The sequence below is a fragment of the Arvicola amphibius genome, chromosome 12 (genome assembly GCF_903992535.2).
Source record: "Arvicola amphibius chromosome 12, mArvAmp1.2, whole genome shotgun sequence".
Classification (NCBI taxonomy): domain Eukaryota; kingdom Metazoa; phylum Chordata; class Mammalia; order Rodentia; family Cricetidae; genus Arvicola; species Arvicola amphibius.
Window position 1 is genome coordinate 140,948,415 of NC_052058.2, and position 72,089 is coordinate 141,020,503.

Genomic DNA, 72,089 nt, shown 5'->3' on the forward strand with positions numbered 1-72,089 from the left:
CTCTCCTTGGCAAAGTTCTAAGTTTGGAAACTGTTGTGAAGGATTGATAACTGAACATTGAAACTAAAAGATATTTTTCCCCAAATGCCTTTTTCAAGGATTTTTTTTTTTTTTTTTTTGGTTTTTCGAGACAGGGTTTCTCTGTAGCTTTGGAGCCTGTCCTGGAACTAGCTCTTGTAGACCAGGCTAGTCTCGAACTCACAGAGATCCGCCTGCCTCTGCCTCCCGAGTGCTGGGATTAAAGGCGTGCGCCACCGCCGCCCGGCCTTTTCAAGGATCTTTAAGGTTGTTTGACCTCCCTTTTTTGAGTTTAGATTATCAACACAGAACTTTTTATTGTATTGTATTTACTTATTTGTATAATATTTTTATTAGTTCCTGGAGAAGCTCATACATGGATGCAGTGTATTTTGCTCATATGCTACCTCCATTCCTCCCCTAACTCCTTCCGAATCCTTACCCACCTCCACATTCTTTCTAACTTCATGTCTTCTTTTAAATGTTTTATTTAATTTAAAATTTAATTTGCTGTTGTATATCTCACCACGTCCAGTCTGAGATGCTCATATACTCATGCAAGGCCATCCACACAACATGGCTGACCTACCAGGAGCCACACCCTTCGAGAAGGCCGGAACTTTAATAAGGTTTTAGGGAGTTCTAAGATTTCTTATCTCTCCTCAAATACAGTAGAGAAGGCCACAAATTCATCCCTGTTTAGCGTCCTGAAATACCCTTGGGTTTCTGATACCTGTGTTTATAATGGTCCCTGCTTACTTTCCTTTACAACACAACTTGATCTTCAGTATGCATCTGTATGATATTTTTCACTTCAACTGGGACAAAAACTTGGTTCTCATACATTGTTTTTTGTTTTTAACCTTTGGTATCTAGCATAGAAACATGCAATACATGCTCAATAAATGTGTGTTGACACACTAATGAATCACAGCCCATGTAGTGTCACCGGCTCTGTCATAGATGAATAGCACCCTGACTCTTACTGGGCTTCCACTGGCTGCAAGAAGACAGTCTCTTCCAAATTAAGAAATGGGTGAATTCACAGAATGATACAATACAGAATTGCAGACACGCATCCTATGGTTTCAGAGATCAGGCACTCTCGTTACGTTTGTTTGTTTGTTTGTTTAGGTTTGGAGATCAAACCCAGGATCTTTTGCAAAGGAGGCAAGCCCTCTCTCACTAAGTTACATTTCCACCCTTTGGGTTTTAGGCATAGGATTTCACTATGTAGATCTGGGCGGTCTAGAAGTCCAGATCCTTCTGCCTTTGTCTCCTGAGTGCTGGCATTTATAAGCATGAGCCATTGTGCCAGTAATGAGTTTAGATAATAGGCAGCAGAATGTGTGAGCAACATCACCTTAGCAAATATGCTGCACAACCTGAGTTTGTCCATAGGACCTACAGGTTAGAAGGAGAGAACTACTCCTGTAAGTTGTCTGAACTCCAGATACACGTCATGGCATGCAGACACTCACACACAAATAAATGTGTGCATACATGCATACCTACATACACGTACACAGCAATAGACATGCTAAGATATGTGTGTATGTCATTTTACATCGCATTCAGTGTAATGTATACACACACACACAACCTTAATTAAACTCAGTGAAATGTACGGGTACACACACACACACACACACACACACACACACACACACACAATCTTACAAACCTTACAACAACTTCAGAGTAATAAATACTTTTAAATTTGGATCATAAGATGTTTTTGCATTTCTGTGTGTGTCATTGATATTTCTTTTGATAATTGCCTATCCTAATCATTTGTCCTTTTATTGATTAGGTTATAATTTTTGTGCTCTGCTGTTTGAATTCCTTGTATATTAATATTAATCCCTGGTCAGCAGAATAACTAGCCAAGGCCATTGTGTAGGCTGTCTGTTTGCTTGAGTAATTGTTTCTCATGCAGAAGCGTTTTAATTCCGTGCAATTCTCACCATCATTGTTTGGGTTGTCAGAATCCTATTCAGAAAGATGTTGCTTATCTCTGTGTCTTGAAGTGTTTCCGATACGTTTTTCTTCTAGTAGCGTCAACGTTTCAAGTTTTTATTAAGATCTTTGACCTGTTTTGTGTTAAAAGTCTTTTCCTCTTCCTTTTCAAATTCCATCTTCAATAACTTAGTCTTTTATTGAGGTCTTTCACCTCTTTGGTTGGGTTCACCCTCTGTATTTCATTGTCTTTTGAAGGCTACTGTGGATGTTTTTCTGATTTCTCTCGCAGCATGTTCATTATTGGCACACAGAAAATATTGATTTTTAGGTATGCAGATTTTTTCTCTGGTTAATTTTCTGAAAACACTTACCAGGTCCAAGTGTCTCCCGCTTTCCTTTAAATGTGGGTTCATATCTCCTGAAAAGAAAGCTTTGACTCATTCCTTTCCAAGTTGTATCCCTTTCCTTCTAGTGCTTTATTGCTGTGACACACCCCTCTCCTCTCCTTCCACCCCCACTCCTACCTCCATCCCCACTCCTGCACAGAGATGGCCCCACCCATCATCACAGGCAAGTGGAAGCAGGACCAGATGGTATGGGTATAGGAGAACTGGCTCCACCCTTCGGCTGAGTCCCAGTGGATCAGACTGACCAGCTCAGCTACCACCCAGACCCACAGCCTGGGCCTGGGTTGGCCCACCATAACACCTACTCCTTCTAGGACCTGCTAGAGTGCTTGGAGGGACTGGTCCTACTGAGCTATCTACAGGATCTCCCTGACTAGAACAGCAGGATATCTGGTAGGAGTTGCCTTGAGGGTCCAGTATTGATGGTGGGCCAGAGGTTATAGGCCTTGAACCAGACCAATGACTCTTTGTAGTGAACTTTGGTGGGTGGGGTGGATTGGACAAAAGGGTATACTGCGTGACATACCACAGCTCCCAGTGCCTCTAGGACAAATGAGCAAGCGTTGGAGAGCAGAGAAAGATAGAGGAACAAGTTTGGTATTTTAACTTCGTTTTGCTTTTAATTAATTTTGGTGGGGTCTTTCTTTTGTGGGGAACACTTCAAGGGTGAGAGATAGATATGGAGGGATTGAGAGGTGAATGGGATTAAAACACATGATATGAAATTCCTAAAAATCAATAAAGAATTATTATTATTATTAATTATTATTATTATCATCATCATCACTATCATCATCATTATTATTATTTGGTTTTTGAGATGGGTTTCTCTGTGTAACAGCCCTGACTTCCTGGAATTCACTATGTAGACCTGGCTGACCTTGAACTCACAGACATCTGCCTGCTTCTGCCTCCTGAGTACTGGAATTAAAGGCATATCCTACCTGATGCATGCCTGCCAATTATCTAAAAAAAACGAAAAAAAAAGAGAAAAAGATGTCAAGCTCTGTATCAGTACAAGTGTAGAGAGTAGACATACTTGTTTTGCTTGTTGTCTTAGAGGAAATTCTTCGAGTTCTCTCCATTTAGTACAATTCTGGCTCTTGGTTTTTTGTGGATAGCTTGCATATGAAGCCAATGGTCAATGCTGAGAATCCTCCTCTGTTCCTCTTCATCTTATATTTTGAGGCAGGGTCTTTCACTGAAACTGGATCTTCGAGTTCAGCAAGACTAGCTGATCAGCAAGCTCCAGGAATCCCCTTGTCTTCAACTCCCTGTATTTTTTTGTATATACTTTTATTTGATTTTTTTTGTTCCTGCATATCTATCTATCTATCTATCTATCTATCTATCTATCTATCTATCTATCTATCTATCTATCTATCTATCTACCTATCTATGTGTCTGTCTGTCTGTCTGTCTGTCTATCCTTGTTGATTTTCTTTTTTGGTTGACTTTTTTTGTATATACATTTTAGTTTCTCTTGGTGTTCATTTCAGTTTTATTTCATTATGATGTGCTGAGATGGAAGAAGTTATTTCAATTATATTTTATTTTACTAAGAAAGGAGATAGTTAAACAAAAAGCGGTAATGGATCCTCGTGGCTTTCCTTCATCTGGGCATTCTTTCATTTGCTGCTGTTGCTGATGGATGCTTTAGCTGGAGATAGAGTTGTGGGTTGGCAGGCCCCCCAGTGCTATGTGGGATACTTCCCAGTGCTTTCTGAAGACCTTGATTTTTAGTAAGAAATCACCACCTCTTTAACAGTTTCCTTACAAATTAGATAATGGGCTATTTTTTTCTACTTTCCAGTTCTTTTCTTCCTTGTCATTAGTTTTTTTAATCAGATTTGATTTTAATGCCACTTGTTATTTTAACTTATAGTGTAGAATTTGCTTTTATTCTTAGTTATGTGCATTTATGCCTTATCAAATTTGTATTTTCTGCAATTATATATTCAATTAATTTTTGTTGTGTAATCTTTCTTCCTCTTTTTGGTCTCTAATACTAGAAGGTTCTTACCTTTTGATACTGCCTCACAAGTCCCCAAGACTGTTTTTTTTTCTAATATTTTTCTCAGTTGTAAAGATTTGAGAAATGCTATTGATCTACCTTCAAGTTTATTGACACATTTCTCTGATGCATGATATTGTACTATGGCGTCAATAGACTGACTTAATTTTTGGTATTTATTTAAGCTTTATTTTAATTGTATGTGTATGGGTGCCTTACCACCTTCCTCAGGCCTGTGCACCTCTTACATGCAGCGCATGCAGAGGGAAACAAGGATGTTGCCCACGCTGGAAATGGAGTTTCAGGTTGTCTTGGGATGCCAAGCATTTACTGGCAATCAAACTTAGGTCCTCTGGATGAGCAGCCAGTGTTTGAAAGCAAGGATCCATTTCTCCAACCCCAATAGAGTGACTTTTCAATTTCAGATGTTCTATTGTAATCACTTTAAGTAGTATCTGAGTCTTTAGTAGAAATATCCACCTTCCCTTTTATTGCTAGAGTGTCAACCTTTGTCCCGTCTAACCTGGTCTATGGTCTTTCAGATAATTTCTGTATCATAGATATTCCAGGGCAGATTTATAAGTACTGTTTCCTGTGAGGTTGAGTGCTAGGATATTCTGGGCCCTGTCAAATCTTCTAGAGAATGCCAGTGCTTTCCCTTTTCACCTGCAAAAAGCAAAGACATATTCAGACTGCAGATTCTGTGTCACCTCGTGTAGGTCAAAGACCATGTCAACTCAGCTTTCAACATCTTTGCGTTCCTTTTGTAGGTCTGTCCACACAGCAGGTCGGAGTGAGTTTGGCCTTTTCGCTGGCCACACATAGGTCACATATAGGTCACACACAGGATTTGGATTTCCCCTTTTCATTTGTTCCCTCTGAATGTTTGTATGTCTGGTTTGGTTTTGGTTTCATTTCTTTTGCTGCGGTAAAATACCCAAAGTAAGTCACTTTAGAGGGGGTATATTTTACTTCACAACTTCATGTTACAGTATTTTATTGTGGGGCCACCAAGGCAGCAGGAACTAAGACATCTAGTTACGTCACACCCAACTGTGCTTAGTGTTCAGGTGACTCAGCCCATAAAATGATGCTGCCCACATTCAAGGTGGGTCTTCCTATCTCAACGTCATTAATAAAAACCCTTCACAGGGATGCCCACAGGACAAGCTGATCTAATTTCTGTCTTAGTTGCCATTACATTTCTGGGAAGAGTCATAATGACCAAGATGACTCTTATAAAAGAAATCATTGAATTGGGGGCCTAGTGACAGATTTCTCACCACCACACTCTGCTCCCTGGCCTCTATAGGCTTGCAGCCATATAATAATGCAAAATGCATTTAGTATAAATTCAAAAGTCCCCATAGTCATTTATAGTCTCAAACCTGCTTCAAAAACCAAAGCCCCTTATGATGTGTAAGGAAATCTCTTACCTTTAACTTCATCTAAAAGCAAAAACAAAAAGGAAATTACATACTTCAACAAACAATGGTACAGAATATACATTACCTTTCCAAAGGGGAAGAAGGGGGCATATTGAATAAATACTGCACTAAAGCAAGACTTAAACCCATCAAGGCAAACCCCGAAGTCTACATCTCTAAGTCTGTGGTGAGGAGCTGCGGGCAGGCCTGCTTTTCATCCCGCCCGGATCCCACATGGCTAGCTTTACACCCGAAATAACAACACACAAATTGTATTCATTTAAACACTGCCTAGCCCATTAGTTTCAGCCTCTTATTAGCTAATTCTCACATCTTGCTTTAACCCATATTTAGTAATCTGTGTAGCACCACGAGGTGGTGTCTTACCAGGAGGGATTCAGCATGTCTGTCCTGCTGGCTGGCTTCATGGTGACTGTCTCAGAGAGGAGAGACATGGCATCTGCCTTCTTTCTCCCAGGATTCTGTTCTGTCTACTCCACCTATCTAAATCCTGCCCTATCAAAAAGCCAAGGCAGTTTATTAACCAATGAGAGTCCTCCATCATAAGTCTGATAAAAAGCTTCACCCTTACTGACCATTGTTCCTGATACTGAAAGATAGCATGCAAGCTACTACAGGAAAAAGGCAAGTACCACTGTTTCCATGCTACAAACCTGGAAGCATGTAATGTGACCTGCCTGTAAGATGTGCTGGTGGAAGAGTGGCACAAGTGATATGGGGGTAACCAGCCACTCTCTAATTGGATTTAAGGGCCACTTCATGAAATGGAATTCATATGTGCTACTACATAGATGACCAAGAACCTGACACACTCATGAACCTAGGAGAAACCCAATTCTGCTAAAGGAACATAACAGTAAAATGACACATAATGAATGACTGGCTATTCTACCTGCAGGTCAGTGATTCACTGAACCCTTGTCAGAGACACTTCTTGAAGTAGATGGGAGCTGACACAGTTATCTGAAACTGGACAACGTGCAGAGAGTGAGAGACTTCGGAGTACTAGTCCTAAATGACATGTCTTCATCAAAGTCTTCCCCGCAGGGTTCAAGGAACTATGTGGAAGAGAAAGTAGAAGAATTTTAAGAATTTAAGGAAGATAAATACAAGGAAATAGTGTCTTCCTGATAGAACAAGACTTACTATGCACACAGGAACGCACAAGGTCATGGCCGCATGCTCAAGGCCCTACAAAGGTTCAAGAAACAGGATCCCATCCCTGAGAGGAGGAAGTCATCATAAGTTTCCATCCCCGTTAAGAAGCAATCTATAATTGATGCCTATTGACAAAGGAAAATTCAGTGTTCTCCAATAGTCTCACTGGGTAAATTAATCAGCACTCAGAGCAGGCCCCACACCCAAGAGTAGTTGCCCAAAACAATATAAATTCAATGATATTTTTGTAGATTTTGTCTTGTTTTGCTGTGCTTGATAATTTTTTGTTTTATTGGTCTTTTGCTTGTTTATTTTGACTTTTGTTTTGTGGTATTTTTCATTGTACATTTTTCTTTTTTGTTGTTGTTTTTGTTTCTGTCCTTCTGAGACAGAAAGAGAGAGGGGGGAGAGAGAGAAAGAGAAAGAGAGAGCAAGAGAGGAAAGTCATATGAGTAAAGAGTTGGGGGAGGATCGTGGATGAATTGGAAGGGGGAAATATGGTCAAAATATTGTATGATTTTTTTTTCTCAAAAACAAGTTGAAAAAAACAAAATCCCCAAACAAACAAGCATGCCTTCTAGTTGAATTTTACCCCAGATACCAAGTTCCCTGTTTGTCAGGGTAAAACAAGATTTCTCTCTGAGGTTTTTCGACACATGAGCTGTGAGACACCCATGTTAGAAACATATTTGTATCAAAGTTAGAGGATAAAAGAAATTATCCTTCACAGAAATTCCTCATATTAATATCTAATCTTCAGATTTTTCTCTTGCTGCTCCAAGCCATTTAATATTATTGTCAGTGTTCAGGTAATTGTTTCTTTGTTGCCTGACAATTTCATACATGCATATAATGTGTTTTAATCAAATTTACCTCTTAATTTCTTCCTGTTCACTTTCTCCTCTATCCTCTCCATCACTCTCCCCACTCAACATCATGTTTTCTTTTATTTTAAACCCATTAGGTCAATTACTGTGGCTAGTACACGTATGAGCATAGGGCCATCAACTAAAACATGGGTAGCTTGTCAGAGGCCACAACCCCCCCCCCAAAATGACTCTTTTGCTCAACAGCTATCAACTTTCAATGGTTCCTAACTATGAGTGGCATTTATTGTGACTTTTTCCTCCATCTATGAAGTATTCTTATCTAGTTTGATCTTCTGTAAGCCTTATGCATTCAGTCACAGATGCAATGAGTTCATGTGTGTAATAGCTCTGTCATGTACAGAAAACACTATTTTGGTTACCTCTGGCTATTGACATCTCTCCAACCCTCTTCCACAATGATCTCTGAGCACTGTGGAGTGGGGAAGTGCGGCGCACCATGCCTGTTGTGCTCTATGTGCCACTATACAGTTTGTGAACCGGACAAGGGGCTGGAGATTAAAACACACAAAGACACACAGAGACATGGGTCATCCTTGAAACAGGAATGGCCCAAGAATGCCCCCTTTTATTGTGTTCAGGGGCAGCTTATATAGAGAGAGCCATGTCCCAGCCAAACGCACCAGAAACCACTCTTCTACCATCAGGAACTCCTGAGGGTCTCATGTTCAGAGCAGCTGTAGGCACTCAGAGCAGGGGAAAACAAGCTGTTTACAAGAAATTCAGGATCTGGGGCCTCACTGCTCCCAACAAGGAAGGATTAGATATAGATGTCCCATTTAGGACTGAGTACTTCACAGTCTCTTGCTCTCTGTACATTCACCAGTTGGGGTTTCTGTATTAATTGTACAAAGAGAAGATACTCTGGTGGTGTTGAAAGATACAACAATCTTTGAGTATAAAGGTAAGTACTTATGGGGTTTCTAAATATGTGTCCATCTAGCAGAATACTTCAGGGCCCATGCTCTAGCCAACCATGAGTTCTTGGTCCACATACCAGGTATGAGTTTTGTCCTGTGGAGTGGTCCTTAAATCCAATCATGAAGTGGTTGGTTACTCCCATGATGTTTATGCTGTTATTGCACTAGTGTGCATATCTTGCTTGGCTAGTCATTATAGCACAGAGGACTCACAGTTAGGCAAGGCTGTTAAGTACTTCATTACCCTGGTAATATGCCCAACACTGCAAACACTAGCCAGTAGGAAGCTTCTAGATCAGCACCAGCTTGATTTCTCCTTGTCCATTGACTCGATTCTTTTCTTTTCTTCTCTTTTTAAAGCAATAGAGTCTTACCACTCTGTTTTGGTAGGCAATCAAGTAGAATGGCAATTTCCTGTAATGTTTTGGGGACTCCATGGGAACCTACTCTTGAAAAGTGTTACCCTGTAGCTGACCCTGGGTTTTTTATTTAATAGCCTATATTGTCTGGGAGAGGCATTGTCCGCCACTCCCTTTTACCGGGTAATTCCACTTAAACTGTTCGTGTAAGTTTTTGTAGTGGTTGTTTTTTATATTACATTTTCAGATAGTCGTTTTAGTTATCCCTCCACACACTCTCCCACTTGGCCCTTCAATCCCCCACACCACATAGGGGCCCTTCCTGCTCTATCCACTTTCCTCCTGTATGCCACCTGCTTTCTATCAGCTGTAAAGTCTTGGAGAAATATGAAGCAATGTTTGGACTCTATACTGTTTGTACCTGAAGTCCCAAGTTATCTTTACTGATCCTTTAGGTCTTACACAGTGACACTCCCAAAAATTTTGTGAAGGTACATATTGACAACGAAATTCAAAGCTGTATCCGAGAAGCTCAAAGTGATAAAACGTACATCTTCCTTTCACAACCAAGAAGTGGTGGGGGCAGAGACGAAAACTCCAAAATGCAATGCCCTCTTTTCTTCTCTACTTTATTCAAGGTTAAAGGGAAAAGAAGAAGGAAGGGGGATATGGAAAAAGGAAGATGGGGCCTGAAGAAGTGGCTCAGTGGTTAAGAGCACTGGTTACTCTGTCAGAAGACCACATTTGATATCCAGCACCCAAAATCTGGCTCACAAAGGGATCTGTAACTCTAGTCCAATAAGAGCCAACCCCCTCTTTATGGCTTCCTCTGGCACTGCACACACATGGTACCCAGACCACTCATGCAGACAAAATACTCATCTACATAAAGTAAGAGCAAATAAATATTTTTAGAAGAATAAGGAAGGCGAGTGGAATTTCATAAACTGAATAAACTGATGATGTTCACGAAGCTCCCTGGCGCTTCCTTAGCCACCGTGGTTGGATGTATTCACTACTGATGTGGAGATGCTGCACCCTGGGACCCCTGCACTTTACATAGCCAGTCCTGTGCTGGAGCACCCTGCATATTCATGAGGGTAGATCCTCCCCACCCTTTCGCGAAGGTGACTCATGGAAGCAAGGAGGAAAAATTAATGCTGAACTTTCTTCCTTGACGGGGAGTATGAATCCAGAGAGAGTAAGGGAAATGGCAACTTAAGAATGAAGAAACCAAACAACTGACATAGCCCCACAAGACCCCACAATCCCGAAGAGACATTTATTCTGAGCTCCCCATTTTTACGGGTAGTTGAGGGTTAACCTAAGGGCAAAAGATTAGTTTGCAAAAAAAAAAAAATACCTTATTCTGAGCAGTGGTAAGGCCCTGCCTTCTTATTTCATGGCTCACACATACATAATGCAGCTGTATTGTAATTACAGAAACAGGCAGCGTTGAGGAAAGTGTTTCCACGCATAAAGTGATTGAAGAGGACTTTGACACCAGTAAAACGGAGCAAGAAAACACAACATTGAGACCCTTCATAGTCAGTAACATGTAAAGGTCATAAAAATAGAATGAGATCAACCCTGAATGCAGTCAATGGGGAAAAGTTCATCTTTACCAAACCTTATTTGTTCTACATGATTGCCCTTCAATACTCGTTTTCCCCCAGGAGGGTCTGTTCCAATCAAAATTGCCAAGTTGTAAATGATTTTACTCTTGGCTTCACGAACCACCTCCTTGAAAGCATTGGGGGAGCCCACAAATAATTCTAATTAGATTAAAGAATGAAGTTATCATGGGAATGATGGAGATTTGAACAGCTTTAAACAGTCATTTTATGAACGACTCAATATTAAGAACCTGTGTTCCAGTGGATGGATTCTTACATGTAGGTTAGATATAGCAGTTTGGTTTGGTTCCATTTAGACTCTTCGGTCCCTAGCTCTCTTGTCCTGTTTTAAAGCAATACTCACCATTCAAAGCTTAGCATATGCATTTTCAAACATATGTGTATTTAGAAACATGCATATCTTTGTATGCTTCATAAAATTCTATCATGTAATTTTAAATATATGCCATATATTGAAAATTGTATGTTTTGAAAATACTTATTGGAAAATTATACTGTATCTATGGGTCCAACACCTCACTTCTCCTCACTTTGAAAAAGTTCTTTTATCTTTTATTTTTCCTGAATGACATATGATTCTATTGTGTGATGGCCTAATTGCCTGTATAATCTTATGTATGGAATATTATGTTAAGGTGGGTTACTTTTGTTTATGTTGCATTTGTTTAACTTTGTGAAGCTGTGATATTTTGCCTGTCTTAAATACCTGATGGTCTAATAAAGATCTTAATGGCTGGGGCTGGAGAGATGGCTCAGTGGTTAAAAGCATTGCCTGCTCTTCCAAAGGTCCTGAGTTCAATTCCCAGCAACCACACGGTGGCTCACAACCATCTGTAATGAGGTCTGGTGCCCTCTTCTGGCCTGCAGACATACACACAGACAGAATATTGTATACATAATAAATAAATACATATTTTTTTAAAAAAGGTCTTAATGGCTAGTAGCGAGGCAGGAGACAGGACAGGGTTTTCACTATAATATGCCATGGGAAATTTCTTTTTTGGTCCTTTCTATTCGATGCTCTGTGTGCTTCTTATATCTGTTTGGGTTTGTTTTCCTTAGTTTGGAGAAGAATTTTTTTCTATGGTTATGTTGAAGATCTGGTCTACGCTGTTGATCTGGGAGTCTTCTGCTGTGCCTATGATAATTTTCAAAGTTCCTGCATAATCATTCCCCATGTTTTAAAAATTTTATCATACTCTGTGTGGTCTACTTTCTCTAGCTTGTGTTCCTGTTCCAATAAACCATCTTCTATTTGATCCATTCTGCTGGTAAGGCTTCCCCCTTCTAATTAATTTATTGAATTTTTAAGTTCATCTTTATTTCTAAATTGCCTCAGTATTTCTTTCTATACAGAATTCACTTTTCAAGCCAGAATTGCCTTCCTTATTTTATTCAGTTGTAGTTTTGTGTTTTCTTGCATGTTGCAGTTGTGGATTTATTCCTACCTTCTTTAAGTCCATGGTGGCACTTGATAGTTTCCCCTTTAAACCTCTCTGATTCTTTGATCATGTCTACAGCAGTTCATTTAAACTCTGTTTTGTCTAGACAATTCCCAGTGGAGAACATTTTCCTAGGGCTATAATCTGTTTGGATGACACGTGTCTTAACTTTCTTTGCCTTTCATATGTTTTGTATTTTCATGGTAAGAACTAGGCATTTGGGTTTACTTAATTATGTGTCTGATATGAGATTCCACCACCCTGCCTCTATTGAGTTTGGTCCTCTTTTTTCATGTTGCTCAAACTTGATTGATTTAAGGTCAGATGGAAAAAGTTTATAAGTCAATACTTCAGATACTGTATATTATTATTATTATTATTATTATTATTATTATTATTATTATTATTATTTTTAGAGACAGGATTTCTCTGTAGCTTTGGAGCCTGTTCTGGAAGTAGCTCTTGTAGGCTAGGCTGGTATCACAGAGATCTGCCTGCCTCTGCCTCCCAAGTGCTGGGATTAAAGGTGTGCGCCACCACCGCCCGGCATGGGTATTAATTTTTAAACATTGAGAAAGGGGTCATTCTATTTCAGTGACAACCTGTAAGTGTTTTAGGGGTTTGTGGAGAGTGCTTGCATGAGGTCAAAAATCACTGGTGCATCTCCAAGCTGGCCATGATCATGGAAAGGCAGTGTGGGGGCAAGAGAGTGGGCAGAACCACCTGGAAAACACATGACTGCAGCTTGCTGCTGGGCCTGAATGAGGTAGAGCAGTATGTAATGAGGAATCCAGACACACACAAATGTGGTTCCTGGCTGGCCCTGGGTGTGGAAAGTCAGTGTAGAACAAGGGCCCCAGATAGACTCACAAAGGAAGGGTACAAATGGGACTCGCGGCTGGCCTAGGTTTGGAAAAGGGGAAGACTTCCTGAAACAACTAGGAAACAGACGTGACCCTCAGATGACCCCGAGCATAGTGAGTAGCAGGGTCAGAAAGCATGTGAATGAGTTGACTCATGGCCAGGAATTCAGGACAAGGAGCACAAGCTCCAAGGGGGACACTAAGTCAGGCCTAGACATGGAGAGAAAAAGCAGGACAAGGGTCTGAGGTGACTCACCCAGAGACTGAGGGTACAACTCAGAGTCTCTTAGAGAGCACAAAGGCAAATGTGACTCCTAGTGGGACCTGAGCGTAGAGGGGTGGCACAGGGCAAGGGACTAGTGTGTCTCATTCAGGGCGCATGTTTTTGGGTACCACCACTACAAGCTAGGCATGGCCGTTCCTGGGTTACAAGGCCATGGCCTAGGTTGGTTCATCCAGACAGCAAATGCAGACACAACTCACCGCATTGGGACACGGTGCACACTCACCTAGAAAGACTGTGTAAGTGGCTTCATTACGATTTGAACTTGATTTTTTTATAGACATATGGAGGTATGAATGAAACAGCATATTTTCATATTTTGCGTGAGCTCATTGATAGTGACAGTCATGTTGAGTCAGCTAGAGATAAACTTCTGGACTTCTGGGAATGTCTGTGAGGGAGTTTCTAGATTGGGTTAACTGGAACGGGAAAACCAATTCTAAATGTAGGAAATGCAATTCCATGACCGTGTTGTTGTGGAGTGATTTAAAGAAGACAGCAAGCGGAGTGCCAGCATCCATTTCTCTCTACTTCCTGACTGTGGAGACAATGAAATCAGCATCCTCCACTTCTGCGGCCATGCCTTTGCTGCCATCACGAGATAGATTCTCAAACCGCTTTGGTCAGGAATTTTGTCTCGACCATGAGATAAGTCACCGAAGACAAAGTGGTGTCAGGGGTGGGGTGGTTACTGTACTAGAAATGAAAAATTCTTGCTCTGACATGGTGCTGCTATCGTAAATCTGAGCAAATGGTTCTCAGGTACATGGAACCGGTTTGTGAAAAGAGTTTATGAATTTGAACCAAAAGAGGTTTATTAGAATCACAGACTACAGTCCAACTAATCCAACGGTGGTGGAATGTGAACTGAAAGTCCGAGAATCCAGAAATGCTCAGTTTACAAGGCTGGATGCCTCGGTTGGTCTTCACTAGACACTGAAATTCCAGGAAAGAAGTAGACTCTAATGTCAGCGAAAGAAAAGACTTACTAGCAAGGCAAGAGCAATCAGGTGCAGAACAAAAGCTTCCTCCTTCCATAGCCTTATATAGGCGTCCAGCAGAAAGTGCCAATTTCAAGGTGTGTCTCCCCACCTTAAACATGCGAATCACAGATGTCATCTTCCTTTCTCAAAGGTCCGGGCAAGAAATGGACTCACCCACTTAAGATCAAGCGACAATAATCTCTCACAGGTGTGCCCTCTAACTCTGCATAGTAGTTCATTACAGATGTAGTCCAGCTGACAACCAAGAATGGCCATCACACTGGCTTAAAGAGTAATGGGTAACTTGGTTTGGCTGGAGAAATCTCAAGGGAGGTATATTAGCTATTGTCTATTGCTGTCTTAGAGAAGGAATCATTTATTTTTGCCTTATAGTTCTGGTGGCCTAGAGTCCGTGCTGGCTGAGTAGAGGCAGAGTAGCCAAATTTTCACTAGAAAGAAACCCAGCATGCTTAGTTGGTTAAAATAGCATCGAGGAATACCTCAAACTTACCTATTAAATTACGGGGGTGGGAGGGCGTTTAGGTATTGAGTTTTCACATCCAAGAACTTGTGTATTAGTCTTTATTTTGTCTGCTTCACATTTCCTGGACATTCTAGGCTGAGTTTATTTTGTTATAAACTTTTGCTTACTATTTTTGAATAGTTAGGGGTTGGTAATCCTTGTCAATTTTGAATTTATTGCTCAAATGCAAAGAACCATTAACTTTTTTATGTAGGCTTGTTGTTTGGGCTTGAACTCTGTTTGAGAATAGAGCTGAGGACTACCTTCCCAGGTTCCCTTCACGGCTAAAATAGGTTGCAGAACCCCAGGGAAAAGAAACATAAGAGTTCTAAAATGACGTATCTGTTTACATTGTCTAAAGTTTAACTTCCTTATGATCCTTCAAATCACGTGAGTTTTCAAAGTAACCGTATCAAATTACAAGAAAAGCCTCCCAGCTTCCCATGACACATAACCAGAACACAGAAGGATAACAGGCTTTTTAATGTCAAATGTAGTGTTGCTGTTGACTGGGGGTTTCTGTGTGACATTTGGAGGTGTACGGAGAGAAAGCCTCTGCTGTAATGAGAACCACATGTCCACTTCCTAAATCTAAACCTTAATTCAAGGGCCTGCTATACAGAGTGGGGACTGAGATGGCTCACCAGGTTCCTGATATTAGTGCCTCTCTGTTGTGCGGATATCACTTTAAATAGAATTTTGCATGGAAGATGGCTGGTCTGGTGCCCAGTAAGATCTCTGATATTAGAGGATTTCATCATTGGTTTGCAGCGATGGCATGGGACGGCCTGGGATAAGCTGCTTGGCTTCTTACATCATTTTTCCCAGTTCAGGATTGGGGATCACTTTAGGGTTCCTTGTGGTCTGTGAGGTTTGTTGTTTCTTTAGATGATATGCATGTCATATCTGGAAGTCTTTCTTCTTTTTAGGACAAGAAAAATGTTCTCATTGAAATGTAGAGAAATACATTTGTTAGCTTACATTTTGAGTCTCTCTCTCTCTCTCTCTCTCTCTCTCTCTCTCTCTCTCTCTCTCTCTCTCGTGTTCTTCCCTAACAAATTTAACTAGAACACTGATAATTATGCAATTCATTCACTCAAAATCAAATACCTAATTCTCCCATGAAGTTGAAATATTCCAGGACACTGTTTTCAAAGAATTGACACTGACTTACTGCTTTTTTGTTTCTTGCCCTGGTAATGACTTTGTGGGTTTCTTGGCATAATGATGAGGAAACTTCCATTTTCTTGGGTCCAATATCACCCTTCTCTTTCTAGGACGATAACATGACCATTTTCAGTTATTCATTGAATTCTGGCTAGAAGAGAAGCGCATCAAGCATCTCCCTAACAAGGAGAGTTCATTGATTATCGCTATTTTGAATCCGAGCCAGATGTTCTTTAAGGTTGAACACAATGAACTACAGTCTAAGAACTGAGAGTCCTGGAAGTGCCTACTGCACAGATACTGCTCCCAAAGCATCAGCTCTCCATCTGGTCAGGTCTGCAGCCAGGTGTGTGCTGCTTCAACCCTGTAGAAGAGAACTCACCTGCTGGCTTGCCAGTTCTTCCTTGTATCTGTGTAAAAATCTCTGTGTGCATGGGTATGTATGTACATGTGTGCACACATGTATAGAATGTGCTTAATTCTTCAAATGTGTTTAACTCTTTTCTTTAAGATTACTTATTAGAGACATTATCACATTTTCTGTCAGTGTCCAAAAGTTTCCAATCTATTGTTTAGAGATTTACAAAAGAAGGGTTGTCAGGAAAAATCCCTTGTCCTCTGGAAATGTACATGAGCCGACCAAAGGGAGAGCTATCGACAACACAGCTGTACTACTGACCCCAATCTACTTAACAACAGGTAAGTCATCTCAGGTCCCCTGCAAGTGCCGAAAGGCAAGTTAGAAAGACCACCTCCCTGCTTTTCAAAGACAGCTATCCCTGGTGAAGAAAGACCAGAGGGAAAAGCTGTAATATATTGAGAGGTGTGAGTTCAATTTGGATTATAGTTGTATTTTTACAAATTTTATGATTTGCACGGGACTGCCTATGTGAAAAAATGTACAATCAGAAGATCAGCTCTGTCTCTGTATCCTTAGCTTGGTGAACCAGATTTTTAGAGGCGCACTGGGAGGGGGAAGGGAAGGGAAGACAGAACATTAGTTGTTGTAGGCCAGGTCCCCCTTGTGATGGAAGAACCTATATCAGTGGGTTTCCAACTGCATTATTTTGTAGAACCAGCAGGGTCACACTCCAAGTACAATAGTTGGCCTTCTAGGTAATTTCAACACACACTGTCCCACTCCAAGTACAAATATTTGGCCTTTCTAGGTAGTCTCCTAGACTGCAAGTGAGGACCATGGCTGCAGACACTCCCTATCTGAAAGATGATTAGGAAGTCCAGCTCCCCAGTTTGTTTTAGAAACAATGGGAAGGTCAGATTTAAAGATGTGGTTTCAACAAAGAAATCCCAATATGTAAAAAGAGACTGTTGTGTGTACATGAACTCTTGGCATTGTATAGCAAGTTGTGGTTATATGCGTATCTCCACTATGGATAACGGGCTGAGAGGGGTAAGGTTCACTCTTTCCAGAAGGTGAAAACCAGACAGCAGATGTCTAAGGAACTGCTGAGTGACTGAGCACCAATCTTTATGAAATTCACGCCTAATAAACTCATCTAGTCATTCTTCAACAATTTATGTCATAAATTATGGGGACGCTCATTCCTCCCCCTTCTCATGTTATCTTCCCACCTAGTCCCCACTCCAGTTTCAATTATTCTAGTTTTGTTTTTGCTTTTGCATCGGGACCCAGCTGTCTTAAGTCAGGGCCACTTGAGTGGGCATAGGTGTGGAACTCTCTATCCACTGAATATCAGCAATTAGTGTCGTGCCTGTTTATTAAAAGGGGGAAAAAAAACTCCAGGTCTTCAATTCTTCACCCACCCTCCTGCTCTACACTTGGTCAGGTCATCAGTCCCAGGATCTCAGACACCAGGGCATCCTCTACACATCATTTTACCGGCAAATAGCCATCATTCTTTCTATACGTTGGAAGTCAACTCTGTGACTTCCATCTTTGTCTCTGTGTCTCAAAATCACAAACAAGCGGAGTGAAAGTGATAGCGGACCATGCACAAACAATGAAAGAAGGAAGCGGTCCTGAGAGTCAGCCCTCAGACGTAGAGGCTTTTTCCTGTACGCATGTACCAGATACCTGTCATCTTCCCATCAGCCTCTCTCTTTTAAACACTGTAGCTCCACTGTCTAAGATGCTCTTAGTTCAGCGACACAGAAATATTCTTTTTTTTTTTTTTTTTTTTGGTTTTATCGAAACATGGTTTCCCTGTAGTTTCTAGAACCTGTCCTTGAACTAGCTCTTGTAGACCAGGCTGGCCTCGAACTCAGATCTTAAGAACCAAAAGTTCCTAGCAGACCACCGAGAGAATCTGCTATTCTCTCTGTTGTGAGCCTCCTGAATGTTTTCTGCTGTGGGCCTCCTCAATGTTTGCTCAGTTTCAAACCAGGCTGGTGAACAGAACTAAATTCATGTTATATTCCATCAATGGTAAAGTGCGAATGATTATGTTTTTCAGATTCTTTTAAAATTATTTTTATTCTACTGAAAATAGATTCCTTTCTCACACAATATATCCTGATGATAGTTTTCCCTCCCTGAACTTCTCCCAGTTCCTCCCTGTTTCCCCTCTCTTTCTGATCCACTGCTTTTCTGGCTCTCATGAAAATGAACAGGCTTTGGGTCGCCTTTGCCCTAGCATACTTTGCAGTCAGGACAGATTGTAGGTCAAAGGTTTTGTGGGGAGTTGGTGTCCACGTATCTCTTTTGGTAGCCTGCAGAGTACCTTTCCACACCAAAGAGGCCTGGGACATAGCGGGGAAGGCTCCAGCTTCAATTCTCCATGTTCAATGAGCTGAGTACACGTTTCCCTTGATGGTAGGGACCTTCTACTCTGAGTTTGTGGAGAGCAAGCCTTTGTCTTAGACATAGCCTGGTTGTTCAGGGATTTCTATGGGACCCTCTTGGCCAACAACTCAACTGACTGCAACCTAGTCCTGCCACCTGGCAACAGGAGATGGCCAGTTGGGAGTCTGCAGCCCATTTCTGGGGATTCTTATTAGGATCACCTTAATATATTCCAAGTAGTTTCCTTGCACTGGATTTTACCATCACCCCGAAAGCCCCCAAATCCCAGTCATCTCTACTCACATTATTTCCCTCTACCTCATCTTCCCCATGTGATCCACACACCCCATTTCTGTCCCTACCCACCCCCAGTCCACCAGTAAAATTCATTATTTCTTCTTTCCAGGGAAGTCCATGTGTCACCCCCTCATCACCTCGTCTTTACCTAATCTATCTGGATCTAAGGATTGTAGCTTGATTATCATGTACTTAAAGTCTAATATCACTTAAAATAGAATATATGCTATATTTATCTTTCTGTGTAAATGTACCATATTTTCTTTATCCATTCTTCAGTTGAGGAATATCTAGAGTGTTCCCAATTTCTGCCTATTATGGATAAAGCCACAATGAGGAAAGCTGAGCAAGTGTCCTTTGATGGAATGGATTGTTATTGGGTATATGCCCAAGAGTGTTATAGCTGGACCTTGAGGTAGATCTATTTCCCACTTTCTGAGAAAAAAACATATTGATATTGGTTTCCATAGTGGTTGTACAAGTTTACACTTCCACCAGCGAAGGTTTCAAATTCCCTGTATAGCTAAGGCTATCATCCTTAAACTCCCAATCCTACTACCCCTGCCTCCTAAGTGCTGAGGTCCCTAGATTTAATGATATTATTATATAGGCTTGTGGACTGACTGGTTAAATGTCTTTGAGATGTCTCTGATTATAAATCATTAAACAAACAAATCTGTAGGAGCAGAGTTCTCAAATGTTCATGGACATTCTTTATGCATGGATATAACTGTTCATAGCTTACATATGTGAAAAAGGAGTTGACAGCTTCTATCCACCCTGCCTGATATTATTGATTTATATGGAAACAATATCATCATGAAGTAGAATCCAGGAAGTATTTGAAATAGCGAAGGCCCAGAAATCTAGAATTTAAGAACAAATACACCAGTTTTTCAAACTGTTCATTATCAGGAGTCCTAGCATCAATGACATAATGGAGGGGAATAATTAACTGTCCTTGTTTGATGCCCAATCTTAGAAGAAAAGGTGAAGAACCACCTTGAAGGATACCACCCTGAAGGGCAATTCTATTGTAGATACATTGCAAAAAGTTCCCCAATATTTCTTTCCTGTTATCCACAGTGCTTAGTAGGGAGCATTGCAGCTATTCCCTCCAGAGAAGATGGTATTTGGGTACCTGTTTCCTTGCACTGAACCTGTGCTGGCCTGGGGGAATTCTTGAGCCAGTTATAAAGACAACAGCCCCTTGCCAAGCTTGGGCCTCCAGGGACACCTAGATAACTTCCTTGTGGTGTTTAACTTGGCAGGGCTGAGGAATGCCTAACTGTCTTGGAAGACATTTTTCATGAGTGCCTCTGCAAGGGGGTTTTGGAAGAGGTGGATATTTATGTTGGTAGAGTGAGTTGAGTAGAGTAGATTGCCTTCAGCTGGTGGGACTGGAGCTCATCTGATCTATCGAGGGTCCCAATAGAGAAAGTAAAATGTGGAACAAGTGTCAATGCACTCTTATTTATTTGTTTAAATGTTTATATTTTGAGCTGTTGTCTTTGATTAATGGGGTTATAGTGCCACCCCTTCCCCCAGCATTCTCAGGCCTTGGAACTGAAAGTGAATTACATGACTAGTTCTCCTGAGTTTTCAACTCGCAGACAGGACATTGCAGAACTTTTCAGCTTCCATAACTCATGAAGGGATTTCTATAATGAGAGCTCTTTCTCTTTCCACATTCTCACGTACTATCTGAGTCATTTTTGTGATGCTCTATCTGAATAGAATACCTGAGTCTAGGCAAGATTTTAATTGTTTTTATTGAGCTATACATATTTCTCTGCTCTGCTTCCTTCCTCTCCTCTCTCCTTCTCTCTCCTGTGACCCCCATGCTCCCAATTTACACAGGAGATCTTGTCTTTTACTCCTTTCTATGTAGATCCACATATGTCTCTCTTAGGGTCCTCTTTGTTGTCTAGATTCTCCGGGATTGTGGATTGTAGACTGGTTTTCCTTTGTTTTATGTCTAAAATTTACTTATGAGTGGGTACATATATTTGTCTTTCTGGGTCTGGGTTACCTCACTTAATTTTTTTTCTAGATCTATTTGCCTGCAAATTTCAAGATGTCATTATTTTGTTATGCTGAATAATGCTTCATTGTGTAAATGTACCACACTTTCTTAATTCATTCTTTGGTTGAGGGACATTTAGGTTGTTTCCAGGTTCTGACTATTATGAATAATGCAGTTATGAACATAGTTGAGCACACATCCTTGGGGTATATACCCAAAAGTGGTATTGCTGGGTCTTGAGGTAGATTGTTTCCTAATTTTCTGAGAAACTGCCATACTGGTTACCAAAGAGCCTACACACTTCCACCAGCAATGGAGGAATGTTTCCCTTACCCCACAACCTCTCCAGCATAAGCTGTCATCAGTGTTTTTGATCTTGGCCATTCTTATAGGTATAAGATGGAATCTCAGAGTTGTTTTGATTTGTATTTCTCTGATGGCTAAGGATAATGAACATTTCCTTAAGTGTCTTTCAGCCATTTTAGATTCCTCTGTTGAGAGTTCTATATTGAATAGATATGGAAAGAGTGCACAACCTTGTCTTGTTCCCGATTTCAGTGGGATTATATTGAGTTTCTCTCCATTTAGTTTGATGTTGGCTATTGGCTTGCTTTATATTGCCTTTATTATATTTAGGTATGTTCCTTGTATCCCTGCTCTCTCCAAGACTTTTATCATGAAGGGGTATTGAATTTTGTCAAAGGTTTTTTTTCAGCATCTAATGAGATGATCATGTGGTTTTTTTCTTTCACTTTATTTATATGGTGGATTACTTTGATAGCTTTTCATATGTTGAACCATCCCTGGATCTCTGGGATGAAGCCTACTTAGTCATGGTGGATGATTTTTCTGATGTGTTCTTGGATTTGTTTTGCCAGCATTTCATTGAGCATTTCATCGAGTATTCATTAAGTGAGATTGCTCTGCAATGATCTTTTTTTAGTACTGTCTTTGTGTGGTTTGAGTATCAAGGCAACTATAGTCTCATAAAAAAGAGTTTGGCAATGTTCCTTTTGTTTCTGTTGTGTGAAACAATTTGAGGAGTATTGGTATTAGTTCTTTGAAAATCTTGTAGAATTCTGTGCTGAAACCCTTTGGGCTTTCTTTGGTTGGGAGACTTTTAATGACTGTTTCTATTTCCCTAGTGGTTATAGGTCTATTTAATTTGCTTACCTGGTCTTGATTTAATTTTGGTAAGTGATATTTATTCAGAAAATTATCCAACTATCTTTAAGTTTTCCATTTTTTTTGGAGTAGTGATTTTTAAAGTATGACCTGATGATTCTCTGGATTACCTTTGTGCCTATTGTTATGTTCCCCTTTTCATTTCTGATTTTGCTAATTTGGATATTCTCTCTTTGCTTTTTGGTTAGGTTGGAGAATGATTTGTGTATTTTGTTGATTTTCTTGAAGAACCAACTCTTTGTCTCATTGATTCTTTTATTGCTTTCTTTGTTTCGATTCTGCTGATTTCAGCTCTCAATTTGAGTATTGCCTGTCATCTAGTCCTTATGGGTGAGTTTGCTTCTTTTTGTTCTAGAGCTTTCAGGTGTGCGGTTAACTTGCTAGTGTGGGATTTTTCCTGTTTCTTTATGTAGGCATTTAATGCTATGAGCTTTTCTCTTAAGCCTGCTTTCATTGTGTCCCATAAGTTTGGGCATGTTGTTTGGTCATTTTTGTTGAATTTCAGGAAATCTTGAACATCTTTATTTCTTCCTTGACCCGTTGGTAATTTGGGTGAGCATTGTTTAATTTCAATGTGTTTGTGGGATTTCTGAAATTGGTATTGCTGTTGAATTCTAACTTTAACTCATAGTGATCCAATAACCTACATGGGCTTATTCCCTTTTTTTTGATCTGTTGAGGTTTGCTTTGTTACTAAGTATGTGATTATTTTTCTGTGTGTGTGTGAAGGCTCCATGAGGTGCTGAGAAGAAGGTATATTCTTTTATCTTTGGATGTAATATTCTATAGATGTCTGTCAAGTCCATTTGAGTTATAACATTTATTAGTTCTTTTATTTGTTGTAGGAGGATCTTCTTTCTATGTGTTGCTTTCATTGGTTGAATAAAAAAACTGGTTTGGCCTTTGATAGGGCAGCCCTTAGATGGGTGGAGAATACAGAACTGAATTCTGGGAGAAGGAAAGCAGGGTCAGAGAGAGCCGCCATGGAGCCAGCCACCAGGTCAGACATGCTGAATCTTTCCCGGTAAGCCATGGCATCGTGGTGAAATACAGATTAATAAAAACAGATTAATCAAGTTGTGAGAGTTAGTCAATAAGAGGCGAGAAACAATAGGCCAGGCAGTGTTTAAATTAATACAATTTCCATGTCATTATTTCTGTGGCTAAGCTAACCAGGCCGGACAGAACAAATGGTCCACATTCCTCTGGGGCACTGGGAACACAGCCTGCTCTCCTCATGCAGCACTTATTTCTTTGTTAAGTTTCTGTCCAGTGGTGACAGTGGTGTGTTGAAGTCTTTCACTATTAGTGTGTGTGGTTTAATGTGTGATTTAAGCTTTAATAAAGTTTCTTTTACATATGAGAGTGCCCTTCTATTTGGGGTATAGATATTCAAAATTGAGATTTCTTCTTAATGAGTTTTTCTATGACAAATATAAAATGTCCTTCTTTGTCTCTTTTGATTGATTTTAGTTTGAAGTTCTAACTTGTTGGATATTAGAATAAATAGCTACACCAGTTTTTTTCTGAGGTCCATTTGATCAGAAAAATTTTCCCAACCCTTTACTCTGAGGTGATGTCCATCTTTGAGGTTGAGGTGTGTTTCTTCTATGCAGCAGAATGATGGATTCTGTTCTCGTATCCAATCTGTTAGCCTGTGTCTTTTTATATTGAGTTGAGTCCATTTTTATTAAGATATATTAATGATCAATGATTGCTAGTTTCTGTTATTTTAGTTTTTTGTTGGTGATGCTATTATGTGTCCTTTTCCTTTTTTGGGATTTTCTGCTGTGAAATCTTTTATTGTCTTTGTTTTTGTGGGTGCAGCTAACTTCCTTAAATTGGAGTTTTTCTTCCAGTACTTTGTATATGGCTGTATTTGTGACTAGATATTGTTTAAATCTGGCTCTGTCATGGATCATTTTGTTTTCTCCATCTCTGGTGATTGTAAATTTTTCTGGGTATAGTAGTCTGAGATGGCATCTTTGGTGTCTTAATGTCTGCATAATGCTTGACCAAGACCTTCTGGATTTAATTGTTTCCATTGAGAAGTCAGGTGTAATTCTGATAGGTCTGCCTTTATATGTTACTTGGCCTTTTTCCTTTACAGTTCTTAATATCTATTTTTATTCTGTATGTTTATGTTTAGTTTTTTTTATTATTATGTGGCAAGGGGACATTTTTTGATCCAGCTTATTTGGTGTTCAATAAGCTTCTTGTATTTTTATAGGCATTTCTTTTTTTTAGGTTGGGAAAGTTTTCTTTTATGATTTTGTCAAATATATTTTCTGTGCCTTTGAGTTGGGCCTCTTCTCATTCTTTTATCCCTATTATTCTTAGGTTTGGTATTTCCATGGTGTCCCATATTTTCTGGATATTTTGTGTTAAGCTTCTGTTAGATTTAACATTTTTTTGACTGATGAATCTATTTCCTCTATCATATCTTCAGTGCTCAAGATTCTGTCTTCTATCTCTTGTATTCTGCTTTTTATGCTTGCATTTGTGGTTCCTGATTGTTTACTCATATTTTTCATTTCCAGAATTCACCTGGTTTGTATTTTCTTTATTGTTTCTATTTCTGTTTTCAGGTCTTGAATTGTTTCTTTTACTTGCTCTTTAGTTTTTTTATTGGTTTTCTTTAAGAAATTTGTTGATTTCTTCCAATTTTTTGTTCATCTTTTCCTCCACTTTTTAGAGGGAATTTTTCATTTCTTCTTTAAGGGCCTCAAATATTCTCCTAAAGTTATTTTTTTAGGTTGTTTTCTTCTATTTCATCTGTGCTGGGTGTTCAAGTCTTACTGTTCTAGATCCACTAGTTTTTGGTGGTGCCGTTTTGCTCTTTGTGTTGTTGTGTGTTGTTTTTGTTTTGTTGTCTACCCATCTTTTCTTCTAATTGGTGTAGTCGGGGATGTGTCTCTGGTGATCACTCCTCCAAGTGAGTCCAAGACTCAAATGATCTCTCTTCTCCTTGTGGTGGAGTTGGGGCCACATGGTGGATGGAGTTGGTTCTGGTTGCTTGCCTCTCCCGGATTGCTGGGGCTCCCCGGATCGCTGGGGCCTGCCTGCTTCTGGAGTTTGCTAGTGCAAACATGCTCCCAGAGGTCACTTAGGTCTCAAGTTTAGGCAATTTGTAATGAACAGAAATTGTCTTGTGCTTCTGAAAGCTGGGAAGAGGCAGACCTTTAGACAAGGGTGTCCTTACTGTATCATCCTATGTGGAAAGGGGAAGAGAGGTATGAAGAGAGGTGGGAGAGAAGGAGAGAGAGAGAGAGAGAGAGAGAGAATCAACTTGCCCCCTTTTATAACAAATCCCCTCTTATTATTATTCCTGTTATTATAGCATTGGTTTGTTTATTCACATGGCCTGATTACCTCTCCTTCAACTCTACTCTCTAATACTGCTATACAGGGACCGAATTTCAAACCTATGGTTTGGATGAAGGTTTTTCCTTTTTTTACAAATTTAAAGTTATTTTTTAATTTCATTTTGCATTCTGTCTACAATTCTCTCCCCACCCTTCCTCCTACCCCTCTGCTTTCCCCCAGTCCACCCCCCACATCCTATTGGTTGTGGCTCTGCAGAACCCTGACAAATACATGCATAAGTGTAGTCAGATTTTTCTCTGGTTGCTACTGCTCCCAAATCATGACTAATATGAAATTAGTCATATTAGTAATTATGAAAGCTTGACCTTAGCTTAGGCTTGGTTTTAACTAGCTCTTATAACTTAAATTAACCACTTTCTATTAATCTACATTCTGTCATATAACATCCTGTTTATTCTCTGTCTAGTTGGCCACTCTGCCTTCTTTTCTCTGCCAGGAAGTCCCACCTATTCTCTCCTGCCTAGCTATTGGCCATTCAACTTTTATTACACCTATTACAGCAACACATCTTCCCATAGTGTACAAATAATCCACAACACATGAGCCCACAGAAACAAGTTTTAGCTATCAATGTCAAACAAGAGAAATAGAGGTCACATGAGCAGTGATGAGTACCATCTGAGGATGATAAGCCAGTTTGCTCATTATCTATTAGGTGTTTTTGATTACCCCCAAAACTTAGTGGCTTGAAATGATAACCTTACAGTTCTTACTCCACAGTTCCTGAAGGTCCGGAATGCAATTGCGTCTTAGCTCTGGCTAATCTTTGGCTTTGGTGCCTCATTAAATTTCAGCCAAAGTATTAATTGGTTGAACTAGTCAGTGCTGCAGGCATCTGAGGTTGTAGTATCTCAAAACGGTTCCCTCCATGGAACAAGTTGGTCATAGGCCATAGCTCTCGCTTATTCCCAGGAGGACCTCTCTTTCATCGGCTGTCTGTGTCCTAAAGCCAGGATGTCCCACTGCTGAGCAAGCAACCTGGAGCATGTGGAAAGTTCCTCAGAGTCCCAGAAGCCTGCATTCTACTTCTTAGAAACCAGTTTCATACTTGGCCCATGTTTAAGAAGACAGAGGGCAATTATACTCCACTTTGTGAATTTTCAAAGACTGTAGAAGACTTTACAGATCTATTTTAATATTTTGATCAAGAACCAGTGTAAACTCTCAGTTGGCTGTAGAGTCATAAACTCGCTATCAAGTTCAGCCTGGCCAGCACGCATCCCCAGAGTTTCCCAGTTCTGTGGACCCACAGCTAATTTAAGGTTCAAGTCATTAAATTTCAGCATGGCTTGCTATATAGTGATAGTTAGACAGACCTGGGACTGTAGCAGTGGAGGGATTCTCTGTAGTGGACAGTCAGGATACTATCCTACACAAAGCAAGGTCAACCAAAATGCCTGTCTTCCAGCAGTTCTATCAGGGAGATGATAAACAGTTGTAATAGGGTGATAACTGTAAAAGCAAAAGGCCCTCCAAGGTCAGGCCTGTGGATAGATTGTAAATACTTAAGACATGGAGACATTGCATGTTAGTCCACTTTGCTACTGTACTGAAATACCTGAATTGGGCTATGCTCACACTGAGATGTGGTTTATTTCTATCGCAGATCAAGAGGCTCGATGTTCAAAAGAGACTGGCACACGCAATAGCAGGCCCCTCCAGCTGTTTTACCTTGGAGTAAATGCCAGCGTCGGGAAGAGTAACTGCATCTCAGAGCAAGAATGTAAAGAGGAATTTGGAAGCTGAATTTGCATTCACACTCATATTTATTTGTGCGATAGAAGGGGTTTGTACTGGCGCTGCTGTCACCCTTCTGAGGGCAGTCTCCTGATGGCCCATGGGTGGCTCCTCCAGGGGTTCCCACCTCCTGAGGGGAGTGAAACCACCCCTAGGGGCATTTTCAGCAAGGTGTGTACCTGAGGGGGGTCACTCCCAAATACCTTCCCGCAAAACGTTGAGGGGTCGGTTCTCAACATGGTGGGATAAGGAACCGTTTGCAGTACTTTAGTTCTTCTGATGGACACATCAAATAATTACCAATACTTTGTATAATATTAAATATTTATCATATTCATAATGAAGTGTATAACTTTGTTAAATTTAGGCTTTTAAGTGTCTGTGGGTAAACTTTTAAATATAATAGTAAGTAGGAATCTAATTTTATATTCATGATACACTTTCAATAACTAATTTGAAATGACTACTTTTTTTTTTTGAGAAAGGATCTCATGCCCCAGGATGGCCTCAGACACCTAATATTATCCTGTCACCACCACTCCAGTTCTAGGAGCGGAGGTATGAACCAGCATGTCTGGTTTTATCAACTGCCTACCTTTGTGTCCAATAATTATGCTTAGTTTTAGAATTTGTGATGTGGGAGAGTCTTCTGTTTGAGTTGATTTCATTGGCTAATAAAGAAACTGCCTGGCCCATTTGATAGACCGCCCCTTAGGTGGGTGGAGTAGACAGAACAGGAAGAGGAAGTGAGGTAGAAGGATCAGTAAGATGCCACACCTCTCCTAAGTTAGGCAGACTGCCGTGCCTCTCCTCAGAGAGGTGCCAGACGCAATGAAGCTCCAGCCCAAGATGGATGTACGCTAGAAACTTACCGGTAAGGCACCACTTTGTGGTGCTACACAGATTATTAGATATGGGTTAATCAAGATGTGAGTAAGAGGCAGAAAATAATGAGCCAGGCAGTATTTAAAAGAATACAATTTGTGTGATGTTATTTCGGGTGTAAAGCTAACCATGCAGGAGCCGGGTGGGATGAAAAGCAGGCCTGCCCGCAGACCCTCACTACAAATTTGTTCTATAGTCCATTAACCTAACCTCATATTTCCGCAGTTGTGCAGATTGTTTTAGTTAATCCATGTTTGGGTTATTTGATGAGGCAATGCTTCCCTTATTGTCTTATCAAAATACTTCATTGCTTTTCATGTTTTCAGTTCCCTTTCAAATGAGTGAAAACTTAGAGCCTCAAGTTCTAGTCTTAATTTTTTTTTTTTTTTATCGAGGACGGGATATATGTCTTGCTTCTAGTGTCTACATGGCAGTTCACAAATGCCTGTAACTTCAGTTCCAGGGCATACTACACAGTCTTCCAGCCTTTGGGGGCACCAGGCTTACATGTGGTGCGCATACGTACCTGTACACAAATGCTCAGACACATAAAATAAAATAAGTATATTTAAAATTCTTGCTGTGCACAGGTAGTTGCCAAATCAGTGTGTGACCTGTCATAATATCATAGTGATGAGTGAGTGGCATTTTACTATGATGAGGACCAGATCTGTCCAACCAACTACCTAGCAAACAAATGAAACCACCCTATAGCACAGAGTCAACCCTAGTAGAACTGTGGACTTTAAGTAACAGTACTGTGGCAATATTAATCTCTCAATTGACGCACCACGCCAACACTAGGAGCTAGTACTCGGGAGGACCGCGGGAGAGTGAGAAAGGATGCAAGAACTCTACAGGTCCAGGGTCTTATAAATCTCAAATTTATCTGAAAACTGAAGCATTGCATTTTTTTAAAAATAAATCCTTTGGCACATTTGTTGGTGGCTACCATGATTTAATTGAGCCAAATACAACTTGCTTCTATAGACTTGAATTTTTAAAGAACCATAGGAAGAGATATGTTTATATTTTCCAATCTGAATTTACTATTCAGTTCCCGCACACTATGTTATTTTGGTGCTCGTATAAGTCCAGTAATGAGTATGAAGTCAAAGAACACAGTGTGTCTCTTCCAAGATGTCAGTAGAATTGTGCCTAAGGCTCCACAAGCTACTGTGGTATTTGCTGCAGGTTTTCCTGTTTCGTGTCCATTCCCAATCAAAAGAAAAGTATTTTTCTATGCCTTGTTTGGTCTTCTTTTGGAAAAAATGAAAGTGTTGCATCTCTTTTAAAATGCTTTAAGAATCTGTTCAGATTTCTATGGGCTGTTTTCCATGAAGTGTATTGCTAATGGAATCTGTTAACATACTTTCTAAAGATGCACTAAAATTACATTTTATATGATTCAAGATTAATCAACTTGTAATATTAATAAATTGCTACATTTTATTCTGTAAATCCTTACAATTTTTTAACTGCTATTTGTAAGTTGGCATGACTAATGGTGTTTGTAGGGTGGGCACATTTGTATATCTCTGTAGCTTTTTTATAGCTTTGGAAACAAGATAGTGCTAAGTCAGCAATAAGTAAGAAGCTACTATGTGCAATAAGAAGTAAAATACATGGGAATTAAAGCGTCATATATTGGGTTAAAATTTCCTGATGAGTCCTCTTAAGCAACCAACACTTACAATTCATAAAGATCTATAAAATCAGAACTATAAAACTCTACAAAACTAATATTGTTAAGTTAAAAGGAATAAATTTAAGATCAGTAAACACTGAAGCACATTTAAACAAGCACGCATACTAATATCTAATTCCTGGAAAGGATTTCTTAAATAAAATCCAGGAATTAAAGGGAACAAAGTAGAATAAAACCAAATACATCAAAATAAAATATGCTTTTTATTACATGGTTTGTTCATGAACATGTGTATGTATTTCATTTATGGTGCTGGGGCTCAACTCCAGGGCTTTGTGTGTGGCTGTTGGGGCCACACATCTAGCAACTACAGAGCTTAAGGAAGCATGAAGATAATTTCAAAGAATTTATATTGCAATAGGTCAATATTAAAAGTATATTTTATAAAACTCATCTAGAATTAACAAATAAAATACAAAATGATGTAAATTTGGAAAATTAATACTTTTGACAGAACATTTTTAAAGCTTCGAACAACCATGACGTTTTTATTAGTATTTCCTTAGCATTACTTATTTGGAGAAAGCTGATCTCACTAAAGTAACTTCCTTTTCTTATTATTTTTTATTCAAAACTTTTTTTAAACAATCACACTTTTTTTTCATTCCCTAACTCCTTCCAGATCCTGCCCACCCACCTGATTCCCTACCCTTTCTATCTCCTTCACTTTAAAAAACACTGAGAAAAAACAAAATCAACCAACCCAAACAAACAAAAACCCAGCAAATTCTCTTTTTCTCTCTCTTACACACACATCTCTCTCGCATACATATACCTCTTTCTCTTACATGCACACACACACACATAAACACACACTGAAACCAAAATATACCAGCTAAAGACCAATAATAAAAAAATGAATAAACAAAGCAGTTGAGACCCACTTGCAATTGAAAAACTAGTTTTTACCAACAGAGTCTCAGTGGATATAGTAACTATACTTTAGGGTAGACCCCATGCCAACACAAAATGAACTAAATGGTATTTTTGTAGAATTTTTTCTGCCTCAAATTTCATTCTTTGGGTAATTATTCTTAAAATTAAAGATTCCTATACTCTACAACACTCTGAGATGTGATCAACATTTCTTCTTTTTGTCTGTGGCCAAGTGATGTGCATGTGTGTGTGTGTGTGTGTGTGTGTGTGCTGATATGTATAGCACACATGTGTACGTGCTTGTGGAGGCCTGGGACTGACATTTGGTATCTTCCTGGATGGCTCTCATTCTTTACTGAAACAAGTCTCTCTCTGTGAAACCCAGGGCTACAGATAGGGCTCGTCTCACTAAACAACCTTGATCTGAGCATTGCCTGTCTCTGCCTTCAGGGACCAGAAGTGCCCAGGTGTTATTTATGGCTTTTTCTGGGTTCTGAGTATACAAAGTTCTTGGTCTTCATGCTTGCATGGCAAGTATTGTTTTTGCCGAATCATACCTGGCTCAGTAGTCACGTTTCTGATAGAGTTTTAAAAGTCCTTTGGCGGGAGAGTGGGTGGGCTGTGATATATTCATACAATAGAGTCCTGTGTGATGACGAGTAAGTTCAGCTATGGATCCTTCAGTGAGCAGGTCTCAGATAGACCCATACAGCATAATACCATGTGCACAAATATCAGAGACATTCACAACACCGATAGTTGTTGGGAATTCCTATGTTATGACAGGAAACACAGGAATAATGCACCTGAATTTAAAGGATTGCTTTCTTTGGTAGAGTAGAGGGAAGTGGGCATAGAGGGAAGTGGTAGGCATACCACCTAGGGGATGTCTACCCATCCACCTGCCTCTGTACCAAGTGACAGGAGTAAAGGCACGAGTCACCGTGCTGGGCTGGGCAGTCATGCCGTAATAGCTCATCTCACACCATCTTCTCAAGAAACTGTCTTCAAAACCACAATCAATTCAAATGTATTATATGCTAATGAGTTTTCAAATGCTGTTTGAAGGTCTCAAGTTCTTAAAAATGATTATATCATTTGAAGAGTTTCCATATGTGCAACTAATTAAGATACTTGATTGAAAAGATTAAATTTACAGTGACCAAAAAGTGCAAAATTGACTTATTTTTAGGTCTCCCTGTGAAATAATTAGCATGTGCCTTTTGAAAATCAAAGTTATAGTCTTCATTAGTGCAAGCTTGACTTCCCAGCAGTAATATTAAAGCATAATTATAATTTAAACTTTTTTAATCACTAATTTTGTTTTGAACTGTAATATTACATTAAAAATGGAAAATTTTAATGATTTCTATACGAGGATGGACAGAATGACAAAAGTATCCTGATTTCTTTTTTGGTTTGTTTGTTTTTTGTTTTGTGTTTGTTTTTCAAGACAAAATTTCTCCCTGTAACGGTCCTGGACCTCACTTTGTAGACCAGACGGACCTCAAACTCACAGAGATCCACCTTCCTCTACCTCCCAAGTGCTTGAACTAAAGGCATATGCCACCACTTCCTGGCCCAACTGATTTCTATAATAATAAGCAAAATTAAAACCAATTTGGTCTAAATCACTCTGTGTGGAGTCAGTATATATTTTACATGTTAAATTCTCCTGAAGTTGCAAGTTCAAGGCCAGCGTGCACTATATAGGGTGTATGTATCTTGGCTTCAGTGCTGCCCTGTCTGAAAAGAACAATTACCTTCACAAAAACATTGAAAGCTTTCCTGACTGAAACAAATGGGAGCCTGTATGATAATATTGGAAAACACTAGTTTTTAGTCTCATTGAATGCCACAATGAGCATTAAATCCCTTCAACCCAAACCATGTGCAATTGTCTCTTTGTTCCCAGTGAGACACACTCTCTTTCTTTCTGCCAGTCTGTATCTGTATTACCATTTTCTTTTATTAACACTTACCTGCATATCTTCATCTTTATTCCTTATTTTCAAAAGTTATATCTTATCTCATTTTAAATAATTTATTTTAAAAGAGAATATAGATGGGCTTTGCTATTTTTTACTTAGCCAAAGAGGATATTGTTTTTGTCTTGAAAGTCAAAATGAACTCCTTAGCCTTTATTGAGACTGCATTTCTGTTATCCTAGTATATAACACCTCCATTGTATATGTTCTTTCTCTTATTTGTTACTTCCTCTCTTTCGATGCATTAAAAGCATTTTGTCTGTTGTCTTCTACTTACAGTATTCGACCTATCTAGTTTTATTTCTGGTCATTAAGTTTAGTTTTCAAACGTTTTAACTTGAAATACAAAGCGCTGATGGAAATCTCTCCTGGCAAACATATGGTGTGAGGATTTTCACACAGTGACTTTGTCGGAAGTCCAGAAGGCAGTCCTTCTCCTGCACCCCTTCTCTGTGGGCAGAACCCCCAAACAGTTTTCTCTGTCCTCTTTTCTCTTCCCTTCCTTCTTATGGATACAGACCAGCTTTGTAGTCCAGGTTGGCCTTGAACTTGCAGCAATCCTCCTGCCCCATCGCACTGTAGGGATAAGCAGAGAGCGACACCCTTGACTGCTTAGCAAGCATTCTCCCCCTGTACTTTTCTGTCATATTTATAACTGAACTCCTTAAAGAAAAAAAAAGCTTTTGACTTTTCTACTTATCCTTCTCTAAGACTCAAGTTTTGGTAATATTTATAATATTCTTAATTTTTGGCTCTGGAGGTTCTAGATTATGCTTTTTAAAAGATTTTGTTATTTTTCTTCTTTCTAAACATATCTATGCTGAACAATTGTCACTGGCTTTATAGCATTTAGTGCTTTGGGAAACAAATTCAGTATGGATGTGTTTGACTTTCTTCTTAATAAACTTGATCTCTTTTCTTAAAATTCTTACTAATTTTTTTTACAATTAATCTTTGAAATCAGAGCTGATGGGCAGCATCTAGTAATATATGTGATCATCAGCTTCATTTTTTTTTAGTGTTTAGATACTCCTGGTTCCCCAAACCCAGGCCCCTTCTCAGTTAGAACTTCCCACATGCATCCCGATCTTTTGTTTTACCTTTTAAATCGCATACCTCAGTACCACAAATGATACTTAGATTTGGGACAATATTTCCTTGTCTTCCTCACATTATCGCTATTTATTTGCTGAACCATTCATTGGCTTTGTTTACTTGAGGTTATTTATCATCAAGGATAATTAATCCTCTATCTGTTTATTTAGTGTGTGTGTATCTGTGTCAGCAAACGTGGGCCATGTGTCACACGTGGGTGTGCAGGTTCTGGGAGTTCAGCTCAAACCATCAGGTTTTGCAGCAGCAGGAGCTGGGCCTCCTGAGCTGTCTTGCCACACCCTGTTCTCCCTTTCGTAACTGTGATATATGTTACGTATTACACAATCAGAAACAAGTTGATGTCTAGAGCAGCTGTTTTTTTTTTTTTTTTATTTTACTTCCCAACCTTAGTTTCCTCTCCTCCCATTTCCTATTCCCTCCTTTCCCTACCCCTTCAATCTATTCCTCCTCGGTTTCTGTTCAGAAAGGGGTAGGCCTCCTACGGGTATCAACATATCAAGTTGCAGTAAGACGAAGCCCCTCCCTATGTATTAAGGCAGGGCAAGACAGACCAGCATGAGTAATAGGTCCCCAAGAACGGGCCAAAACTTTAGGGACAGCCTCTGCTCTCATTGTTAGGAGTCCCTAAAGAAGACCAAGCTACACAACTGTCACATGGGTGTAGAGGGCCTAGTACAGTCCCCAGGTTGTTGGTTTAGACTCTGTGAGTTCCTATGAGCCCTGTGAGTTGTTTCTGTGGCTTTTCTTGTGATGTTTTTGACTCCTTTGGCTCCTACATCCCTTTCTCCCTTTCTTTGGCAGGATCCTCTAAGTTCTACCTACTGTTTGGCTGTGGGTCTCTGCATCTGTTTCCAGCAGTCACTGGCTTAAGGCTCTCTGAGGACTATTGGAGCAGTCGCTAGCCTCATAACAGGATAATTCAGGCTACGTACCCACTGTTACTAGGAGTCTTAGCAGGGGCCCTCCTTGTAGATTATGGGAGTTTCCCTTTCCTCAGGTTTCTACCTGACTCCGAAATGCCTGCCATTTGTGCTCCTCTCTTTCAATACTCTCCCCTCCATCCATCCCCACCTCTAATCCCTCAAGTTCCCATCCCCAACCATTGCCAGCTCACTCAGGAGGTCTCTTCTATTTCCCTTCTCAGGGAGATCTATGCATCCTCCCTTGGGCTCTTTTTGTTATCTAGCCTCTCAGAGTCTGTGGCTTGTAGCACAGTTATTCTTTACTTTAGAACTAATATCCATTTATGAGTAAGTACATACCAGGGTTTTTTTTTTTCTGGGTCTGGTCTACCTCATTCAGAATGTTTTTTTTCTAGTTCCATCCATTTTCCTTCAATTGTCCTGATGTTATTATTTTTAACAGCTGAGTAATACTGCATTGTGTAAATGTACCATATTTTCTTTATCCATTCTTCAGTTGAGGTGCATCTAAGTTGTTTTCAGGTTCTGGTTATTATGAATAAAGTTGTAACGAACATAGTTGAACAAGTGTCTTTGTGGCATGACTGAGCGTTCTGTAGGTGTATGCCCAAGAGTGGTATCGCTGGGTCTTGAGGTAGATTGATTCCAATTTTCTGAGAAATCCCTGTATTGATTTCCAAAGTGGCTGTACAAGTTTGCACTCCCACAAGCAATAGAAGAGTGTACTGCTTGCTCCATATCCACTCAAACATAAGCTGCCATTTGTGTTTTTTGTAGAAGGAGCTGCGGGCCGCTTCCCTGCTGTCCAGTTCCCGGCCGCCTGGCTAGCTTATGCCCTGAAATAATTACACAGAAACTGTATTCATTTAAACACTGCTTGGCCCATTAGTTTCAGCCTCTTATTGGCTAATTCTCATATCTTGCTTTAACCCATATTTAGTAACCTGTGTACCATCATGAGGTGGTGGCTTACTGGGAAAGATCTTAACCTGCATCCACCTTGGAAAGGAGAGCTATGGCATCTGCCTGAGATGTCTGCCTGACTCTGCTTTCTTTCTCCCACAATTCTGTTCTGTCTACTCCGCCTACCTAATTTTCTGTCCTATTAAAGTGCCAAGGCAGTTTCTTTATTAACCAATGAAAGTAACACATAGACAGATGACCCTCCTCCATCAGTTTTTAATCTTAGCCATTATCACAGGTGTAACATAGAACCTCAGAGTCATTTCGATTTGTATTTCCCTGTTGGGTGTTGAATATATCTTTAAGTATCTCTTGGCCATCTGAGATTCTTTTGTTGAGAAGTCTCTGTTTAGGTCTGTAATCCATTTTTTAAAAACTGTATCTTTTTTGATGTCTAGTTTATTGAGTTCTTGATATATTTTGGTGATCAGCAGCATGGTATTGGCATTAAAACAGATAGGTGGGTCAATGGAATAGAGTCGAAGGCTCAGACATAAATCTACATACCACGAACACCTGAGTTTTGACAAAGAAGCCAAAATTATACAACGGAAAAAAGCAAAGCATCTTTAACAAATGGTGCTGGCATAATTGGATGTTGGCATATGGAAGAATGCAAATAGACCTATCTTTATTGCCCTGAATAAAACTCAGGTACAGATGGGTCAAAGGCATCAACATATATCCAGTTACACTGAACCTGATAGAAGAGAAAGTGGGGAATAGCCTTGAACTCACTGACACAGGAAACAACTTCCTGAATAGAACCCCAGCAGCACAGACACTGAGATCAATAATTAATAAATGGTACCTCATGAACTGAGAAGCTTCTGCAAGGCAAAGGATACTGTCAATAGGACAAAATGGCAGCCTATAGAATGGAAAAAGATCATCACCAACCCCTCATCCAACAGAGAGTTGATCTCTAAAATATATAAATGGTGGTAATTTTTAACTTGTGGGTCATGACCCCTTTGTGGGTTAAACGACCCTTTCACTGGGGTCTCATGGCAGATATTCTGTAACTCGGGTATTTACCTTATGATTCATAACAGCAATTTACGATTATGAAGCAGCAATGAAAATAATTTTATGGTTGGGGGTCACCACAGCATGAGGAACTGTATTAAAGGGTCGCAGCATTAGGAAGGCTGAGAACCAGTGCTCTGGAGCATTCAACACGAGAGGCAGATGACGAACTGCTCAGCGCCTGCAGTCCCAGCTCCCATGTTGTCAGTGGAAATGCAGGCTTTGCAGGCTCAGTGGGATGCAGAGCAGACAGACATGGGCCTCTCTCACCTAAGCTGCATTAACTCAGGTGGGTGCTGATCCCGGTGTGAGGTACAGTGTGACCCTGCCCTCCTCCCTGAATCTGCTGACTCTGTACTCTGACTTAGGAGGATTTCCTGAGAAATGATTACTCATCCTTCAGTTGCAGTCTTACTTGCCTGGGTCGGCTCGGGTTGCTTTCAGAGTTAGTCTAGTTCCACCCGTTCTCTGCCCTTTAGATGGTTTAAGATGTTTCCTATCTTCTGGCTTTTTGCTTTTCATCGAAAATAGGTTTTTTTTCATGCAATATATTAATATTATGGTTTCTCTTCCTCCAGCTCCTCCCAGCTCCTTCCACTTCACTACCTACCCAAATCCATTCCCTTTCATTTTTTTGCATTAGAATACAAACAGGTGTCTAAGAAAATAATACAAATAAATAAACAATAATGATAATAATAATAATAATAATAATAATAATAATAATAAAGAACAGAAAAGAACAAAACAGACAGAAAAACAAGATCCAAAGAAAAAGCCCAAGAAACACCTATGCTGAGACACATACATTCACACATATGCAAAAAAAAACCATAAGAGAACTAAAATTGGCAGCCAAACTATATAAGCAAAAAGTAGGTAAGGCAAAAAGTTTTTAATGCAAGACAATGCATTGTGTGACGATGTCAACAACAGCAGCAGAAACTTCAAAAACGCAATTGAGTTCATTTTGTGTGGGCATCTGCTGCTGGGCCTAGCCTCAAGAATGGTTTGCATACACAGCGAGACTCCCCTGGAGGCAATTTTCCTTTTCCTAGTGGTTATCAACTGGAGACAGCTACTAAGTTACGAATGAAAGCTTGGATCTATTTCCCCTTTTCAGTGCTGCGACTCCACCCGGCTGAGACGTGTGCAGGCCCTGTGCCTGCTGCTACTGGCTTTCTGAGTTCATATTTGTGTCAGTTTGGAGTGTCTAGAAGGCTTTGATTCTCTGCTGTCCTCCAACCCCGCTGACCCTTACCATCTTTCTGCTTCCTCTCCTGCTGAGTTCCCTGAGCTCCGAGGGGAGGAACTGGTTGGAGACATCCCATTAAGGACAGAGTGTTCCAAGGTATCTAACTCTCTGCACACTGTCTAGTTACGTGTCTCTTTTTTCCCATCTACCGAAGAGAAGGCTTCTCTGATGGTGGCTGAGCAAGGCACTGATGTGTGAGTGAATGGAATTCTCCCATGGCGGGGACTCCCTTCCAGACCCCAGATTAGGCACAGAGCACACCCACACATTTGTTTTCACAGAGAGATCGTTTATTATAGTCATTCATTCATTTATTGTTTGTTTGTTCGAGATAGGGTTCTCTGTGTAGCTTTGGTGCTTGTCCCAGAACTTGCTCTGTAGACCAGGCTGGCCTCGAACACACAGAGTCTACCTGCCTCTGACTCCTGAATGCTGGAATTAAAGGCGTGTGCCACCACCTAAGCAAAAGAGCAAAAGATAGAGTGGCTGCTTCCCAACTCTGGCAGAAAAACAGCAGCAAACGATCTTTGCGGGCGTAAATTTTAAGAAGAAAAGAGAAGGGGCTGTCTGTGTTAGAATGGCTGGGATAAGGTTGTGTATTTTGTTTGAGAATGTTAATTAGGTGAACCAAGGTGTTGGGGGGGGAGGGGCTTTTGTTTGTTAGACCTTGGTAGCCAGCCTGAGAAATGAGTCTGACCCAAGACAATGTCTGAATAAGGGAAAGGACCTTGACGACAGCTTTAGGGACATAATCTCCATTTACAAGGGAGCGGGAAGGGTGAAGGGCAAAGATGGCCAGTGCCACATTTTCTAAACCGGAGCCTGCTAGAGTCCTACAACAAGTATAGCAGAATGCTGTCAGGGGTCTTTTTATTGACACATTCCTTTAACATGACAGTAGTATTTAGCTTTCCCCTAGGTCTCTGACCTATATAGTTTTAGGTTCTTGACCAACCAAACAGTACTGAGAATGGGATCCATCTCATGGAGTGCGCTTTAAGTCCAACCAGATATGACTGGCTGCTCTCACAGCTTGGTACCACTCACTGCTGTATTAGCTCCTCTTTCAGTCAGGTCAGCGTTTTCGATGGGTTTGTAGCTAGGCTGGTGTTTAATCTTCTCCTTTGGTAGCATGTGGAGTACCATAAACGCTATTTAGTGGGGGGTGAAGGTTCTAGGTAGGCACCAGCTGAACTTCTTCACATTCAATAAGCCGTTTAGGTATTGTCCGTGGCAATAGTTCCTCAACATCAGTTTGTTGAGAGCGATTAATTGTCTTGCTCTGGGTTGTTTGTGAGTTTCTCTGGGGCCCCCTTTGGCCAACAGCTAGAGAAAATGTAACTCATTCCTAGCACTGGCAGTTTGGTTTGGTGACAAGTGGTCTATAGTTGGGACTTTGTCTCCCATTATTTGCTGATCCAATTTAGATTTCTTTCACGTATGTATGTATTTTAAGAAACTTTTACTGTATTAAGTTCCCATATGACCCCTCAAATAGCCCTTAATTTTAGCTCTCCCTTCCAATATTTCTTCCTTTAGCCCCCTCTTTCCTCCCTTTCTGCATTGATCCTTACATTCCAGCCCCATTCCATCCGTCCATCATTCATAACTATTTTGTTTTTCCTTCCTAAAGAGCTCCCTTTAGTCCCTTATGCTGTTTCTAACCTCTGTGGTTATCTGAATTGAGCCTGATTATCAATGCCTTAACAGCTAACAAACACATCGGAGTTAATACACACCATAGCAGCTAACAAATACATATGAGCTAATACACACCATATTTGTCTTTTGGGGTCTGGGTTACCTCACTCAGGATTAGTTTTTCTAGATCCATCCTGTGAAATTCATGATTTTATCTTTTTGTAACAACTGAGTAATATTCCATTGCATAACTGTGCCACATTTTCTTTATTCACTTACCCACTGGCATATGTCTATATTGTTTCCAAATTCTGGCTGGTATGAATACAGCAGTGATGGATGTGCTTGAGCAAGTGTAACAGGATGTAGAATTCTCTGGGTATGTGCCCAAGAATCATGTAGTTACATCTTAGGATTAGCCCTCTATTCTATGTTTAGTTAGCAAACCTATGTTCCCATTCTGTAGCCTGCCACTTTGTCCAAATGATGATGTTATTGATTATACCGAAGCTTTTCAGTTTCATGAGGTCCTGTTTGTTAATTGCTCTTCTTACTGCTGGTGCTATCCGTGTTCTGTTCAGAAAGACTTTTCCTGTGGCTGATGAAGTCAGAACTAGTTCCCACTTCGTTTTCTTTCATATTTAGTGTGTTTATGTAGATGGAGCGGCAGGGCTGCGTGCCGCCACCCAGCTAGCTTTAGACCCGAAATAATTACAAGGAAACTGTATTCATTTAAACACTGATTGGCCCATTAATTTTAGCCTCTTATTGGCTAACTCTCACATCTTAACTAATCCATATTTAGTAATCTGTGTAGCACCACAAGGTGGTTGCTTACCAGTAGAGATCTTAACCTGCATCTGACTCAGAGAGGAGAGGCATGGTGACTGCCTGAGACGTCTGCCTGATTCTGTTTATTTCTCCCACAATTCTGTTCTGTCTACTCCGCCTACCTAATTTTCTGTCCTATTAAAGGGCCAAGGCAGTTTCTTTATTAACCAATAAAAGTAACACATAGACAGATGACCCACCTCCATCATGTTTAGTATTATGTTGAGGTTCTACTATGTTCAATTCACTTCAGACTGAGTTTTGTGCAATGTGATAAGTGTGGGTCTTTTTGCTTTTTTTGCATTTTAAAATAGGTCTTCTTTGTGTAATAGTTCTGGCTGTCCTCGAACTAGCTCTTGTAGACCAGGCTGCCTTCTAACTCACAGAGATCCACCTGCCTCTGCCTCCCGAGTGCTGAGATTAAAGGTGTGTGTCACCATAGCCCAGCTCTATTTGCATTATTAAATATGCAGCCATCTAGTTTGATCATAAACATTTGTTAAAGATGCTATCTTCCCTCCTCCCCCACTCTAGTGTGTATTTCTGTTTCTTTATCAAAAATAAGGTGTCCATAGGTATGTAAACTTATATCTGGTCTTCAGTTCGATACCACTGGTCAACTTGTCTGTTTTTGTGCTAATACCATGCTATTTTCATACTTCTGTAGTAGAATTTGAGATCTGGGGTGTTGGTATCTATTAACTTTTGTATTAATCAGGATTGTTTTAAGTGTCCTGGGCTTTTTGTGTGTCCACATGAAGCTGAAAATTGTCCTTTCAATTTCTGTGAATAATTGTGTTAGAATTCTTCACTGATGGAGATTACATTGGATCTGTAGATTGGTTTTGTGAGGACAGCCATTGTAACAATTTGCTTTTTGGTGCTTTTATTGGCTAATTATTGTTATTATTTCTTTTGTATCCTACTTTTGTTTTCAGAAGGGTAATTTTTAAGCGGGTCATTTGCCTTATTAAATGTGAAGCTTTGACCGTCACTATTTGCTTTCTTAGAGAATGTCTTCCTCTGTTGCCCAGGCTGCTCCCAAATTCAGGACACTTGTGTTAGGCTCCCTAGGGCATCATCTCTGACCAAATCGAGGCCTCACTTAGTAAGGAAGGATTGGGGCTAAATGGAGAGGCACAAACAGCAGTAACAGTGCTTTGAAAATAAATGTTATAATCCAGATTTTTTTATTGATTTTTATTGAGCGCTACATTTTTCTACACACCCCTCCTTACCTCTCCCCTCCCCTTCAACTGTCTCCCAAGGTCCCCATGTTCCCCATATACTCAGGAGATCTTGTCTTTTTCTACTTCCCATGTAGATTAGATCTATGTATGTCTCTCTTAGGGTCCTCATTGTTGTCTAGGTTCTCTGGGTAATCCACATTCTTAGACTAGATCATTCATACTTGGACATTTCACAGAATTGCTTAATTGCACTTCTAGATGCACAGAAATATGAGTTATGTTCAAATAAAACATAATTGGTGGCTACTGATCTGGAGCTAATACATGTTACCACTATTAGCAGTGAAATATTTTAAACTAAATAGACAGAAATATTAAAGCATGTATTACAGTTATGTGCAAAACAGTGAATAGTAGAAACTACAAAAGGAATTGTTTCCAAGTTTCTAATCCTGTGAAGAAACAAATGACCAAAAACAACCCACGGTAGAAAAAGTTTATTTGGTTTACAGGTTGTAGTCCATCATTAGGGGAAACCAAAGCAGGAAGTCATGGCAGGAACTTGGAGGCAGGAGCGAAAGCACGGGCCATAGAGGTATGCTGCTTACTGGGTTGCTTACTCAGGACTTGCTCAGCCTGTTTTCTTATACAACTCAAGACCACTTGCCCAGGGTTGGCACTGCCTGCAGTGAGCTGGGCCCTCCCCCAGTAAACAATAATCAGTAAAGTACCTGACAAACTTGCCTATTGGCCAATTTTATAGAAACAGTGTGTCAAGCTGACATAAAACTAGCCAGCACATAGGTTTAGAATTGAAAATGCCCTGTCTGCACAACTGAGTGAATGGGTTTAGTATAAACATTTTGAAGGAGGCAAGAGGAGACGGTTGACAGACTAATAAGTAAGTCGACAGATGCTGTTCAGTGTAAAGAAGAAAGGAGGAAAAGATTAGAGGGGACTGGAGGAAATCTACAGGGGTTTACAGGGAGCTATGCAAGTTCTAACATCTACTTGCAATCTGAGAAACAAAATGAGAGAAAGATAAAAAAAAATTAGAAGAAATACTGATTCAATTCTCCCCCAAATGGGTAAAAAAAATTATAAACCTACATATTGAAGCAAGTCAGCACAGGTTCATAGTTACTGTCTTATAAGCAAACATAAGAGCTAACTATCATCCAGAGATGATGACATTGTCAACAGAACAATGATCAACTTGAAGGCTGACTTTTCATCCAAAGCAATGAGAACTAGAAGACAGGGAACACTGTCTTAAAACACTGGAGGATGAAAGAAAGCTTAAAGAAAAAATAGTAAAATGGAACATTTATTTTTAAAATGTTGAAGGTTGTGTCAAATATAAGTGACCTGAGCCTGACATGGTGACACTAGCCTTTCGTCTTCACTTGAGGAGAAAAAGGCAGGAAGATCTCTGAGTGTGAGGCCAGCCTTGTCTGAAGAGTGAGTTTCCCAAAAACCAGGGCTATGCTGAAGAAACTATCTTGAAAAAGAAAAACAAAAACTAATAAGTAACAATAACATCACTTGTCTGTCTGTCTGTCTGTCTATCTGTGTGTGTCTGTCTGTCTGTCTGTCTGTCTGTCTGTCTATCTATCTATCTATCTATCATCTATCTATCTATCCATCCATCTATCTATCTATCTATCTATCTATCTATCATCTATCTACCCATCTATCTATCATCTATCTATCTATCATATCTATCTATCATCATCATCTCTATCTGTCTGTCTGTCTGTCTATTATCTATTTATTTATATAACCTAAAACTCAAATTGAAAGACATTTTTCATATTTGATTGAAGTAATGAGAAGCAGCGGATATTCTGTAATAAGAATGCTTCAAATGTAAGACATAGATACCACAAAGCACATAGCAGTGCGGCATGAAGAGAAGGAATGGGGATCGACTGTGCCTTTGTTGATTTCTGATGATGACACAAAGCAGTGATTTTCTGTGGACAATGAGGCAATTGTGGATGGCAAAGGAGCCAGTTCATTGGAAGAACATAAAAATCCTAAATGCACTTAATAATCTTCAGCAAACACAGAAATCGATAGACCTCAAAGAAGAAACCTATGCCATATTTTGAAAATTTTGACTCCTTTCTTTTCACAATGGTGCCTGTTCAGAGCCGACTCTTGGAAAGTATCTGCTACGTAGCTTTACTTTGCTACTGACCATCCCTCTAAAGTTTACTGTGCACTTGAAACATTCAACATATGCAGAAAACAGCACAGAGCGATGTGTACTCAGCAAGCTGGTCCAACTACTGGTGATGCTTGGCTCTTTTCTCTGAGACATATGATTTTATTTGTAAAATAAACAGAATATTTTATATACAATTAAAGTCCCTTGGTTAGACTCCACAGGGAAAACCTTTCCTGGCAAGCTAGAAATAATACTATTATAATTATTTCATTTCAGTTGGATGGATATTTAGATAAGAACATGTTAAAAAATCAAAAAAGAAATCGACACAAATACAATTACTTTTTGGTAAAAATAAATTATTTAGTGAAGTAAGTATAGAACTTAAAACAAAATGTCCTGGAACAATTGAACATCCACAGGCATCCAAAAATCTTGGCTTAAATAAATTACATTTATTTTTATTGAGTGTTTGATTGTATGTACATATGGCACAGTGTGCTTGTGGGAACCAGCGAACAACTTTCAGGAATCGACTCCTTCCTTCTAACATGCACGTCCCAGGATAGAACTGAGGTCATCAGATTTGGCAGCAAGCAATTTGACCTGCTGAGCTGTGTTTCTGGCCATTAAATTTTATACTTTATTTAAAAGCTAACTGAAAGTGAATTATATACATTCCTGTGAAATGTTAAACTATGGGATGTTTAGAAAATATAGTATAAAGAATTGAAAATCTGAGACTAAAGTAATCTTAGATTTGACATTGAAATTATGACCTATAAAAGAGAAAAAGGTAGGTCATCAAAATGGAAAACTTTTACTCTGTGAATGTTCTTTTGTGTGTGTGTGTGTGTGTGTGTGTGTGTGCCTGTCCTGGAACTAGCTCTTGCAGACCAGGCTGGTCTTGAACTCACAGAGATCCGAACTCACAGAGATCATCCTGCTTCTGCCTCCTGAGTGCTGAGATTAAAGGCATGTGCCACCACCGGGCCTGTCTGTGAATGTTTTTAAGAGAATGGAAAGACAGAATAGACTGGGATATAAGTGTGTGGCTGATCTCACCTATGAAAGGATTTATCAGAGCCTAAAATATCCATACCCAAAGAATTCCTGAACTCCAGAAGAAGTCCCACCATTAAATTAACAAATAACTAAGAAAATAAACAAATAAGCAAGGAGAAGAAACATGTTGATGGGGAGGAGAGGGATGGCTACTCATATGAAAACTTGTTCGGTGAGCACCATAAGCTAGTGCTGCAGGCCTAGGGTCTTTAGCAACTGCTAATACGGAAGAGGAGAAAGGACTGCGGGGAGGGAAAGCAGCACATGAGACATCACGTCAGTGGGCAAGCTCCTTTCCACCACTGTGGCTGCATTCCCAAGATAGCAACCTGTAGGGGCATATTTATTTTTGTTCCTTGGTCCGAGAAGTTGCCGTCCACAGACTATTGGCTCTATTTCTGTGGTATCATTGCTTGCAACAGTGGAGAGCGCATGGCAGGAGTCCCGATATCTCTCCAAGACATAACTTTCCACTGGGGCATCATTTTTCCAACATTTCCTAACAGCGGCAGAGACCAGCGGCCAAGCCCTGAGCACACAGGCCTTTGGTGGGCATTTAATGCAAACCACAATGGCTTCTTATTAAAAGAACTGTGGCCTTACCATCATATTACTAACACAGGTGGGGACATTTATCCTGAAGAAATTAAACTTATGTCTACCGGAAAACTTATGTATGAATGCTGTATAGGAGTTACTTTGTCATAGTAAGTTGTCCAAATGTGGGGACAATTGAAAGGCCCACCCGCAGTTGAATAGTTAACAATCCGGTACATATATAACTCAGAGTAGCATTGCACAATAGACACCTGATTGATGATTGATACTGATCACAACTTGGGTGAATCACTAAGAAATTATTTTAAGTAACAACAACAACAACAACAAAATCCATCTACAAAATGTATTTATCATATGGTTCCACTAGTGTAGCATTTTAATTTATTTACTTATTCAGGTTTTGGAGTCAGGGTTTATTTGTGTGGCCTTAGCTTCCCTAGAACTCACTTTGTAGTCCAGCTTGGCCTCAAACTCACAGAAATTCACCTGCCTCTGCCTCCCAAGTGCGGGATTAAAGGCGTGTTCCACTAATGCCTGATTCTTTATAAAATACTTTTGAGAACAGTACATTTTTAGGAGTGCTGAAGAGCTGAGCCTTGCATAAGCTGAAAATGGGGAGAGGTGTGAACGAGAGAGATGGTTGTGATGACCATCATCCTAAAGGGCAGCATCAGGGATCATCACCTCTATGGACATGCGCAGAGTTTGACATCATGGTAGACATATGTAGTAAGCTGTACAGGACTACACATACATACACACAAACAAACATAGATATAGGTACATACACACCGATACATATGCACACACGGATAGACACAGAGGCACACACATGTGTATGCACACATTCGTGGAAACTAGGGGAATCCAGGTAAGGTCTGTGGATTGTCTTCTAGTCGTTATGAATGAGATTCACATAAACATTTTTATCTGTCCTTCAAGTCTACATGTCATACTTATAACTATGTATTTGCATGAAGTATATATAAGATAATCTCTATATCTTATTTCTTCAACATTGTTTTAAAACACTGTCCTGTAGGGCCCATGGGTCTACCCCTGCTCCTGGGGTTCATCTTGAGGACAGTTTCTGGCCAGCTAGCTAAAACATCCTGTTTGTTCCTGAGCTCCCTCTGCCCCCATGGTGGTTAGCTATAGGCCATTGTTTACTCTACCTTGGACGTGGTAATTTCCCACCTGCCAGGGAGGTATTTCACTGTGCAGCAGCGAGGTATTTAAAGTTTTTCCTAAGTTTGAATAAACGGCATTTAGCTGATCTGCTTTTGAATGACTCAGGTTTCTTGTGTGTTCTTTCCATATCCAGGCCCTTGCCCGGCTCGTGTACAGTGGCACACGAACTGTACCGAGAGAGTAATGCAGGCATTACACTGTGCCATTCACGTAGATGCACCCACAAGCAGTCTAATCACATTTTAATTGCTGTAGTATAACGTGTAAGTGTGAGTCGCACCTTGATTACCGATTTCCTTTGCTTAAAAGCATTTGTTTCCAAACAGTTCAAGAAGCTGAGCATCAGGAAGCTGTGGGAGTGCTGACCCGGAGAAGGTGACTCATGGCCCCATGCCCAAGGTCCACTGGAACTCAAAGCCAACTGCCCTCTTCTTGCAAAGCCTTCTATGTGTGCTCTATTGAGAAATCTTAGCATTGTGCTGAGTGACAGAAAAGTACTCAACTGGCCTGGATTCTTTCTTACAGTTGCAGGCAAATAGAGTAGGCTTGGATTCGTAAAATAATAATAACCAACTTATTAGATCAACACATATCATCACTATAGTCACTGCTCCTGGAAGTTTGTTCTTTTCTTACTGATCTTTACTGTAAGATGTATCATATTTATAGAAGACGATCTATGCATATATGCCCAAGAGAGTACTGTATTCTCTTTCGTTTGTCAAGTTCTTTGTGATAGTCTAAGTCCATATGATCTTAATCACGGGACCTCTTAAATATATTGCAACATTTATCTAGGCTACCCATTCTAAATTGCTATCCTTGTCATCTGCCTACCTGCCTGCCTGCCTATCTATCTATCTATCTATCTATCTATCTATCTATCTATCTATCTATCAATCCATCGATCAATTGATTGATCTATCTATCAATCTATCAATCATCCACCTCTGTTGTAGAATAAGTCAGTCTAGCACAAGTGTGGCCTTTAGTATTGCTGTTATTACATGGCACTGTAACTTCACATTGGGTAAATGGCATATACAATTTGCTCATCTTTTATTTCATAACTTTCAAGTATTTTGTAGTTTCATCTAAAGTTGTGGAATATTTTTGTTTGTGCCTTAAAAACTGTTTGCATAATTGCTACTGGCTTCAATAGTAGCTATTTCATAAGATAGCTTTCTAATAGGCTATGTTAAGATAAAGCTGGTATTGATTTTCTGTTCATCGATCTCGAGCTTAGAAATTGTAATGAATATTTTACTTGCTTGTGGGTTCTGTTAGACATTATGTAGAACAAAAATACACAAACTTCTCTTGAGAAGGCAAAGAGAAAATTTTTAGTTTGTAGAGCCTCTGTCACAAACATGGAGGGTGATACACTTTATAAACCAATGGGTGTTTTGGGGATTTGGCCCCATTTCATTTCTGAGCTTCATTTTTTTTAAATATTTGAGGTTACTTACTTATTATTCTTCTGGAAGCTTTATATTAAGCATCTTCCTTTTATACATATGCCATGGACTGGGCTTTCTAGTGCAGTGGCAAGGGTGGCAATTGTTTTCTCCTGAAGTGATGGGAACTCCTCTGTGCATGTATGTGGTGTGTGTGTGTATGTGTGTATGAAAGAGAGAGAGAGAGAGAGAGAGAGAGAGAGAGAGAGAGAGAGAGAGAGAGAGAATGATTCTCTGCAATTGACTGTTGAATGTTTTTACTTTTTGACTGGTGAATGCTTTCACTTTTATAGCTGATTAAATTTTTTAGTGACTACCTATTTCAGACTTGCTTTGAGACATTTGATTAAAATGCTCTTTAAGGAAATTTTACATCCCAAGGCTGGGGCAATAATTCAGTCAGTACAATGCTTGCTGAGCAAGCATAATGTGATCTGAATTCAATCTCCAGAACTCATGTAGAAAACCTGGGCATGACGGTGCCCATACTTGAAATCCAAGCTATAGGGAGACAGGGTCAGGCACACCCCTGGGCTTGGATGCCAGTCAACCTAGCCTGTGGTGAGTGCTCAGCTATTGAGAGACTGTCTCAGCAGCCTAAATGAACAGCATCTGGGTAATAACAGCTAACGTTGTCCTCTGCCTTCTATAGGCACAACATGTCCATGAATTTCCATGGTCACACATGTCCATTCATATTAACATGCACATAACACACACAGACACATGCACATGCATACAATAAATAAAAATTACATTCCATTTTTTTAAAACAAATTGGCATAAAACTGCATCTAGCATAATCATACATGACTTTTTTACGATTGCATTCGTTTTTTGTTTTGAATTATGCTTACTGTGGTTCTTTTGCATTTTTTCTTCATCAGTTCTGCTAGAGATTGATATTGAACTACCATCTTCTCAAGGATCCAGATTTTTGTCTTGGTGTTTACTAGTTTCCCCTAAAATGAAAACCATTCTTATTCTTCCCCACATCCTTACTTGAATTTATTTTCTTACTTTTTATGTCTGCTTTGGCTGAACATTTGGCTCATTTATTTTTAATCTTTCCAAAGTTTGAGGAAGTAGCAGTTCAGTTATAACCTAGATGCCTTAATAATTGTTCTCATTCAGATATAACTATTTCAGTCTCTCATAGCGTAGGACTGCATTTTTAAGTGTCTGATGTATGCAGCTGTTTTGAGATCGTTTATTGTAAACTTTTGATTTTATTACATTGGGATTCAACAGTGCTTTTTATTATATCTATTTTTGAATGGTTTTAGGACATTTTTTTTTTTTTCAAAAGCACAAGGGTGTTGCGAGGTGGTGAAGAGCCGAGCAGGTTGGAATTTGGTGCTGAGTGGCTGGAGAAGCCAAGGTGCAGCTTACCAAGGAAACAGGTCCGCAGACTTTCTCCCATCATCCTTTGCTTTCTCTTTTGCGATCCCATTTTGTGATCCGGATTTTTGCGAGAAACCGTCTTGCATTTTAACATTCTGAATACTTTGGCTTCAGGTGTGTTTTTACTTAAGGACAATTCACGAATCAGAACAGAAACTTGCAATCAACGCCTTTACAGTTGTCGCTGGAAGAAGCCTCCAGTCCCCTTAGGCTTGATTGATAAAGCGCAGCGTTCATCCTATTCCTATGCCGATGCGCGGCGAACTTTATGAGCGAGGGAAACAGCTGGTGGAGTGGGTTCACGGAAAGGTGAAGGTAATATTGCCATAAAAACACCAGGAGATAATGGTTTTTAAAAGGGATAATGTTGTAACAACACCATTAACCTTTTGCTTCAGATTATTGGCTATGTGGTCAATTTTCGAGGTCTAATCAAAGGTTTGCAGGGACCGTGTGTGAGAGAAAGGCAGAGACACGCAGAATGTGCTGTTACTGTTTCCTTCCACAGTCTTTTCCTTAAGACATTAAGAGAAGAAGATCATTGCTGGGTTTGGACTTACTTGGAGAGAGAGTTCAAGTTGTTATTTCTAAGTGAATGGGTTGACCGCTGTAGCAGAAAGATCTTTAAAGGATATGGACTCGTTCACGTAATACACACAGACACCTGGCTTCAGACGAGATACTACCACTGAACGAGGGCTGCTGGAGATGAAATCGCATGGTTCTGTTTCCTACTAGGTTTGTAAATACCCTTGGAAGTTGGTGTGCCCTTTGGGTAATGGTTTCACTCAGCGACAATTGTTCTGTGTTCTCCTTGTCAACTTCTTACGTTTTACCTCCCGTGAAGGGCTGATGTATGCAGGGAAGACGAACTCAGCTGCCGACCAGTGTGACCACTGAAAGACGATAGTGCGACTCATAATGGAGAAAGCTTGGCTCTCATGCCATAAAGCTTCTGTTGAGAAAAAGAACTATCAAGACTGAGTACTTTTAAACTCGCTTTGGTGGCCATCGGCGTTCTTAGACTCTAATGGTTCTATGAACACCATGAAATTTTCTGGACCGTTTTGTAAGTACAGATATTGGATTTATGTTTTGAGAACGTTTACAGGCTCTGAGACTTCGCAAATGTTCTTCAAAACCCTAAGCCCTTCAGAGTAATGACTCTTAAGGAATCTAAAATGTTCAGTTTGCAGTGCTACCCAGAAACTGCGTTACTTTCTGCTTGATCTTATGTAGGTGAAAGTTTGAGATCTCTCCTCTCAACAGCTGTTAATGTCCTCTTTGGTCACCTTCTCGGGAACTTGACTTTACAGGGAATCGACTCTTCAAAGCAAACTTTGAGATACTTGATGTAGAAAATCAGAGCCCATTCAAAGATCAGGGTAAGACAGGGATTTTGGTCTCTGACAGTTTGGTCCAAAATGTAAATGCCTGTACAAAGAACTTGCATCCATACAGATTCCTTAACTTTTTGTGTGTGAAACATGAGGCAAAAATAGTTGACCTATTATTAAGACATTGATTTTTTAATTAACTACAAATATCTCAAATTTTCAATAATATGCATTTTTTACATAGAATAACTCTTTTCTCTCTCTTCATCTATCTCTATTTCTTCCTCTCCCTGTCTCTTTCTCCATGTGGCTTAGCTCTCTCTCTCTCTCTCTCTCTCTCTCTCTCTCTCTCTCTCTCTCTCTCTCTCATGTTTTGAATTTCACTAAGAACTGGAGAAGGGCAAAGTGTTCTTTCCCAGACATATGCTCGCTCGCATAGAATATCCCAAGCACATCTACAAATTCTCTAACGTTTGTGGGTCCCAGAGGAAGAACTCTGTTTCCTTTAAAATAAAGCAATTACACCAAGTCTGTCGAGTCTGTTAATGATGTCCATATGTGCATGGGCATAGGGTCATCCACTGGGGCATGAGGAACCTACCAGCGGCCATACTCCTAAAGGAAAGCCTTTACCTCAACAGCCAACGCCTGTCAATAGCTCTTCAGCTATGGATGGAGCCTCCCTCACTCCATGCTGGAAGTTTTAACTGGTTTGACGTTGTGCGGGTAACCAAGACTGCTCTGAATTACATGTGCAGCCGCCATGTTGTGTTCAGAGAACAGAACTTTACTGCAGACACCATCTTCTGGCTCTCACATTCTTCCTGCCTTGCCTTCCTCAGTGTTCCCTGAGCCTTTTGAGGAGACGAGTGCACGGTTTCTGTGTTTCCTCTTTCTTGGTAACTCCAGCCCAAAGTGCACAGCGGACTCAAAGAACAGTGTGATTACTTGGTCTTGCCTGGGTTAAGACGTGTCCCCACAAAATGGCTCATGGAGCAAAATCTTGGCCTTCAGCTTAGGGTCCTCTTTTAAGGGAGCTGCAGTGGTGTAACCTAGCTGGAGAAAGCATGTCACCTGGGTACATCTTTGAAGGCTGAATCTTATCCTAGATGCCTTTCTGTTATTCTTTCTTCTCTATGACGTTGCCATGTGAGCTGCTCTCTCACCTATTAGACTTCTGGTCTGTGATGGAGTAGGACCTCTGTAACCTTGAGCCAAAGTAAGTAAGTCTCCCCCAGTTTTCCTCAGAAATTGCCATTGTACTGAAATGTCTAATAGTCTTTCAATGGCTTCACAGTATTTACAGGCTGAATCCCCCAAAACTGCAACTCCTTCCAGACAGGACACTTCTCTCCCCCATGATCTTCCTGGCTACCTCCTTTGGAGTCCCCATTAGCCTCAGACACACACACACACGCACACACACTGCTTACCATCTTCTAAATCCAGTCTCTTCTCTCTGCCAAGTCCTGGCTGTCTGCTGCCCCTTGCTTGATTAGCTTTCCCCTGTTTGTGCCTGGATAACACAGCCCCACGTTGATGTATGTCCATCTCTCCTGTGACGTGTCTCTGACATATTCCTTTCCTGCTCACACTGAAATGAATAGTCTTTGGTTTCTTTGTGCCACAGTGGATCCTTATGGCTTCTATCATAGCTCTTAGCACATTGTTGGGAGCTGTGAACCCCCAGATTCTGAATTTCTTGTAAACAACTTGTCTTTCCCTGATCTGAGTGCCTACAGCTGCTCTGAGCACGAGACCCTCAGGCGTTCCTGATGGCAGGAGAGTGGTTTCTGGTGGGTTTGGCTGGGGCGTGGCTATCTCTATAGAAGCTGCTCCTGAACACAATAAAGGGGGCATTCTTGCATCAAGGATGACCTGTGGCTCTGTCTGTATCTGTGAGTCTTTGTGTGTTTCAATCTCCAGCCCCTTGCTCTGTTCACTAACTGTATGGCGGTGCATAGAGCGCAGACAGGCGTGGTGCGCTGTAGCACATAGCCACTCATTCAGTTTTTTTCAAAGCATATCTGTGAGATTAAGGCAGGCAAAAAGCAAGTTTTTATTCTATCTGCTGCCCAGTTCCCAATAGGTTTTCTTCCAGTTAATGCACTGGTTTGGACATTAGATTCTTAAAATTAATGTTTTACTTGGTCTTGCTATATATCATGAAAATATATTAGTATATCTGACTCAGTAAAGTGGGACAGAATTACTCGTAGATATCTTATAAACACCATGTCCTCTTCATTGTTCTGTGGTCTGTTTTTGAGTCTGGATCTTGTGCACCTAGCTTAGCTCTAGGCTCATGATCCTCCTGTTTATGTCTTCTGAATATTGGGATTACTGGTGCGTATCACCATGTCAAGTACTTCCTGTTACTAACACATGAAATCAAAATAGATTACATATTCAAAAAAGTCTGTTCAATGAGCCACTTATTATTTGTTTTTCTTTTTTCCATTGGGAAAGTAATATTGTTGCATAGAGAAGTGAATGAACATATTATTACTACTGAATGAGCTCTATTGAAAACTCAAGTCTATGGTTTATCACTAGGTGATCTTAGTGGAAACTGATTGCTCCCCTTCCAATAACTTGTTCACCTCCAAATTAAGGATCCTAGGAGGGCATTTTATCTCCTGTTGGAGCTACATGCAGCATGGAGACTGTGCTGCTGACTTGCAGGCCCAATGCTTTCCTTTGCAAGCCAAGGTTGGATTAGACTGAGTCTATCACAATAGGTGTCCTTGCCCCTGCTTGCTGTGTTCCTACATCATTAAAAGGCCAGACAGCCCTTTGTCCCTGATGACATAGTTTGTTTTAGATCTTCCCCAAGCAGTCATTGTCACACAGACAGCATTGGCTCCAAAGATAAAGCCAATCTGCTATGTCAGTGCTAGAGTTTGCTGCTAATGGGAAAATCATAATAATAATAAAAAAATCTTGTTAATGTTTAAAGATCCATAACGGAAAGCACGTGACACCATCAGCACCAGTGTTGTTCCTTTGTCTTTTTCTAGATGGTTAGGACTTTTCCTGGACATAGGACTCCTCAGGCTAAAGATGGAGATTTCCTGTCCATTCTTGGTCACTGGTGTGGTAACGGAACACAAATGGAATCGTGTCAGGTCCAGAGTAGGTGGCCCATTTCTGGGACTGTCCCGAGAAGGCAGCTGTTCAAGTTCTTGGACTTGGCCCAGATTCTGCTGGCTAGCAAATAGACCTCCTCTGAGGAGAGACATGAAGGAAGCAGAGGAACCTAGCATGCTCTTGCAACCACCAAGGCATGGCCATGACAACCCACTGAGAATCTACAGTGCATCAGTTGCTTGTGTACTGAAGCCCCTCCCTAGGAATGCTGAGCCTCAAGGAGGAGGATGTCAAGAGAAAACATTCACTTTCAGAATAGATGGCAATGGGAAGGCATCCATTGTCATCTTGGAAGAAGATGCGTCAAGCTGGTGTCTATCAACCCCTGCTGAATGTGTTGATGTGCTGATGGAGCCAGAAATCCAGAAAGCAGAGTTCTGCTTTCTAGTTCTGACTTTAGGTTTGTTCCCTGAAAGATTAGAGGTACACAGAACTCTGATTTTTATTGGAAATCATGTAATAAGGGCTGGGAAGATGGCTCAGTCAGTAAAGCACTTGCTGGGAAAACATAAAGCCCAAAACCAGATCCTCAGTACCCATGTAAGGAGCCAGGCATGGCTGGAATGTCTGCAATTCTCTGTGCCAGAGAGGCAGAGAAAGGGCACCCTTTTGGTCCCGCTGGCTGGCAAGTCTTGGACAACCATTGGATTCCAGGTTCATTGAAAGACCATGGCTCAAAAAGAAAGGCAGTCAGAGAGTGAGACATATGACATCTATTTCTGGCCTTCACCCAAATGCCCACACATGGTTATGCATACATAGACATGTACGTGCATATACAGAGTGCACACATTTGTACTTACACATAATATATACATATATATGTATGCACACACATATATGCTTTATATACATATATCCATACACACACATATTTAAAACAAGGTTTCGCTGTGTAGCCTGGCTGTCTTGGATCTAGCTCTGTAGACCAAGCTGGCCTTGAACTCACAGAGATTCGCCTGCCTCTGCCTCCAGAGTGCTGGGGTTAAAGGTGTGTGCTGCCACCATCTGGCTTACTTAATAAATTTTTCTGAATGGCGTGTGTTATGTGAAAGGAAGTTGGAATAGGTTGCATTGATGGGGGATGGGAAGGAGGGAGGATGTGCACACAGAGTCTGGAGAAATTCATATCCATGGTAGCTGGTAGTCAAGCAGGGGACTTGCCGGTCAGCAGAAGCCCAATCACAGGGTTTCCTTTGCAACCATGGTGAGCTGGTGAGTGACACATTTGCACTGTGCACTCTGTGCTCAAACACAGTCGACACATCTCATGAATCTTCAAGGACGAGTGGTTTCCTGCATTTGGGTACGCGTGGCTCATTTTCCATTTCTGTTTCAAGAGCATCGCTTCTAGCTCACGTCTCTCTACATCCATATTTATATTGACTACAGTAAAATGCATATAATGAAGTCATTCCACACCAAGAACATCTTTTTATCTGCTTCGTCAGAGCATCGTTTAAATATCCAGCATCCTGTTCCTGCACTGTAGTTAAATAAACTCCGAGATTCTCACACTGCCGCCACCCATTAAATCATCTTAAATACCACGTCATAATGACAACTTGATGCAGCCAGATGTGATATCTGAGGAATAAAAAAAATACTTTTCTAAAGACATAGCTTCCTGATTTTACATCCTCTAGCCCATCTGCCCAGCTGTTGAATCTCTCAGCTTGGCTCCGGTGGTGTGTGCACATCTCTTTACATCTGCTTCAGGCACGGCTTCCCCGAGGTGTTGTGGAATGTTCCCCAGGACATTGGGATGTGCACTTTTAAGAGAGCACCAACATTATTTAATTATCAAAGTGTGATTTTTCTCAATCTGGGAAGTGTAAATATTGCAATCCATGTAGACATGGGAGAATTAAGAACAGGCTTAGTGTGGGCCCCATGGTCTGGGAGTCATAGGCACTCAGCCCCAAAGGACAGTGCTCACCACACCTGTACTTTATAGCAGGCTGGTGGCATGTAGAACCTACAGATGCCACAGACTTACCCGTTTCTGGAATAAGAATCTATTCCTGGTCCTGTTTGAACACTGTTAAAATAGCGATGGAATACTTCCAGTTCACACCCCCAAATGCAATGAATGATTCACGGGACGCATCTGCTTACAGCCCTTCGCGTTTCTGTGTCACGTGGGCTTGGAAGTGAACTTTTGAACTTCTGATTTTATCAGTTGGCATAGAAATTGGCATGATCGTATGTGTGCCGGGCCCATCAGAGAGGGGAGAGCTCGTTTGACAAGCATGGTATGCTCTGTGTGGGAGGGATAATGCCCCATCAAGCAACAATCCTCTAAGTGAGGTTATAACAGGCAGCGTGCATGGCCCGAATGCCCCTGTATTCATACATGTGGTGAAATTATACACTGGCTAATGTTGTCCACAAAGCCTCCACGCTTCAGTCTGGAAGGCGGCCCGCTGCGCTGCTGATACAACAAATCAATTGATAAGAAGTGTCTTTATTGCACTCAATAAAAAATCAGTGCAACCCCAAATAAACATACACGGCTCATAAAACAAATTGCTCACCTAAAATGAATTACATTCTGAGTTTTTTTTAAGAGTAAATTATGCCGCAGAATATTCAATAATGTATCCATCCTCTAAAGAGTAAGAATATAAACAGCACTAAAAGTAAATGCTTTCACGTTTCTTTTAGTTTAGTATTTTTTTTCCAATCTACAGGATTACCAAGAGCAAAATGTAAAAGAAAAAAAGTGGCAGAAATGGCCTGTTCTGTGAAATATAGGAAAAAATATACCATCTGTGATTTAGCACTGTTCTCAATATTCCATCTGTGAGCTAAGCACAGCTCTCAACAAAGACTGAATCCCATTGCAGTTTAATATGATTTTTTTTTTAAAAAAAGTTTTTCTAAGGAAACTACTTTTATAACACTCCATTTTTCTTGGCATGGAGCAATTGAACGAAATAGTAAATATGGTCTTTGTGCATGTTAGCAGAACTTGTTACTATGTGTGAAGCCCCAAACTCTAGCAGCTAATAAACGGGAATGAGCTGTCAGTCATCTCTCAGCCAAGCTTGCTGCAGGAAGGTCCTTGCAAATCCTGCATCCTGGGCTTTCATTGCAGGGTGACGACCAGTGACCCAGAAAGGAATATAAGAAGAGAATGATACCCGACATGTAAAGGGAAAGAGTGAGGGAGTTTCTGTTAGGGACACCAAAGATTGAGGGAGGACTATTTGTATAATATGATCAAGCCCTGAACGGGACCTCTGTGTCATTCTCAGGGAAACAATCCTGTTCCTCTAACCCAGAGATTCTCAACCTTTCCAACGCTGTGACCCTTTAACACAATTCCTTATGGTGTGGTGAACCCCAACCATAAAATGAATTTCATTGCTATTTTATAACTCTAATTTTTCTACTGTTACGAATTGTAATATAAATATCTCATAGGCAGGATATCTGATATGTGATTGCCCAGGGGACTGTGACCAACAGGTTGAGGACAAGTTACGATTCTATATCACCTCTGGCCACCATTTCTTTTTCATGATGTAACCTTGATATGGGGTTGTTGACCCTCCCTGGAGTGAGGATCCCATTTTGAAAAGAGAGTAGTGATACCTTCTCCACCTCCATAAGAACATGCTGGGTACCATGTGGGCACCATGGCAACACAATGCATTTCTCCTTCTGCTTCCATACTGTGGACGTTTGCTCATTTTCAATTTCTACTGTTCGTATTCCACTAGATATTTGAATGGCTTGGTTAGCTATCTATCTCCCTTAAGGTAATATAAACTCTGTTAAGCTGGCTTTTCGCCTCTCTGTCCTGTGCCATCTTGTCTAAGGATTGAGCTTGAAACAGTAAAATCTGACTTAATAAATAGGAAATTCACTTCTGTCACACTGCAAGAAATCTAGGTGATGGGGTGGCCAAAGCCGTTCCTTTAGGAGTCTTATCAGTGCGGACGCCAAATCTGTAAATTTCTCTAGGCATTTACATCTTGGTTACTAGAGGCACCTGTTCTGCTCACTGTTGTCTCTACAGCCCAGGTGAGCTGAAGTAGGGTTCGGAATGGTTCAGTCCGCTTCCCTTATGGAAGTCAGAACCGAGCTGTGCCATACTGCTAAAAACAGCGAAGGTGGGGTTGTGTTATTTTTCTAGACTCGAGTGGAATGTGACAAAAGAAAAAGAAAGACCAGAATGCCTTCCAAACACACCAGCTTCCAGTGCCATCAACATCCCAAGTGTTCTGTGGAAGAATTTCCGGCTCGGTCGAGCTCCAGTGGTACGTACAATGAGCCATAACAAGTTCTCTTAGTATCGGAGGACCACACTGCGGAGAGAGATTTCCGCAAGAGTGAATTGGACCACCGGTTTGGTGACTGCTTTCAAAAGAAGAGTGTAATAATCATTTGTGTGCCTTTAATTTCTGTGGTCGTTCCTCCAGGGCATGGACTCAATCAAAGGGGATGAAAAGGAAGGCATTTGAACTTGGGTCCTCACGTTTGCACGCCAACGTCTCTGACCTGCTCAGCCATCTCATTCGGTCCCCCAAGTCCTTTTTCTTTTGTAAAAGATGAAAATTTCAGAGCAGCATACACAGAGCGACTACATTTATATTGTTAAAAGTAACAACAGCAATTACACATATTGGCAATTCTCTAGGCGCTAAGCTAATGCATAGAAAGGAATCTGGGAAGATGCCTGCTGCCTGGAAACACTTGACATAGAAAAGGAGTATCTGTGTTGTGCCTTTAAGTAAGTTATGAGAATGTCACTGTAAGTCATGTGTGTGGATGTCTAGGCATTACACAAACAGGAGCTTATTGTATACGTGACTGTCCTTGACTTCCTCATTCTATAGGGGCTTCTTAGACAGACATCACACTCTTTCACGTAGCCATCCGTATATTACCTCCCTAGTCAGAACATCGCTTAACCAGCATCCTAAAGCATTTGGGCTTTTCCTTAAGAACAATGTTGCTGCAATTATCCTTCCTTGTATGATTTTTCTCCTGAGAAAAGTTCCTGTACCGAGCAGTGGGGTTGAAGGGCACGCCTGTTTCCAAGCGTGCTAATTTAACAGCCCAATGTGTGCCCAACGTGGGTTTGAAACTCTCCGGCTTTATGTGTGCATTTACTGAGGCCTGGTGAAGCTGCTTTTGATAGAGCTGCCTTACATTTGCCCAAAGCACTGAATGCCAGGCTTGCTCCCTCATCTCCTCAGCCTAATTTCCCTTAGTCTTCTTTGTCTTTGTTAAATGATTTCCTCTTTTAAAAAACGAGACTATATTGGTCGTAATTTATCATGAGTTTCCTCTCTCATTTTTCCCATGTGTACCTATTTGACATTGTAGAAAGCATACAGTTATGCAAAATTGTGACTAGCTGTGTATGGTTGTGCTAGGCCTGAATACAGTTTCTTTAAATGGAATAGATACAGAGAGGGTCTACCATGAAACCCGGAGTGCCCAGCGACTCCATTGAGTGCAGCCCTGTGCAGCTGTGCAGATGTTCTGGAAGCCAGGAAGGCTCCCACGCTACCGCAGGTTTCAAGCCTTCCTCTGCCAGCACCACTACCCCCAGTCTCCCAGGAGAACCGATAGAACTGCTTTCTTAGATATCATCAGCTTTTTGCAGGACAGGGGAGGAAGTCCATAGGTGGCTCTCTGTATGTGGATTCTGTATCCATGAATTTGGCCAAGGACACACCAAAAATATTCAGAAAACTTCCAGAGTTAACTGGCCATGTTCTCTTCATTGGTTCCTGCTCCTAGCTCCATAATAAGTATTTACACAGTGTCATGCTGTATTTGACATTGGAAACAAATTGAGGCTGATTTAAAGTGTCCAGGAGGGTGTGTGCACTTCCATGCAGGCACAACACTGTTTTTGCTGTTGTTGTTGTTGTTTTGTTTTGTTTTTCTCAAGACAGGATTTCTCTGTTTAACATCCCTAACTGTTCTGGAACTCTGTAGACCAGGTTGGCCTCGAACTCACAGAGATCCATCTGCCTCTGCCTTCCAAATGCTGGGATTAAAGGCGTATGCCACCACCAGGCGCATGACACTGTTTTTAATGAGGGATGCACATCTGATGATTTGAGCATGTGCTTGAGCCTTTCTGGGCTCCAAGCAGCAACTCTAAGTAGCAAAGATCACCCACCATGTGTAATATTCTGTAGGGGTTTGCGTCATAGGAATCATCCGGTTTCTTTCTTGCTCTGTGAGTTCTACGTTGTTACAATGTTACTAACGAAGGAACTGAGGTACACATGGGGAAGCTAAGGAAATGGTGGACAGCCACACAGATAGCTACAATGTACGGCAGCTGGAATTCAAGTCCAGAGAATCAGGCCCGGGAGTCTCAGAATTAACAAACTATAGCGGCCCCGTCCAGTCCCATCAGTCTGTGAACATCAGGGAAGCTGACACACTGCGTGTCTGTCTGAATTTTTACATCTTACACAAAGCCGCTCATATATACCTACTTTTCTCAACCTTGCTTTTATTCTGGAAAAAAAAAAAAAAAAACCTCAGAAAGTTATTTTGGTGCTAAGATGGAATCCAATTCCCCTCGATGCTTGACAAGATTATTCAAAGAACCATTATAATACTTATTATTATCGTTGCTGGAGGGTTTTTGTTCCTCTGTGGGAAGTCCTGACTGGTATGTGGACTTAATATGTAGACCAGGCCACCCTTCCAATTCAGACGGATCCATTTGCCTCTGCCTCCAGAGGGTTGGGATTAAATTCTGCATCAGGATGGCTGGCACAACACTATTACAAGATTTTCTGTCATAGGAATGTAACTTCATTCATAAATCCCACAGTTATTGCTATTTTCCCCTGTGTTTTTCCATTCTTATTGTTCTATTTATGTTTTCTCCCTCTTCTGGGGTCAATTTTGTATTTTGTATTTTTCTTAGAAAGTACTTCAGTCCTTCCTCTATCCCCCTCTTTCTCATTTTAAAGTTCTGCTCCTGATTGTATTATCCTTCCCCATCTGAAATACAGATTCTTTTTATCGTTTTCCTCAGGTTCAGGGACTGGCTGTTCATGTTGTTCAGCCCCTCATTTGCGTAGCTTTAGAAAGCTATGCATCTCAATCACATCTTCCTAGAACCCCAGGCCTGATTAAAAATAAAACAAAACAAAATCGCAGGAATTGTGTGAAAGTCAATGTAAACTCTTTCCGTTGTTTTTTTTCTACACTGCGCATGTCCTGCCTTGTACTTCCTGTAAACCCTAATTTTGTAATCAACAAGGTTTATAATCTTTATCTTCCCTATCTGTAGTTCCATCATAGTTTTAGTTCTATTCGTAGATTTGAACATATTTCCACGTTTGGAGCTTTGCATAGGCTTTGATGTGGCCCTCGCTTGCATGCTGTGAACTTTTTCTCAATTGAGAGAATTCCCTAGGAGAGAATGTGAGTGTTGTTCATTTCCAAGCCTTAGACTTTGTCTCCTGCAGTTGTGCTTCGGGCACGAACGTGTTAGACTGCCCTCTTGTGGCCGTCTCTGTAACTGCGCGGTCACAGTCTGCGCGGGCACAGTTGAAACAGCACTCGGTATTCAATTAGATGGTTCTGTAGCACTGTCCTTTCTCTTCCTACTGCTATTGCTTCTTGGTGTCCAGAGGGCTTCACCCACTAAACCTCAGAAAATCTTCTTGGCTGACACTGCTTATGAAAAGCAGGCATTTTGGACTGAGAACGGCCGGGATCATCCTGGAAGGTAGCGGTCCTGCGCTCATCTCTACAAAGTTCACCTGCCGCTTCTTGCCTTCCCAAGAAACTCCAGAACGTTTTTCGGCAAATGAATTCTCATCGGCTGTTACCCTCGTACGTGATCTCAGCTTGATGGAGAGAGGCTTTTCTGACTGTTTACAGAAGGGAGAGCTGGGCCCTGGCTGGAGCGTTCACACAGTCACAGGCACTGATACGCAGCAGTCTCCAGCTGCGGAAGAAGACGGTCCTGAGGGGTCCCAGACTCGGTATGAGCCAGCGTGAGCTGATTTTCTTGTCCTGACACTGGTTCAAGTCAGAACACTCTGCCACTTGCCTGACACAACCTGCCATCCCATCAACCTGCCGGACGCCATCACAGCCGACTCCTGACTCCTCTGTCCCCAATCCCCCATCTCTAGGACCTTTCTCCCTCCCAGGTTCAGGTTGACTGGGGTCTCACCTGGATTCCAGCTAGCTCCATTGACCTCCCCGGGTCTTGCTTTTTCTTTCGGTCTCTGTTTACCATCTGGAGAGGCTGTTCTGGGTTGATGATTCCTTACGTCAGGGAGGTGTCTACAACTCTTACAATGAACTTCAGTTGCGTGAACAGAGTGGGCGATGCTTTCTTCCCTCAGGCCCTTCTCTTCTCTGCTTCAGGGAGCATGCAGCTTTGTGCTGTCTTGAGGCTGAGTCGAGCAGCCTGGAGCCTGACCTTAGACTTCCCTTCTCTGCAGAAATGGTCCACATTGTCCTTCCTGGATGTGTGCCTCCTGTAATTCCTCACTCCTTGCTTTACACCGAATTAACCTTTGAAGGTGGGGCCCTAAGTACTCGCCCATAGCATGTCACATAAGAGGTAAAACTGCAACAACAGAGCTGGCATGGCCTTCCCCTGCACGCAGTGGAGGCGCAGAGTGCCTCTGATTTGTTGCTCTGAGTCCTTCGTCCTTGCCTCTCACCGTCTAAGCTGTCCTATGACCCAAGATAGCTATTAAAGTTACATCCTCCTTCCAGATGAGAAACAGAAACAATAGAAGGACCAAATGAACTTTCATGGTTATTTATCTTCTCATACAACAGAATTCTCATAGTCAATCCCAATAATGTCAGTTCCTATTTTCTTGGCTGGAGCTTAGTGTTGGGAATATACCCAGCTACAGGATAAGCTGAGAAATAATATTTCCCCAGACGTAATACCACCTCGGCTAAGACGGGTTGGCTGGGTGGGCATCCATCACAGCAGAGCGGAGGTAGCAGAAAGCAGGTGTTTAGAGCGGCAGCTGAGGAGCCACATCTCCAATAGTAAGCACGGAGCAGGGTTTGCAGCGGGCATGACATATGGGTTTTGAAACTTCAATGACTGCCCCCCGGGATGCCTCACCTCCAAAATAGGCACACCCCCTAATCCTTTCCAAACACCTCTATGAACTTGGAATTGCGTACTCAAATATATGAGTCTATGGGAGCTATTTTCATTAAAATCACCATATATGGTGACTCTTTAAATTTCTTTTATATATGTATATATTCTAAGAAACTTCTCGCACAGGATGTGAAGAGGATTTGGGTGAGGAGAAGAGGATCAAAACATAATGTATGAAAATTTAAAAAATGTAATAAGGTTTTATCAATATATGTATCATTTGTTTATGGGATGTGTGTGTGTGTATAGTGTATATACAAAGGTCAGAGGGCATATGGGAGTTGGTTCTGTCCTTCCATCATATGGGTCCCAGGGGACTGGACTGAGTTCGTCAGTCTTGGTAGTAAGTGCCTTTACTCACTGGGGCATCTTGCCAGCCAAGTAGGAACCTTTACAATCCTTTCTTCCAGATGGGAAAGCAGAGAAAGATCATACTGGATTATGAGGGTGACATTTTCAAACAAATTAGTTTATTTGGAGGAATAAACTCTTGTTCTATCATCCACATTGGCTTTGAAGTTGAGATATCTCGATGCTGTTCTGCCAAGTGCTGGGATTCCAGGTGTGGGCCACAGTGGTTGGATGACATTATCGGTAAACTTTGGAGGCCCTGGATCCATTCCTTCTTCCCAGAAAAAAAAGTATATAAATAATTAAATGAATAAAGCATGGGGCATGACCATACTTGCATCTGGGAGAGCTGGCACCGTTTGTCACGACTGAACGAAAAGTGGCTGTAGGAATACGTGGCTGTGACACCCAACCCCAACCCGGAGAGTCTGCAAGGACCTCAAGAAAGGTCAAATGGGACCAGGAAACGAGGGTGAGGTAGGGAAGGGAACCCGGTTTGTCACTTGCAGTCTATTCCTCTGGCTGAAATGTAAAGCCCTTGTAACTCAGGGGTGCAGTTTCCTGGAGATGCTCGACAGAGGGACTTTGCTCATGACAGACACTCATTACTCCCGAAGACAAAACAAGGTGGGAACTGTTAACCTCAGCATCCATGCAGGCAAAATGGAGATAGATAGTCCCCTCTGTGTGTGTGTTGGGGGGGTGGCAGACACAAGGAAATGGTATTGCATCCTTTGGAGGACAGTGTACCTGTTCCAGACCTTGCTCTAGGGTCTGTGGCTTGGGGACTGACTCCCCCTTGTCCCTTCAGACAGACTTCTATTCCATGGACTCCTGTAGCCCGAGGCTGGTCACTTGTGTGAGTGTAAGTGTACACAGATATGCACCTGCATGTGTAAACCAGAACACAGCTCTGGGTGCCCTTCCTGACCCACCCCTATCTGCCCCTTTTTAATTTGAATTTTCAGCATTCTTTCTCACTAGCCTCAAACTGAGCAAGCAGACTAGACCGGTCAGTTAGCAGACTCCAGGGATCTGCCGGTCTCCGTGTCCCACGCTCTTGGATTACAAGCCATACATGACCACACTCAGTTTTGTTCTTTTAAATGTGGGTTCTGGGGATTGAACTTGGGTTCTCATCTTTGCAAGTCAGGCACTTTACTGGCAGAGATGTTTGCTGTTCCCCAAGGTTCTGGATGATGTGCATTGCCGTCCTGGCCCTTGGCCCTGGATGCAGTAGGTAACTCGTCTCCCTGGGTTTGGCACTGTGACCTCCATGAATAAAAACAAAAATGGCTTCATTCAGAGTGAGGGTATAGCGATGAAGGCCAGTTATTTTCCCCAAGTGGATCTTGAGTGGAGCCATAGGAAGCAGCCCGTGAGGTCCTCAAGTGCCCTAGCAGGTGGGAAAAGGCAACTCTAAGGTCAGCAGGGCAGCTGGAGGCATGGAGTAGAGACAGAGCCACCTAGAGCGTCTGTGCTTAAGCATGCTCTTCCTGCACCTTGGAAATCACTTCAGGGCAAAGTGCTTTATTTATCCCTCATTATTTTTATGTGACTAATAAATTACAAATAATTCTGGTGCATCTTCCTAATAGCAATTAGAATAAACAATAGGAATCGTTTCAGCTGCTTGACAATTAAGGTTCTAATGACTGAGATGGAAATCTGATGATGGGGATTTGGACAATTCATTAGTTGGAAGCACAAGCACTTAAAACACAACTAATGAAGTCTTTAGCTAAATTATTCAAAACAAAACAAAAAAAAAATTAGACGGGAGGGACAGATGCTACAAAGAAGCCATATTCTTCAAACTGGAGGGAAAGCATGCCGGGCGGAAATCTTCTAAAAGGGTGTGAGCAGAGTAGGAGAGACATTTACTAGCCTAGCTGAGCTGCAAACCTAACCATTTCAGCCCCGGGGAAGCTTTCCAGATCCCCACACTCAGGCAGCGTCCCCTGCTCGAGTGAAGGACTAACACAGTGAAGCTGTTCCAGAAAGTTCCTCACGTCTCTCTCTGGGCAGGATGGCACCACTGGCCTGCCGCCGCTGTCTGCAGGCTGGTTTGTCTGTTTGGGAATGGTTAGAAATGGATAGTGCGAGTCTTCAGTACCAGACTCCTCTCATGGAGCCCAATTTGATGCTGCTGTCCACACCTCGTTGTTCATTGGGTTACACCGATTGTTTCCAGATTTAATTCACTCTCTCTTATTATCATGTGCGTGAATGCATGCCATGATCACATGTGTGAGTGTGGGTGTTCCCAGGGGCTAGAGGTCAACATCAGGTAGCTTCTCCCCCCCTCTCTCTCTCTCTCTCTCTCTCCCTCCCTCCCTTCCTCCCTCCTTTCTTCAACAGCCTTTCACCCCCTCCTCCCTTTCCCCTCTTAGAGACAGGTCTTCATTGGCCTGGCACTCCCTGAGAATACTGGACTGCTGGGTGGGCTTCCAGGGAGATCTCCCCGTCTCTGCCTCTGGAAGCCCTGGGATCAGGGGCGCCCCCAAATCCAGCTTTCTCCATGGGTTCTGGGGTCAAGAGCAGTCCTCACTCTCCTGTGACCAGCACTTGGCTTGCCGGACCACGACCCCACCCCTTCTGAGGCCACCATGGGCAGAACTGCCTTTAGCACTACCTAGACTCATGGGCAGCCACGTCAGCGCTGTTCCAGAAGTGGGCTTCCCGCGCCTCGAGTGCCGTGTGGTGAATTTCATCAGAAACCGATTTATTTTTAAAGCCAGTTCTTTAATTCGTTTTGTGCATTATCACTTTGCTATTTTGCTTCACTGAGCTCCGACTTCATCTGCTGGTCAAGAATCACGAGGCTGATTTGGTTTCTTTGTGATCAGCTCTTTAAATCTCATTTTAATTAAGGAAAAACATAAATGTGTGAGTCTTACCGTCGAAATCTCTCTCTCTCTCTCTCTCTCTCTCTCTCTCTCTCTCTCTCTCTGTATGTGTGTGTGTGTGTGTCTGTTTGTGTGGTGGACAGTGGTGGCACGTGTTTTAAAATATGCAAGATGGTGTATAACTCAGCAAATGATAACGAGAAGGCAAAAATAGGTCACGAACTGATCAGGCCCGTCTTTCTGGGTGAAAGATCTTGCAGAAACATCCTTCCTTCCCCCACCTCTCTCCACATTGCCTCACCCAGGACAGGCACCCAGCCTCCGCTGCCTCGGGCTTCTTAGCTGCGCAGCGCCACCTAGCGTCGGTCGTTCCCGGCTTGCTCAGAGACTCTCAGCTCTGGGTTTACGCAATCACCAATCACCGCAGTGTTAAGGGACTCTGGTTGCCAGGCACTCAAGTCTCCCAGGATGTTTGATCCTAATCGCATGCTGTATCTGAATCCTTTAAAGAGAGCTCTGGGTGTCTTATGCCGGTTTCGAAGTCCTTGGCTACACCTATAAGCTGTGTTTACGTAAAGTCCCTTTCCTGGCCCTGCTTGTGCATACAGAGATGGAAGACCGTTTTTAAAAAAGACTCCAGAACGAGAGCTGATAAACACCAAGAACCTCTTTCTCTTGGAATAAATGACTAGGTGGAGTGGCATTCTGTGTTTAAATCCTGAGCACATCCGTGGAACAGCGATTCAGATCCCATTTTCTAAGCCGAAGGGAGGTGCTGAGAAGTTAAGCGCTTTGTTCTGGGACGCACAGTCGATTCTGTAAGAACTCACATCTCAACCGGAGCCCTGGAGAATACCTCCCAGGACGGGGCTTTCCTCTAGGAGTGCCAAGGGACCCTGATCCTGAGCTCATTTTCCCTCTACACCCTCACACCTGCTCTCCGGCGATGCTTTCAAGCTGTTCTGCTTCCTGTTTCAGACGCCACCTGTGAAGGAATCCCGGATGATCCCTTTGGACAGAGGGTTGGTCGGTCTAATCACAGCCAGCAGCTTCTCTGTGTCCATCTATGACTGGTAACTCTTCCTTGAGGGAAAATGTCTCGAGACGCTGGGGTTTAGGGAGTCCTCTGAAGTGAACTTATAATAAAGCAAGAAAAAAACATGAACATTTCGGGTCAGGATGAGTCCCAGGTGCTCTCTTAATTACGGAGTTGTGGATTACTGCGGGTCTAGGCATAGGGTTGAAGGATGCATCCAATAGGGCTTGGAGTAGACATCAGAGCAGGGACAAAGTATTGTGCTCTAAGCTGTGGGGGGGAACCTCCTGTGTGGAGCGACCATTCAGGATGACTGGTACATATATTGACTGCATGAGAGGGTTTGGTTTTAGGCTGGCAGGAGAGGAGAAAGATGTATTCTAACAGAAGAGAAATTGAAGGGAAGCAGCTATTTGATCCAGGGCCTTCTGAGTTAACAGGTGTTCCTTTGATCAGTCAATAGAGGGGACTAATTTAGGGTTGCCTTGGGCGTCCCCAAATTCATGTAAGCCCCATTTTCTCAGAATGTGATATTATTTGGAGATAACATTTTGGCAGAGGTGACTAAGGTAAACTGAACTTTGTATCCCATAATCCAATATGATTGGTGCCCTCAGTGCCCAAGGTTACTTTGAAGTCAGAAAGGCATACAGAGAGGACAACGTTACCATGAAAGTGGGATTCCACAGCCATGGAAGTCAAAGACAAACCAGCAGAAGCCAGGATGGAGGTAGACCCTCACAACCAACTCATATTGGCTAAAGAGTCCTAGCTGCAGAAACGTGAGGTGAATCGTGAGTGCCAGGCTAAGGTGCTTCAGTACTGCAACCCCAGAAAGGGAATTTGTACGACCTGAAAAGAAAAGAGAAGCACCTACTCTAGAGTCGTGACATGCTACTTCTCTTCTGCGAGGTACGGTGTGAGGCATCTGTAAAAAGTCAGAACCCCTTTCTTCACAAATCTAGAGTTTTCCTTTCTAGATATGACCGTGGCCCTGAACCGTACATGCTTGTGTCTCATACCAGTTAAGGGGAAGACATGCTAACCTGTGTTTACAGAACGGGAAGAAGCAGACCTAGAACCAATGTGGCAGTGAGACTTTCCTCATAGGAACTGCTCAGGGCTCACCTCTCACACTCCTGACCTTTAAAACTCAGGACTTAGGTGGAACTCTGGTCTCACGTCTCTCTGGCCATCCTGGGAGCCAAATGGAAGGAAAGGAGACGTATTTCGGAAGATACTGATATATGCTTTCGGGGAAACTTGCTTTATAATTCACAGTGATTCGAGAAAAGGCTTTAGACCAATGGCACCTGTACTTCTCTGGGATTCCTTCCATGGGCTGTAGTCAAATGGTTTGTTTTTAGTAACATAGGGATGAATTAGTTGGAAAGAGTTTCTATACCAATAAGACATCTTGATTTATGAGCTCAAGTGTCTACTAGAAGAGGGTGAAAAGGGAGGGGCCGCCTCCCACTGGGCATGACCAGACTGAGTACCATCATGCGGCATAGCAGGACCTAGCCACTGCTGTAGAAAATTATTTTAAGATGTGTTGTTTTTGTTTACGCTGCATTTGTTTAACTCCATAAAGCTGTGATTCTGTGCCTGGCTAAAATACCTGATGGTCTAATAAAGAGCTGAATAGTCAATAGCGAGGTAGGAGAAAGGATAGGTGGGGGCTGGCAGGCAGAGAGGATAAATTGAAGAACTGGGGGGAAAGAGGAGCAACAAGATCAAGGAGAAGAGGATGTCAGGGGCCAGGCACCCATCTGCACAGCCGACCACGGAATAAGAAGGAAAGTAAAATATACAGAAGTAAGAAAGATACAGCCCAGAGGGAAAATGTAGAGGGGATAATTTAAGAAAAGTTGGCTAGCAATAAGCTGGCCATTCATAAGTAGTAATAAGCCTCCGTGTGTGTGATTTATTTGGGAACTGGGTGGCAGGCCCCCAAAGAGTAAAAAGAGCAAAAACATCACACAACAAGCCTGGAACCTGCCCCACCTTGTCAACCGAATACTAGTTTTCACGAGAAACTCAGGTACAGTATCTCAGAGACCCTTTACTCCGAGGCTTGTTGTTTTAGATTTAGTAAATAGGAACACAGAGCACTATGTTAAAGTTCAATTTCAAATACTAAAATTTCAGTTAAAAATATAGTCAGGATTCAAACATAATGACTAACGTTTGTAGTTGCTGATCTTTGGGGACAACTCCCACAGGAACAGACACCCCCCAGTTTTCTGTAATTCAAACTTAGGAGCTTACATTTCAAAGATCTTACATACAGAGACTGTTTGTTGTTTGTTAGACACAGGTTTCCTGGGGCATCTTGAGTTTTGGCAATGGCTCTCCTGGACCCTGTGCAAGTCAGTGGCATGGACAGGCAGCTGGTACTTTCAGTGAGCAGGGGAATCTGGTGAGGTATTGATGGTGGAGTTTTGGGTCCTTTCTCCTAGGATTTCTAACAGTCAACAGCAAGGAGCTGCTGAGCTTGCTTGCAGAGGAAAGTGGCCTCTCCTGCCTGGAAGCTTCACGGCTATCTTTATAGACAACAGCTGAGCCACATTTTCAGCTGCACAGAGAAATGGAAATGGGGAAGACGGAGCAGCCTGTGTGACTGGGGATTTAAATGGGGTCCAACCTCTAAGACAAGCTTTTTCATTATCCTGAGCTGTTTCCTTAAAACTTTGTTTTTTTATGAGATAATTTTGGGGGGGGGAACTTATTGTCTTTGATTGGAAATAAAATTTTCTTTAAAAATAATTTGTCCTTATGAACTACCCATGTCCCTTGGCTAAGAGGAATGTCCTCACAATAGAAGTGGTTTGAGCTGGTGTCCTCAGTTGACTGACAGGACAAGGAAGAGCTGGGGTTCTCTCTCTGGAGTGTCTCCAGCTCTCCCTCTATCTGCACGTTCTTGCCCCCATCCTTCCACCCAATAATTGGGTTTGCCACCCACTAGGAAGAGAAAATATAGCTGGAATGGGTGGAGGTGCTTACCTGTGGTTCTGGCACTTGGGAAGTTGAGGCAAGAATTGTGAGTTCCATACCAGCGCGGGTTACACAGTGAGACCCTGTCTCAAAAACATCTAAAACCATAAAAATAAAGAAACACACAAAAGTAGAAAATAAAGAAGATCTCCCAGTAACTCGCCACAATGGTTAGCATTGTTCACTTCACCCTGGTACCATGTCCCAGGTCCCCCTTGCTTTCATTTAAACCTATATCCAGAAGTAGGGTTTGTTGCCTAGCCTACAGGCTAAACAGTGTGACTAAATGAAGGACTGGGCCAGCTTGTGCCTTCACTGGGTGTGATCCAGAGAGTGGCAGAGAGAGCCTGGTGAGTCAGCGAGACTTGGCTAGACTTCACTGCAGATCTGTCCCCGGGAGGCAGACTGCAGCTCCCTGGGGAAGCATGCCTCCCATAGATTGCATCTTTCGTGCAAAATGTACTAGATGCGCTACAGATTGTATTTTCCAGGCCTCGATGACTAACGTTTGTAGTTGTCGATCTTTGGGGACAACTCCCACTGGAACAGACACCCCCAGTTTTCCTTAATTCAAAATTAGTCATGTATTCCCCGGAACTTGATGTTTTATTCCCTCTTCTCCCCTCCCTTTCCTCTCTTTTCTTGGATGTGTTTTGTTCAGAGATCTGTGTTATGTGCATTTTCATTTTTTTTTATTGTTCATTTAAAGCAAAACAAGCCAGTTTCTGCTCAGCATTCAAGCAAATGCCTTTTTTTTTTCTGGTCAAAATGACAAAAGGCCCTAAAAGCAACTCTTTGATCAGCGTCATCAACTATTGGATGATACTTCGTTCGACACCAGTGCAGCTTGCAGAATGTTTATTTGGCAATTGCAAAAAGGTCACCATTTTAAGGCAGTTCAGAAACCAAATGTTCCCGTAATATGGCAGATTTCACACAAAGCACCCCTTGGCTTTGCTGCTTTGGAATCTGTGCTTTTGACAAGCTTGAGTTCTCTTAGCTGTGTTGTGTGTGTGTGTGTGTGTGTGTGTGTGTCCACATTTGCACACAAGGGGTCAGGTACATAGTCTTTGGCTGAATGTCTACTCATTTCACAAGCTGACCTCTCCACAGTAAGAGCATTTATATCCTGAGGTGAATGCTTGGAATCAGGGAAGAGGCTGATGGGTAGAGAGTCTCCAAGCTAGGTGCAGCATATGTAGAAACAGAACCGTGTGTGCGGAGACGCTTGTATCAGGTTTTTTTTTTCCCCTACCCGATTCTGTGTTTTAAGTAGCATTTGTACAACCCTGCCTGAAGTGGGGAAAAACAGCAACAAAAACCCCTCTTTAATTAGCTCCTGCGACTAGGACTCTCTACTGCCACCTGTCGTTCAGGATAATATAAGAACTGGGAGACCACAGGGTGTGGAGAGATGACAGAAATTCCTTGTTAGGCATCCAGTTCACCATCCTAAGCAGGACTCTGTCAGGCCTTGCCAGTTGAGCTTGCCCATAGTTAGCAGAGA